Consider the following 72,089-nt stretch of genomic DNA (forward strand, 5'->3'; position numbering starts at 1 on the left):
TATGCTATAAAGACTAGTGTAAGACAGCTTTTGAACTTTAATAATATTATTCTGTATTTAGTCGTACTGATGCCTCGGTTTTATTAATCTTTCTCCGCTTGATGATGCAAAAAAATCGACATAATTGAAACAGAAGATGCAGAACATGAACAAAGACTTAACCATAACTTTTAAAGACGCATTATTACCTCCCAATGTTCAGATTCCGTGAGTCCAATCACTTATGTTATTAATTTTAAGATAACATAAAAAAACAATTAAACAACTTAAATTTAATATTAAATAATATAAAGATAAATTTAAATAAGTTTCATACTAAAAAAATATTCATTTAAAAATAAATTAAATAATAATAATAATATAAAATTATTATTAAAACATCACCTAGCAATTTAAATTTTTAATTAAGTTTATAATAATTTTTTTATATTGTAGCACTGTGTTGGTATAAGAAATTGGACAAATTAGACGGTCATTAAATTTTGTACTTGTAGCATGTTACTTATCTTCTTTTCTTTTATTATATGTAATTAAAGACTTAATTTTTTTTTTTCTAGTTCATCATAGCTTAATGGCACTGGCTATTCAATAATATATTTTGATTATTGAATTCGTTGGATCATCAAATATTATTAATAACATTGAAACAAAGTTTTTAAGTAAGGAATTGATAGAAGCTTAAAGCAACTATAACCTTTTACGTATATATTTAGATATCATAACATTCAAACTTGAGATTTCATAAAAAAAAAAATCAATGTTTAAATCTTAAAATACTGAGAAGTGATTAAAGGATTGGGGATATAAAAGCAGCTATAACCTTTTACTATTACTATTATTAATTACTGGTCTAATTTCAATTCCCCACTATGTATTTTTCTTTTATGATTATTTCTAACTACATAAAACAATTAATAAAAATAACCAAAATAATAAAATGATTAAAATTGATTAAATTTTCTGAAAATAAATATTTTTTGGATGTAATATTTTTATTTGAAATGTATAAAAATAAAAGGTTAAAAGTTAAATTCTGAGAATCACCATTAAAAAATATTTTACATGTAAAATATTTTTTAAATCAAATATTAAAAAATATTTTATATATAAAACATTTTACATGAAAACATGTTACACGTAAAATATTATATTTTTATCAATAAAATATTTTATGCTAAACAAAAGCACCCTAAATATATTAAACAACTCATATCTGTACTGGTTTTTAGAATTAAAATTGATGAAAAAATAATTGTGATAATTACGGAATAAATTCTCATCGTTTAACTTTAATTATCCGTCGTAAAAAGAAATAAGAACATAACAGTTTTTACCTTTGAAAACACAGTTCAGAAGATTAAAAAAAAAAGGTCTTGTCGTCATGGCCTAAATACACATAAATGGGCTGAAAAAAATATATTTAGGGGCAGATAATTAATTTATAATAAATCCAAATTCTAGTACATAATAAGTTGACAAAAAACAAACTCAAGCCTATAACCCGGAGCCAGAACCCAAGCCTGATCCGAGCTCACACGCATGGGTTGAAGTCACACTCAAAATTCTACTATATAAACTACAAAGTGTGTAGATAATTTAAACAGTATTACAGACCAATGACATTATACACATAGGGAAAGTGAAATAACTTAGATATTATGCAACAAATGGAGGGATCATTGTCTTCACTTACCAATCAATATGAATCCCTTGGATTTTCAAGGAGGTGAAGATATGCTTCTTTATTCACGGACTTGATTCCTTAATCTTCAACCTTCCTCCAGATCCCTGGCTTGTCAACCGGACATGGGAAATTTTTCAAATTGAAACAATTGCTAACCTCAACATAACGTATTGACTGCATGGTCTTCTGTAAGTCAGTCCAGTCTTCATCCAAGAATGGCAAGAACTTCAAACACAAACCCTCAAGGCAGTTCCAAGAGAAGGCACTGATCTCTTCCTCGGAATGAGCACTTGGATTGATGCTTTTGAGATCTCCTTTCTCAAGGCAGAGATATTGCAGAACAGAAAGCTTCGTTGGATTAATCCATTTAGGCAAACTTTTGTGACGGTAGCGCCTAAGATACAATTCCTTGAGGTATGGAGGAGGGTGTAGACGATCTAGCATCTCTAGGATAGTTCTATCTTTACAATCTTCAGTGTTGATGGCTAGAACCCTAAGTTTCACAAGCTTTGATAAGAGCTCCCCTTCACTTTCAGTGATTTCGCTCTCATCGCTGAGGTTCATTCGAAGTACTCTTAGTTGGACCAGTTGTTTTAGCTCTAGGAGATGACAACTTTGTGGTGTGGCTTGACGTACCACCCTGAAACCTGATAGTTCTTGAAGTTGAGAGAGGTTTCCAATTCCTTGGGGTAGGTATTGGAGACCACAAGATCCACAGTCCAGGACTATGAGATTCTTCAAATAAGAGATTGATGGATGCAGTTTAGTTAAATCACTGCATTCGGCTAATATCAAAAGATGGAGATTACGAAGTTTTCGGATTGAAGATGGCATTTCTTTAAGACCTACAGCTCCACTGAGATTTAGATATGCTAGGCGTTGGAGCGAAAAAATCCAGCTCAAGAGCTTCTCCATGGAAGTGCTATCTAACCTAATTCGAGAGAGATCCAATACCCTGAGAGAGTCAAGTGACACCATTTGGTTCTTACTGAAAGGAAATTGACCTTGACTGCTGGCCATTAATAGCAATGCCCTGAGCTTTGAACAATGCTTTAATGTTACTGTGCTCATTTCACTCGTCAGGCCCAGCCATCGTGAATCAGGTGACAATTTCTGCTTGCCTGCTTCAAAGCTACACAACATCTCATCTTCAGCAAACATTGTTGTTAAATCACGAACCAAATCATGCATCTTACAGCTGTAGACTCTTCCATCATAGCCACGCCTCTCCACAACTTCTACAAGGCATCTTCTGACTAGATCTGTCAAATATTCATATCCCAAGTCCTCTGCGGTTTTTGAGTGCTCTGTTCTCTGGATGAAGCCCTCTCCAACCCACCAATGCACTAATTGCTCAGCTTGAATCACGGAATCTTCAGGATAAATTGAGAAGCATAGAAGAAATTGCTTCAGATGTGTAGGGAGTGCATCGTAGCTCAATTGCAGAGAAGTCTTAACTGAGCTATTTTGCTTCCTGGTAGTCAATTCATGGAAGTGATCAAGAATGTCTTTCCACTTGCCAAGGTTGTGAACTTCTGTTGCAAGAAAGGCTGCTATTGTCTTAATTGCAAGAGGGAGCCCCCCACATTTCCCCACAATTTCTTTGCCTACTTTTTCAAATTGGCTATTAGAACATTTTCCCTTGGTCTCCTGGAAGGCAAAGTTGCAGAACAATGACCAGCTGTCCTTCTCATCAAGAACTTTTGGGTGGTGAATTCGTGAACTTTCAACTCCCATATGGGTTGCCACATCTTCATTTCTTGTTGTGATCATGACACAACTTCTCTTTTCTGTTTTTTGAATAGCAGAACATAGCTTACCCCACAATTCTTGATTGAAGCTCCAAACATCATCCATGACAATGAGGCAACTCTGACCTTGAAGTGATTGGTTGATAACATGCAACATTTGGCCTAGATCAGACACCGGGGAGGGATTCTCTCCTAACTGCACCAATATGCTCTTGATTATCCTTTCATCACTGAAATCCTGAGAAACGGACACCCAGATTTTTTTATCAAAGCAGCCAGCGACCGCCCTATCTTCAAAAAACTTTTGTGCAATGGTGGTTTTACCTAAGCCCCCCATTCCCACAATGCCAATTCTTTGGAGTACTCCACTTGCACTAAAAATCCATCGTTTTAGCATTTCTATATCTTCTTCCAGTCCAATAACCTCAGATGGCTCAAAATCCTGAGAGGTAAATACCTTAGGTCGGTAAGTGTGGTCTCCCAATGATAGAAGATGTTGTGGAGTTAAATATGCGCTCAAGTCACTCCCCATCTTGCCCATGCGTGAGTTCAAGTCCATCAATTGCCTCCCCATTCGACACCTGAAGAAAAATTCATCAGGTGTGTATTTGGAGCAGGATCCATCTTTCTGATAATCATATCTAAGAACGCAATCTGTCAATATGTCATCTGCTTCGTAAACCAGATCTCTCAGCTTGATCAAGCTCGTCTTGAGAGTTTCCTTCTTCATTTTGAGGTTATTTGTGTCAGCAAGAAAGGCTTTGACGAGGTCGAGTTGTGTCTTCAAAGCTTGAAATTGATTTTTGAAGTCAATTGCAAATTGAGCTTGATTCATGAGAGCGCTAAACACTTGATCTCCCAGGTATTCAATAAGAACAGTTTCCACCGCCATTTGCTTGTTCTGATGATATGAGAGAGATTCACAAGTCTGACTTGATAATCAGAAAATGTATTAAATTCCCTGCAATTAGATAATCCCACAAGGCTAGAAATTAGAGGGAGCAGAGAACAAACCCCCAAAAGTATTGATCCATGCAAAATAGCAACACAAGCGAACTAGCAGAAAATCCTAATAGGATCATATGTCAAAGTCTAAGCCTCTACCCATTACTCGGAGATAAGCATTCATGATGTCTTGCTATTATTCCGTATATGATTATGGGTTTCGCTGATTTTATGTAAGAAACGCTTTTACTAATTTTGAGCAGAAGAGTTTGAATTCAACAATGGCTAAACCATTGCCAAAATGAAGTGAATATAATATTGTATTATTTTATCCTCTCATTAATTAATTTTCAGCGTGATGATTAATTTGGTACTTGTTTATGCAAGTGTTTTCCTTCCTCTAAAACCTTATAATGATAAAAATAGAAGATTTATAAAGCAAAGATAAATCATCTGTGACAATATTAGCTAACATCTTCCAGAACTCATCCAATTATTTTCTAAATAATTTAAGAACATAATAAATAGAAGATTACTTACCGAAGTGTGGTAAAACAGATGCTTCCAAGTGAGAGATTCTGATGATAGATAGATTTGTTAGATGTGGCTTGAATAATTGCAAACAGGAGAATAGAAGTGAAAGAAAGGAGACAAAAGAAGCTAATGGGATATCAGAAAATTGAACGAGGGAACAGCTGGTTTCGGTATACTTGTAGAAGTTGTGTAGGAATGCAGGTGATTCAATTATAGGGCCAATTAATTAATGTTGCTAATTTATAGAAGTGATTGGTGTGAATAAAAGAACAAGTACGAGTTCCAACCAAAGGCAAGGAAAGGAAAGCACATAAAAAATATAGTACCGTTCTTTTCTATGCAATAAAAATTTTATAAATATAATAACTTCATAAATTTTTTTATAAAGTATTTTTATTTTATAAAATTTATTTTTACTTTAAATTCATTAATTTAATATTATATGAATATTTAAGAAAAATTAAATCTTTATTAATAATAAATATATATTTATATGAATATAATAATATCATGTATAATTAACAGATTAATTAAGAGCATATTAAATTAACAAAAATCACTAAAACTCCTTCATTGGAAAAAAAAAAATTCCAACTAAACGATGCAAAAATTGATCTAGTAGAAGGCCAAACATTTTGCGAAGGAATGTCTGGAGACTTCACAAGGATGATTTGTAGTGTTCCACCAACCCTGACGATGAGAGTCCATTAATACCAACCTGACCATTAATAATGGCTCACATTGAATTGTTTTTTACTCCTATAGTTTTCGTGTTTCAATAAAGGTAATATGCCTTGGTAATGCATCAGTACGAAGGCCACAAGTTGATAGCTAACTCTATATTTCTTGGGTCCAATGACTGGACCCGCAGAATGTAAATATTGAGAAGTAATAATGCATCTTTAGAACTTGTGGTCAAGTCTTTGTTCATTTTCAGCATCTTTTGTTTCAATTATGTCGAATCTTTTGCATCATCAAGTAGGGAAAGATTAGTAAAGCTAAAGCATCAGAATGAAGGCCACAACTCGAAAGCTTCCTTTATATTTTCTAATAAAAATAAAAAGTAACCAATTGTCGTTTTTTTGTTTTATTAAGAGAAAAAAATCTATTCAGTCAAATGTTATATTGTACGTGTACGGTGTTGCGATGATTATCCTTTCAAAACAAGATTTAGCATGAAAGGGTGTGGGTGAAAGAATAAGGAATTATTTTTCTTTATCAATGAAACCAAAAGAATAGAAGTCACTACCTAGTATTGATATGAACCATAGCTGAACTTGATGGAATTCACGAACCCAAAATTTATCTTACTCAAGTTTATTACAATGAAAGACTTGCTCTAAGACAACAAGACTATAAACCACCCAATCACAACGCCTACACATTGAGACAAGCAACAAAAGTATAAAATCACTAGTAAAGATTTGCCAATTATTTGAAGAGTTGAAGTTCAATCAAAAACCATGAGAGACAATATTTTTATTATGCAACAATCTCTTTTTTAAAAAAATATTCTTCACAAAAAAAGAGTACTTATTCTAGAAAGCTAAGCAACCCTAGTTTTTCTAATGAGACGCACATAAATCCAATTTAAATAATACCCAAACGAAGTTAAACTAGCCCAAACTAATTAAAATAAATAAAATAAACAAATTCGAAACTTAAACAAGTGTTGTCGCCCAAAACAAAGATATATATCAATAGCCCAACTAATTAAAATAAGACCATATTAGTTTTTCTCGTAATCTACTAGTAGCACCAAAACCCAACTTCAAATGAATGGTTCTCTCTTGTTTTAATAAATTAGAATGTGTTTCTTTTATCATCGAAAATGTATGGAATTCTAGTTTCCAACCCAACTAGAATCGCATCAAAATGTGACTTGGAGCTCCAATTATGATCAAATTAGTAAAGAAATGTCAAATTGTCTGATTTGATTCTTTGTATCCCAATCCTTGAGTTATGGCCTTGGTTCCACTAACAAGTCCTTCTTGAACATGAATCAGATTAATCAAGGCTTGCTCTTTATTATTTATTACCCTCTTCAAGTTCTCTTTAGCTCATGTATCTCGAAGAAATCCATTAAAAGCCTCTTTGAATCTTTTAACCTTAAGCTTTGTCACTAGACCAACTGGAACCTGCAATGGATCCTTTGGTGTTGCTTGGATCACATCATTCCCTCTCTCTTCAAAAGGATTTGACCTCGAATCATTACCTACATAAAAGAAAGAGAGATCAACAGCATTGAATGTAGCACTAACACCATAGCTATAACAGCCCGTCCCAACTTGCCATATATTGTCCCCTTTAGGCCTTACCATCCTCACGGTTTTGTTCTTGGTGAAGCGAGCCCACATCTGAGCATATTGCCCCAAAACATGTATAACAAATTAGTAACTAGCACTTTTAATAAGATCAGCTATCAATCCCTCACCCGCTGATGTGGGATATGACAATTTTACTTCCAAAAATTTCTTAGCCAAGACTTTCCATTAGAGAATAGCATAAATAACATATTCTGAATACAAAATGGTTGAGCTATTACAAGTGCAGAAGGCTATATTTGAGGTGAAATTATATCCACATGAAAGTTCTGGTTCGTTTGTTTTTTATACGAAAGTAGATCCAATGAAATTTGGACAGCATGATAGATATTTATATCCACAATCCTTTAACCCCTTCTCCCCCTTTTTTTTTTCAAAAATAAATAAATAACATTCAATTTTTGGTTTTCAAAGCAGTATCACAGAATGCTCTTTACCTGGACTGACGGTGGTTATTATTATTACTTGACAATGGAAACAAAAGATGCTGAATTATATGAACAAAGACTTGACCATAAATTTTAAAGATGCATTATTTCTTCTCAATGTTCACTTTCTGATTGGACCCAAGAAATGTAGGGTATACTATGAAATAGAGCCAGCAATGAGGTAATGTAAATGGTCCATGATGCGATCCAACCATCAAAAGATCCATTGGAGGTTCCAGTTGGTCCAGTTACTAAGCTTAGGGTTAAGAAGTTCAATGAAGCTTTCAATGGACTTCTTCGAGACATGAGCTAAGATGGACTTTAAGAGGATTTGTAATAATAAAGAGCAAGTCTTGATTAATTTGATTCATGTTCAAAAGGGGCTTATTGGTGGAACCAAGATCATTACACAAGGATTAGGAGAAAAAGACTAGATTCAGACAGTTTCACCTTCCATTACTCTTTTCATCATAACTGGAGCTACAGATCAAATTGTGATGTGATTTCAGTTGAGCTAGAAACTAGACTTTCATACCTTTCCAACGATATATGGAACGCCTTCAAATTCATTAAAATGAGAGAGAACCATCCATTTTAAGTTGGGTTTTTGCTGCTACTAAACAGAATGCGGAAACAACAAACTTGTCTTCTTTAATTAGTTGGGCTATCAAACTTTATTTATTTTGAGAGGAGACATTTTATTTGGGTCTTAGACTTGTTTATTTTAATTAGTTTTGGCTAGTTTTAGCTTGGGTTGATTATTATTTAAATTGGGCTTATGTGAGACCCATTAGGGAAACTAGGGTTCTGACTTGGAGTTTAAATACTCTTTAGGAATAATTTTAGGGCAGACTTTTGATGATATTTTCAGGATTATAGCCGACTTTTGGTTGCTTATTCTTGGTTCTTGATTGAACTTTCAACTCTTCAAAGAATTGACCATTCTTTGTTATGAATTTATACTTTTTTTGGTCGTCTCCAGGTGTAGGCGTTTAGATCGAGTTGATTTATAGTCTTGTTGTCTTGAAGCAAGTGTTCCATTGTGATAAGCTCATTCAAATCTCAACAAACTTGGATTTGATTGATCTTGGAGTCACAAATTCAATTAAATTTCACTAGGGTTCGCATCAGTCCATCTCCTCTATCTTAACATGGTATGTTTGATTATTAAGTTGCAAAACAATAAAAACAATCTAGTGAGGACTATGGGACAGTAGGAGTAGCAGGAACTTACAAAGAAATTTGGATTCATAATTTCTGAAATAAAAACCGTGTGATTATAATCTTGTGGCCCCTACTGTAATTTGTGAACTTTTATATTGTTGAAAATAAAACTTGTTGATTGTACGTTTGCTACTTTGATAAAAGTACTTTTTAGAAGATAAAAGGTTAGTCTATCCAAATTAAAGGAAAAGTAAAATTGATGTGAAATTAATTTCTAGATATCTATCAAGAAATGACCAAACATGATTCTTTATTATATGTGATCTATCAAGAAATGACCAAACATGTTTTTTATATATATAATCATGGGTATATGAGCCAATATACATACATCCTGACTAATTCTTTGCAGCTTTAAAGTACTTAACGACCAGATAAGCTTTTAATGGCCCTGAGATTTGTGACACTCTAAATGATGATATTTAAAAAGCAAATCCATAATCTAACCGTTGAGTTACACCTCTCAGAATTGACCAAACATGATTCTTGATTGTATATGTGGTTAACTAAGTAAACTTTGCTACACTATACTCTATGATTTGTTGTGTTATATTGTAAGAAAAATCAATCAACTGTTCCGTAATGTATTGTTATATGATTAAAATAAAATTATTATTACATTGCTAATTAATGGTTTTTGTGCTGAACATGGACAAAGACTTGACCATAAATTTTAAAGATGCATTATTTCTTCTGAATGTTCACTTTCTGATTGGAGCCAAGAAATGGAGGGTAAGCTATCAGCTTTTGGCCTTCATACTGGTGCTTTAGCTTTATTAATCTTTCTCTGCTCGACAATGGAAAAGATCGACATAATGAAAGCAATACATCGACAGAATGGAAACAAAAGATGCTGAACACGAACAAAGACTTGACCATAAATTTTAAAGATGCATTATTACTTCAGATTCCATGGTTCCAATCATTTACATTAATATTACTTCAGATTCCATGGTTCCAATCATTTACATTATTATTATTATTATTATTATTATTATTATTATTTTGTCAATATTAAAAAATCAATTCAATAAAAAAATTTAATACAAAACAAAATTAAATTAAATGTTCACTTGAAAAGATGTATTATCCAATAATATAAAATTATTACTAAAACTTTAAACTTTTAAGTTTATAGTGATATATTTTTTGATAATAGCAATGTGTAATGGGTAATTAGTGCGGAAAGTACAAGGAATTCTTATATTTTATCAAAAAAAAAAAGAGTCACAACTTAGTATTATGGTCATTAGAAAATCTAATGGTCTATGAGAGTCTGGATAGGGAGATTGATTGTGTAAATGAAAGATGTATCTCTCATAGTTCACCTTACTTATGGTAAGTTCCTATGTTATTTGTTCTAACTCGTGTTTTTATTCGTTAATCTTTTCAAGATCTAGAGAAAAGTTCTTCTCATTAAGAAGACTCTTATCTCATCAAGTTAAAACATAATCATTTTAAAGCCTAAAAAAAAGTCTGTTTAAAGTTTAAGAAAAGTCTTTATCGGTAATGAAATTTTTATCTTATCATGTTAAAACTTAACTATCCTAACAAGAAAGAAAATAAAAAAGATTTTTATTTGAAATTTTAGTCAAATCCTAATGGATAACCATAAATTTGTTGTGATATTTATTAAATAAGTTTTTTGTATTTTTTAAAGTACAATGAAGATGTAATTTTTATTTTTCATATAAAGCATGCATGCAAATTTTAAAATCTAATCATATGCATGAAGACAAAAAAGTATTTTTGTATTTTTAAAATAATTTTTTTTAAAATTTTTAAAGAAAATCGAGTAAATTTTTAATCATTACCTGGACTGACGGTGGTTATTAGTATTACTCGACAATGGAAACAAAAGATGCTTAACATGGACACAAATTATTACTTGACAGAATGCTCTTTACCAGCAATTGGGTAAATGTAAATGGTCCATCTTCTCTATCTTAACATGATATATTTGATTATTGAGTTGCAAAACAACAAAAGCAATCCAGTGAGGACTACGGGACAGTAGGAGCAGCAGGAACTTGCAAAGAAATTTGGATTTATAATCTTTTGGCACCTACTGTAATTTGTGAACTTTTATATTGTTGAAAAAACTATTATTGCATTGCTAATTAATAAAATGATCCCCTTTCCATCTTAAAAACCGTGTTCCTTAACGATTGTATAATAATCATGAAAATATGCTGTTCAAATATTATAATGTACACAATTTTACTCTAACTTTATATTGTTCTATTTTAAAAAATTTCACAGCCAAGACATTTCATGTGAGAATAGCATAAATAATATATTCTGAATACAAAATGGTTGAGCTATTACAAGCGCAGAAGGCTATATTAATTTTTGTTTAAAATAAAATATAGTTTAAACAACACCTAAGTACATTACCAATCAAACAAAGTAATCTATCAACTTGTGGTGGTGCTTTAGCTTTATTAATTTTTCTCTGCTTGACAATGCAAAAGATCGACATAATGTTAACAAAAGATGCTGAATTACGTGAACAAAGACTTGACCATAATAGTTGAACAGCAAATATTATCGACTTATTCTAAAAAAAATAGACTTGACCATAAATTTTAAAGTGCATTTTTACTTCTCAATGTTCACTTTCTGATTGGACCCAAGAAATGGAGGGTAAGCTATCAGCTTTTGGCCTTCATACTGGTGCTTTAGCTTTATTAAATGCAAAAGATTAACAAAAGATGCTGAATTACATGAACAAAGACTTGACCTTAAATTTTAAAGATTCCATGGGTTCAATCATATACATTATTATTTTTCTGATAACGTCACAAAATCAATTCATTTCATGACTTGACCTTAACTATTTTGAAAAGTATAGCTTGAAAACATTGTATTAGTAATTTATTTAGTAAAAAGGAAAAAAAATAGCAAATGCAAACATGGTTGAGTCTCATTTAATCCATCAATGCGTTAAATTTATTAGTTTCATTTCTTGCTTAAATACACTTCTTATCCCATATATAGTCTGGTCGATTGTCTACTTTTATCTTAAATATTAGAAGATCTTAGTGGGATTTAATAATAATTTTATCAATGTTGGAAATTGCAGCTTATTTTGACACTTCTTTAGCAACTTTCAGTGCTTTAACTTTCGAAAAAATGTCTTCTTCTTTAGTCGCAATACAATACAATAATTTTTTTTGAAAAGTTGTTTATATATAAAGTGAAATTTTAGAAACTGAATTATTTTTAATGTTTAGTAATGTTATGAAAAATGAATTGAAAAATATTTTTTAGTGTTTGGTCATGTCATGTAAGATGTGCTGGAAAATAATTTATTAATGTTTTTATTTTATTTTCAAATTTATTGAAAGAATATGGATTAAATCTGATAAATAAAAAAGTTGAATGATGATAAAATTAAAAAAAAAATTAAATTTTATAAATTATTTTAAATAAAATAAATAACAATCAAAAGAACGAAGACTAAGTTTGATATTTAATAAACTTCAATTAACAAAAGAATAAAAGAAAAATAAATAACAATAAAAAGAATAAGGATCAAAATTAATATAAAAATTAAATAAAATCAAGTTCTAAGGCATAAAATTAAAAAAAATAAAAAAAATTAAAGAATAAATTTGATATAATCAATAAATAATAAAATACTTTTTAATTTTTAGAAAGTATTTTTCATTTAAAATAAAAAAAATACTTTACTGAAAACGACCAAAAACAGGGCTTAATGATAACTTCTTTTTTTTTATTTTATTTTACAATTGGAAGTTGGTTTGTCTCTTGTGCAGGAATGTCAATATAAATACACACCGCAAGAAACGCTTCTTAGAGATAGAGTTATGACGAAACCAATGGGTTCTGAACGGTCAGTAATGCTCATCAGCAGACTTTTTATCCTCAACTTTCTTCTTCTCTGGCAACCTGGCACTGGGACTAATAGTACTACTATTGATGATAGAATCAAAGAAGTCGAAAACAAGAAATTACTTCCAGATGATGAAGGTACAAATTAATCATTATCTAATTCATTCAACTAATTTGAAAAGATATCTCATGAAAACATTGTACGTATTAGTCATTTATTTAGTAAATAAAATATATATATATGCAAGTGCAATAACATAGTTGAGTCTCATTTATTTTACTGGTTTCATTTCGTGATTAAACACACTTCTTATCCATTCTAACCCGTACATGTAAGTATATAATAAGGTCGATTGAGTGCTTTTATCTTAAATATCAGAAGATCTTAGTGGGACTTAATAAGAATTTTTTTTCGGCAGTAAGTGCTCTTCAACTCCTTTCACAGAATTTGCAGTCATCTTCCACACAGTTCTCGCTGTCATCTTCCACACAGTTATCGCTGTCGTTTCCTATTTGTTCTGACAACCAGGATGCCGAGATCAGATGTGGTTACCCTGACAACACCAAAAATGGATCGTTTCGTTCGGTCACTGAAATGTATGTATAAAACTTGATAGATTCAAATTCTGATTGTCTCGATGTGAATTACTTCAATTTCTTTGACAGAATCTTGCCACGAAAAAAGTTGGATGGATCTATTCACAATTCAATAGGTTGGTTCAAAAACTTGGAAAGACTGTAAGTATCGTAACTCCATATACATTTCTCTTTTCAGTATTGAATCTACAGTGGTCACCATTGATGAAAATGAGGTTTGATCATATTGCCCACAACAGTGATCTTTACTATAATCAGCTTTCTGGTGAGATTCCTTCAACGCTGGGGCAATTACAGCATCTCAAGTATTTGTATGTTAAAGCTTGGATTCCTTGTTCTTTATATATAAATGATGGCATGCATAGGCTCTTCTTATTTCTAAATAATGGTAAAATGGCTTTGTCCAAAACTTCAGGGACCTTTCAAGCAATTCGTTGACCGGGTCTATACCTCCAAGCCTGACAATGTTGCGGAATCTGGAATATCTGTAAGTCTGCCAGTTTAATTTGGGTTTATACTTTAGTTTGCTCAGTTTTGAATCGCATTAACCTTATCCCTTTCATCATAAATATATGCAAATTAGAATTCCATAAAATTATTTTAAGCATCGTATGGATTTTATATCTAACATATTTCTATCACGCTTGCTTGCTAGTTCTTACCGAAGTCATATTTTTAAGGACAATTAATAATTAATAACTAATTCTAAATTGATTTGAAATTGTAACAAACGAACCTTTTTAATATTTTTTCTTTGTGTTTGGCTTTTGTGTGATATTATGTTTTTTTTTTTTGCTACATATAACAAATTTTATCATCTCTTGAAAGTAATAAACTCTTTTTTAGATCAAATTGCTATGGGTGGAGTGAGAGATTTCAAATTGGAGTTATTTTTTATCTGACAGAATTGTGTTGAAGTTATATATATATCATCTAATAGTTTAAATTTTGTAATTTCAAAGATTAGTTGAGAGTATGTTAGAGTAATATATATAGCTTATCAAATAACTTAAATTTTTAAACTGGAATGATTATTTATCAATTATTTATATAATACAAAGGCATTGAGATTATAATTTGTTTTTCTAAAATAACTTGTAGATTATATATATAAAAAAAAAACTGCGTAAAATTTCAGAAGGAATGTCTATCATCAATATTCGTGAAATATAGAAAACTTCAGGAAGACCTTTTCTACACCACAATTGATTAAAGTTCCATTGATACAATATAGAATTGAATCTGTACGTTGATGATATTAACTGAAAGTTTTTATCTTCGAATCAGGGATCTTTCCAGCAACGATCTTGATGGCACCATCCCTTCGAATCTGAAGGGTCTACAATCGCTTCGTAGATTGTAAGTCAATGGTATATTTGCAAGATTTTTTTTTATTTTATATATATGTGTGTATTCATTCTGTTATCTGTGTTGAAAATCAGGGATCTTTCCTATAATAAATTGACTGGGCCAATACAAGACAGCATACAACATTGTAAAAACTTGACAGGGTTGTAAGTGTTTCTTTTTACAGATTAAAGCAGTCTTGTATCTATATATGGACAGCTTAATTCTTAATCAAATACCTGTACATCTTCCTGTCACAGCTATGCCGACCGCAACTTCCTCAGTGGTACTATAAACGAAAATTTGGGCACACTCTCTTCACTTAAATTTCTGTAACTTATATTCATTATACTTCAAATAATATAACCATAAATTCACTCAACACACACCATAACGAGATTATAATAATTTATGTTATCACTCAGTTACGTAATTAATTATCTCGTAATTATGCTAGTTATTATATTAGTGTAGATCATGTTTTTACCTTAAAAAAGTTATAAACAATTGAGTATAATTTCAAATAAAAGTTATTTGTGACCGAGATCGAGAAGAAAAAACATATTCACTCTTGTTACGTTATAAATACTATTTTATTATTTTGTTATCTTAAAAATAATGTAATAGTAATGTCTTGAAGTGGGCCCGAAAGATAGTAGCACATGATAAAGGCACAGCAAGCCCAACAAGGGATTATTAATTTACCACTTGTCTTAAATGAAAGGAACAAACAACAACCAATAGACATGGCCACATGGGCCCAGATTCCGAAATTATTAATAAGAAAATACAATGTTCAATATCATTTATTTATTTATTTTGACTAGTTTTATAAGTTTTAAATTTAATAATTTTATAAACCTTCAATAAGACTCAATACCATATGGTTCTCTGTGATTGCATAGTTCTAGTTATTCACTGCTCCTTTCATTCTACATGATACTTGCGCCTTATACATTATATCATTCGATTTGCAGGGCTCTTCTTTTAAACTCGTTGTCAGGCGGTATTCCAAAAGAATTAGGAAAACTGTCTGCACTCAAGTATTTGTGCGAAAAACTTACTCACCACTTCTTTTAGTCTTTATTTCAAGAGTATTATAAATTTATCTACTTATTTGTCTGTTTCTCTGGAGAAAAAGGGGCCTGGCTGGCAATGATCTTCATGGTGAACTTCCGAAGGAGCTTGGAAATTTAACCAACCTTCGAATCCTGTAATTTTCTTCTTTTTTCTTTTGTCATTTTGATCATGGGGAGTCGAACTTCATTTAACTGTAGATGAGGCCCCATGTGAAAATTTTGAAACATATAGCAACCTATGTAGCACTATCAATAACTAGAACTTAATTTCTTGTAGATACTTGACAGCGAATAATTTTAATGGGACAATTCCTACGACATATGAGCATCTGACCAATCTTCAAGTGTTGTGAGTTTCTTGCTTTTATTTTCTCTTGCAATTTAATTGTTCGGTGTCATATAATTAAAGGAAGCATTTGGGTCAATGCAGTGGGGTAAGTGGAAACTATTTGTCTGGTCCGATACCTGATTATATTGGAAAATGGGTGAACCTCAGCGATCTGTAAGTTGTTTTTTTTTTTCTGTAAAACATATTCAAGTTAAATGTAATAATCTATTGAGGATTTAATTAAACTTATGAAGCAAAACAATTTGGTGCACTGAGCTGACTGTTGCATTGTGTACTTAATTGTCAGGGTCCTGATAGGAAATAATTTTTCAGGGAATCTGCCTGCAGAAACTTTTAGTCTGACAAAATTACATACATTGTATGTGTAATCATGTTATTTTATTTTAATGTGGAGATAGACATGAAACATGTCGTTTTCTTATTAATGAGTTATAAAGTATTGTTCAATGATTCCAGGTGGGTGAGTGATGTAAACAATCCCGGAATATCTTTCCCTAAAGAAGTCATACCGGAACCCAATTATCTGTCTTCTGTGTGAGTGTTTTTCTTCATATTTATGGGATTAATTTGCGAAAAATATAGATTAATGTGCATGAATTTACTCGAAAATCTTTAGACGTTTAGTTTTCCTAGTAGATAATCAATTCTGTTCTCTCAATTTCAATCGTTGTGTAATATTATAAAGAAACTATTTGATAATGACTTACATTTTATTTATTTAGTTTATTATGTTAATTAACTAATGACTTTAATATTATATTAAAGAACATTTGTAATTCAAAATTTTACACTATTAAGAATGTTTTTCCATTAACTCTATCATGTTTAAAATTGATGAAAAACATTGAGAAAATGGAAGTTGTTAATCGACAGTCTCTTACTTCTTCAATTGTTCCTGCAGGGTTCTGAGAAATTGCAATATTAATGGTCCAATACCCGAATACATTGGCAAGTGGCCTCAGTTATCATATCTGTACGTTTACCTTTTACGAAATCTCCAGTAATTGTTCAATCTTAGGTAGTCTACACCAACTGGTTGAAACTCCATCGTGTAAATAACTCAACAATTATGTCTATACATTGATCTCATTCGTTCTTTCTTTTAACTTTGATCGACATAACCAATTAAGTCTCGAGTTTTCTATTTTGGGTAATATATATTTGATGCGTTTCTCTTTGACTCGCAGTGATTTGAGCTTCAACAACTTAAATGGTAGCATTCCAGGACCATTTCCGAAACTGACAAAGTTGTATGTGCTTAAGTTGTTTATATTTATATTTATATAATATAATGTATAGCTGGCGAACACTGTTGCTGATGTGATGGTGTTTCTTGCTTAGATTTTTAACAAGAAACAAGCTTACTGGGCTTCCTTCATGGATCACTGATCCGAAGAAATCGAATATCAGTCGTACTACAGTGTAAGACACTAGATTAATGCAAGCTTATCTGCAACTGTCTACATAACTTCTTTTGAGAAACTTTTGAATCACTCCTTTATCTGTGTCGAAACTAAGATATTGTTATAATTTGATTTTCTCTTTGTCTATTTTTAGGACTTCATCAAACAATTTCACCTTTTGGATTACTTCACAAAATTGTCCTGATGCTATAATAATGTTCTGTGGTTATGCCTCTTTATTATGTTATCCTGACCATTATATAAAGACTATTATGATACAACCAAGGACTAAACTATACCTTTTTTAGAATTCAAGGGCAAAATCATAACTTTTAAAAAATTAGGGACTAAACTGTAATTCCTTCATCTTCAACCCCAAAATAGATTTTCTAGAATTTCAACATGATTCTTTCTATACAATTCTTCAATAATTTCCAATTTTATTCTAATATTAAAGTTATTTAAAGTCTTTTACTCAAAATTCATCAAAACACACAAGCATAATCCCATATCAATTCATTTCTATATATTCTATTTCAATATGTATTTATACAAATATATATTATTCTACACATGAATTACTTCAAATAAAATCACTAACATCACATAAAATTTAATTTTTCATAAAATTAATTATAAACGAAAGACCTAAACCAATACCATAAATCAAATAGAAAGAGATTAAAAAAACCTTACTCAAGAGTTAAATGATTATATGATGAATTTTGAGATAGGGTTTGAAGAAATTTTTCTGCAAAAGAAAGGGAGAAAAAGCTATCGGTTATAGGGAAGAAATTTCACTAGAAAGAGGAAAGTTTAAATAGTTAAATTCTGCAAGCTTCATTTTTATGAATTGTTAATTTGCAGGGATCTTTCTTACAATGACTTCAACGTGCCATGTAAAAATATAAAATGCTTGGGACTGCAAAATGTAACCATGTAAGGGGACGAACCAAACTCCTTTCCATTTTGCTTTCTGTTACGAATTTATTGACTTTAATGAATCACTCCTGAAGGTTCTCATTGATTTTTTATTTGTTTTTGTCTAATTTCATGATCTTGCTGCTTTTCAGTCACCCGACATGGTATGTGATACCATCATTTTCTGCAATAAGAGTGATCTTGAAGTATGGCTAACAAATTTCTGTGTTAATTCTTAATTAGGTCTTTCATACATGAGATGAAGAGGGGAAAATGTCGTCGAAAGCGTATGTTCATTCTTTTGAAATCTAAATGCATTTGGGATTCCTTATCTAACCTTAATGTTTCAACCACTAGTAATACACTTACGGAAATCTAAATGCATTACCACAGCGTATTACCACCAAATACACTAGTCATTTTCCATTTGTAAGGAGTTTGTTTTTCAAAAAAAAAATTAAATAAATAACTCTCCTAAATATTTTCCAATTAAGTGCATTCAGGCATAGGCGCGCGCGCATGTTTGTACTGAAAATAAGTTTTCCTGCAGATAATTCCCTGTTTATAAATAGTGGTGGTGAGGATGTATATTACGGAAAGGATCATTATCATAACGATACCTCCATATCAAGTTTTAATCTTAGTCCATCTGATGATTGGGCTTATAGCTATGCTGGGGAGTACCTCAACACAGACTTCAATGCCAGTGCTTTAGTAAGGAACTTGACATGTGAAATTACTAGCGCTAAGGCAAAGATAGATAACAATTTTCGTCTTGCTCCCCTCTCTCTAACGTATTATGGCCTCTGCTTGCGTAAAGGCGAGTACATTGTGACACTTTATTTTGCTGAAGCATTATCTTCTAAGAGTGAAGATTACAGCACATCAGGAAAACGAGTGTTTGATATATATATTCAGGTAAGTATTAACTTGTCAGAATCCTTATTTATGTACTAATGTCACACACTTAAGAAAGTCTTGATTGTAGGGAACGAATAGAAGGCAAGATGTCAACATAAAGGAAATCCCTGGAAAAGAACATGAAGGAAAACAGCTAGATTTCCCGGTTAAAATAAATGATGGTTCGTTAGAGATCCAGCTCTTCTGGGCTGGCAAAGGATCTCTATATGGACCTGCAGGTCGCAACGGACCTCTGATATCAGCCGTTTCCATCACTCGTGGTAGAACCAGGATTTTTATTTTTTTATTTTTTTCTATTAAAGCCCAGGATTCTGTTGCTGACTTCATTCTCAGTGTGAGAATAGTTTATTGCTTGGCTGACAACAATTGTTTTCTGTATGTTTCTCAAGTTCCAAGAAAACTGCATGGTTGGGAAATTGCGTTGATTATAGGATGCTGTATTTTGTTTCTGCTGCTGTTGCTGGCCTTCATGTGGAGAATGGGCTGGATAGGTGACAGAGAATTGCGAGGTAAGCACTTTTTTCTCTATCTGGATAATTCTTACCATAATTGTGGTTCAATTCACTTGACTCGTGTGTTATTGGAATATGTAGAAACCAAAGTGAAGATTGGAGAAAGAACTTTCACCCTTAAACAGATCATTCATGCAACAAAAAAATTTAGCCCCAAGATGCAGCTTGGTAGCGGACGTTCAGGGATAGTATACAGGGTAAAAAAAGAATTTTACTTGTTCCTTAATTTTTGCCTTTGGAAGAATAACTTTTATGTTATTTAACCTTTCATCATTTTGATTTCACATGCCTGCAGGCTGAATTACCAGATCTGACTGTGGCAGTGAAGAAGCTATTCACTCATTCAAAAGCAGTAGATGAAATAGGAAGTGAAGTTTATGCCAGGAAGGCCTTGGACTTGAAACATGAAAACCTTGTTAATTTGATTGCTAGTTATTCCAGAAGGCACCTAATTTTGCTCATCTACGAATATATGGAACATGGCTCACTTGGACAAGTTTTATTTGGTAATTTTCTGATCTCTCGGTCTCAATCTAATTTGGCATTTACAAATTTTGCTAACCAACTTAATATTTTAGTTTAAAAACCTCTATTTTCTTAGAAATTTTACTAGCTAGAAATTAAAATGGTACTTCTAAGTAATGCACGAGGCTCCAATTTATCTAGTTTACTCCTTAGGTTCCATTAAAATGGTGTAATTTATACACCTAACCTAAGAGCAACGAAAACCGAGCTACGTGCAAGGCAATGAACTCTTACTTAATGCATGCTTAAGTCTTGTTTGTTTTCTCTTTACCTTTTGATATATTAAATGCTTTTGGATTTATTTACACACACACACACATGCTAGAACTGATAAAAGTGAGGTGTTTATATACAAAGTCATGGTCCATTAAGAAAAACTTCCAAGTTAATGATAGTGTTCTTTTAAATATTCAAGCCTTGCGTGCAGCCCATATAACGATCTAAGTGACTTTACGATGGCTGGTGTGTTAATTTTTAAAGTTTATACCTTTTATTTTCTCTATACAACATTACCCCTAGTTTGTAGTTTATCTTTTAAGATTGTCAAGTGTTTTGAAGCTTAAGAATTTTCAGTGTACAGTGTTAGTTGAGTTTGGTTCTAATCAAAAGACCTTAACCTTATAGTGATCCTTAATCAACCATTTTTTCACCATCAGAACATAGGAGACTGCTGACTATTGACTTGGGGATTTGCAGGTACAAATCCCACTGTGCAAATTGATTGGCAGAAAAGATTTATAATCTGCAGGGGAATAGCGAAGGGTTTGAAGTATCTTCACGAAAGGAATCCACCAATAATTCACAGAAACATAAAAGCCAATAATATTCTGCTTGATGCAAGTTGTAATCCGAAAATATCAGATTTTGGATTGGCAAAGCTTTATGAAGAGGAGAATCCATATATTGCGATTGGAGCAGGAGGAGATCTGTAAGTAAACATTGACTTTACAATTTTATTTGGAGAAAATTGGGTTCCTATTTAATCTATCATTTCGTTGCTGTTGCAGTCTATACATGTCACCAGAGTATGCAACCCGGAGAGCCATGACAGTGAAAGTCGACGTCTACAGTTTTGGGATCCTTCTCCTTGAAATCGTTAGTGGGAGAAATAATGCTGACTACAGAGCAAACCAAGAAACTGTTTTTCTTCTAGATACGGTAAGAGCTAGATAACTGTTTTTCTTAATTAACATTTTTTAGCAAAAATATGATCAAATAAGCTTACCAGACGTTTGATTTTTACGAGGAACAAGACGATGATGTGATATCAATTTAATAATTTAATGTTTTTGTTACGAAAGAAAGGTTCAAAATCAAAACCTTTTTGATAAAATGAGGTAATTTATATATATCAATTAAGCCAGTATGTTATTCATTCTGATACTATATAAATCGAAGTTTTTTTCCCCATACAACAATACTTTAATTTTGGGTCTCATGAGATACTAACCCTCAAATGATTGGTATTACTTGAATAACTAATCCAAAAACAATATTTTGAGATAATTAGTATATGGATATGATATTCCTTTTGGACATATTTCTTAGAAGTTCAAACAATTGCAGGCTGGTAATTTAAATGCGCGGGGAAGGCTAGGAGACTTAGTTGACCCAAGCTTGCGCACTTATGACTGGGACCAAGCGAAAATTGTCCTGAACTTGGCAATGATGTGCACCGATCAATCACCTTCTCTCAGGCCTACAATGTCTCAAGTAGTGGCTGTACTTGAAGGCGAAAAAACTCTCGAGGATCTCTCTAAAGAGATCGCTCCCTCGACATGATTTGAATCTCTCCTGCTTCACCGGATGGTCAGTGTGTATCTTGTGTGGTTTGCCGGTTTCTCCATATCTATTGAAATTTCTTCCTTTTTTTTTTCTTTGGTTTCTTTTCCTTATCCACCTTTTGATTTAAATCTTCCTGATAAAGATTGAAGGAAAAATATGTACTGTTTTTTATGGAATTATGGCCCTGGAGATTGCAGACCTCGTTTGTTATGTGACATCTATATATATGTTTCATGTTGTCAATTATTCTCACTCTATGAATGTTTTCCTTACATTTTAGCATATGCAGTCTTCATTGTAATTTATTTATTATTGCTATTGGTGTCATATTCTATATACAAAACATTTTTATAGCTTTAAAAGTTTGCACTCCGTAAATGTCAGGAAAGGGAGTTGGTAGGAACCAAAGAAAAGGTAGGATTTATATTTCCAAACTAGATATGAATATATGCATTTAACCCCAAAACATTGCACAAGTTTTATTTTACAAAAAACTCTCCTTACTTTGAACACCTAGTGGGTAGTTTGGCTCAACATTTCTATGATGTTGTAACTATTACTGAGAGAATAGAACAAGCAATAAGAATGGAAAAAACGTTAGAGCCTACTGAGAAGAAAGGCTTTACTAGGAAAAAGAAGGATTGTAAGGTGAACAACGTGGAAAAAGGGTATAAGGGTAAGAAAAAAAATTACCATCATTATAACTTTCAAACACCTACCTAACAAGTTGCAAGTGTAAACTTTACTAAACCTTTCTCGACTAACCAACAACACAAACCAAATGACCAACAAAGTAACCAAATTGTTAATCCTCCAAAAAAGAATTTTCAAAGAACCCAAGAATGATTGCCACCATTACCAATTCCCCAAGAAGAAATGTACTCAAAGTTATTGAGTATTTGACAAGTGGCCCCTGTTCCCTTAACCCAACTCCAAACTCCATACCCATTTTGGTATAAGCCGAATTTGACATGTGAGTATCACGCCGGCATTGCTGGACATGATATTTAAAGTTGTAATGCATTTAAAAACAAGCTTCTACAATTGATAAAAGATGGGTGAATAACTTTCGACGATGCATCCAATGTGAATTCCAACCCTTTTCCTAATCTTGTTTCAAGTAGTGAAGGGGTGAATGTTTTGGAAATAAGGGGTAAGAAAGAAAGAGTTTTGAAGGTTTCCAGGGAAAGACTGTATGGTATGCTGGTACAGTCTGGATATTTATTTGAGTTTGAACTAGTAATGAATGGAAATAATTACTGCAAGTCCAATGGCAAGGTGGGATACCACATTGATGATTGTGAAGAATTTCACCAAGAAGTGAAAAGGATGCTTGCTTTTGGCATGATAAGGATGAGGAATGAAGAAGAGAGTAGTGAAGTAGGGATGACGAAGTAGGGATGACAAGCTGCTAGGAGAGAAAGGTGGAGGTTTGTAGACTCTAACCAACTATGGGTGGTCCACCAAAACTAATCTTGACTAAGTTTGTATGAACAAATAATGGAAGTTATGGCATAATGCCTTACAATTATTGGTATTCTTTCAACAATAAAAGTCTCGCTCTTATCTTCCATGCTAAAATTGGCGGTTTGACTTAAAGTGGTTGGTGTTTTACACTGGAAAAATTAGAGAGACACAAGAAAACTAAAGGAAAAGAAATAGTTTATGCTTCTAAAGATATGGAAGTGAACAAACCTATTAGTGAAGAGGAGTCCAATGAATTTCTGAAGTTGATGAAGCATAGTGAGTATAGTATGGTAGATCAGTTGAAGAAAACTCCTACTAGAATCTCTTTAATTTCACTGATCTTGAGTTCTAAGTTACACCATAAAAGCATCGCAAAAGGTGTTGAATGAAGCATATGTGCCACAAAATATCACTAAAGATACAATGGGACATTTAGTGGGAAGAATTCAAGCCACCAATTACTTGTACTTCACTAAGGATGAGCTTGACCTGGAAGGGACTTGGCATAACAAGCCTTTATACATCACCGTGAGATATAAGGATCGATTGCCTAATCAGCAAAGTTTTTGTAGATAATGGTTCAACTTTGAATGTGCTACCAAAACATATGCTACATGAGATGCCAATTGATACTAATTATATAAGGCCAAGCACTATGACAGCTAGAACATATGCTACATGGTATGATTGTTTAAAAGCTTTTTCTATTTTCTCTTTTATATTTCTTGATTTTTTAGATCTTTTGTTGTTAATTCAATATTTGTTTCTTTGTTATTTTATGTTTTTAATATGGGTTAAGGAAGATAATTTTTATTTATATTGTTATCTTTGATAAAATTGAGGAGAATTAATAATGGTAGTTGATATTGATAAAAATATAGAGTGACATATTTAAAATTTATTTTTGATTGTCTGTTTTGATTTGAGGTCAATTATATTTTGTCTTGTTGAAAATGCAATTAAACTAGTATATCAATTCTCTTTTAGTTCCAAAAAATGGTCAAATTGTTATGTTAGAACAAGTAGGAGGCAATGCTTATTATTAATTCACATGTATGGAAACTACAAAATTGCTAAACATTGAATGTGAGCTTCTTTTACACTCTTTTATAAGGTTTTAACTTGAGTTTTTTTTTTTTAATGTAGATGGATTCAAATTTTCCAAGCTCTTTTACTAATTTTCTTATGAGTGAGTCAGAAGATATTCTCTCTCAACCAAGTGATTCTAATCAATTAATTGATGACTTAACATACTCGAATTTAAATGCCTATTCGACAAAAAAATCACAAAGAAGTAAAAATTTCTCACCAGAGGAAGATTGCTTACTTGTCTCTATATGGTTAAATACAAGCAAGGATCCAATTACAAAAGATGAACAACAAACAAAATAGTTATGGGCTCGCGTACATGCTTACTTTGTAGAGAATGGAGGAAATTTGAATAATCGTTCCCAAATAAGCATCTCAAGTAGATGGCAAGAAATAAATAGAGAAGTCGGTAAATTTGTTGGATTTGTTACTCAAATTGAAAATCGTCAGCAAAGTAGAATGACCAATCAAGGGTAATTTTAATATTCATTTCCATGTTAGTTTAGGAACAAAAAAGTCTTATTAATGCAAGTCCGGCTTCATCAACTCCATCTACCCCTGATTCTGTTAGTTTAGGAGAAGATAGTGAACCATTGATTTATCAAGATAGACCAATTGGTCAGAAGGCTGTAAATGAACGACTTAAACGTAGACAAGGAAAAGATAAAGTTGGGGAGGTAACTATAACAAATCTCTTACAACAATTCAGGGATACTCTAGTTGAAATTGAGGATCAGAAAAAACAAGACAGGAAAATTATGTTAGAGCAACAAGCCATGATGATTCAACAAAGTCAAGAGAAATAAGAATTGGACAGGATTGAGAAAGAAGAACAAATTATGATAATGGATATTTCTAATTTGAATCCAATTTCTGCAGCATATTTTCAAAATAGAAAGTTAGAAATTATGCAAAAGAGGGGTTTTAATTTTTAATTAACTTTGATTAATTTATTGTAAAGTAATGTATTTTTAATTAAATATGTAGAAAATTCTTGGTTATTTTAAATATATTGTTATGAAATTGATATCAATTCATAATACTTTTTTGAAGTTCCTTTAACACTTAACAATAATAAATAGGATTAATTAACTTAAAGGATAACCCATAATGAAAAAAAAACATAAAAAACTTGAAAATTATGATAACATAAGAAGTTCAAATCTAAAGATTCTACTCGTTCCCATATTGTTCCCACAAATGCTCAATCAAATCTTCTTGTAGTTGAGAGCTAGTTGCTCTATCCCTAATTCGATTATGAGTTTGAAGAAAATTATGTAGTTCTGGTATTTACCATGTGACACTGATATAAAGGAATTGACTTCATGCTCATGGTCAAATCCAAAGTTCATTGCTCCTTCATCCTCAATAATCATATTATGCATTATTATGCAAGCTTTCATAATATATGCAAGCGTTTCTTCATCCCAGTATCGAACAGATCCACGTATAATTGCAAAATGAGATTGGAGCACCCCAAATGCTTGCTCCACATCCTTCCTTGCAGACTCTTGCTTGCTTGTAAAATATTTTCTCTTTGCTCCTAATGGTCTTGGGATTGTCTTAACAAAGGTTGACCAATTAGGATAAATCTCATCTGCTAAATAGTCTCCCATTGTATATTCATGCCCATTAATTGTATAATTGACAGGAGCAGTACGACCTTAAGTGCAGCAAAGATAGGTGACCGATCAAGAACATTAATATCATTTAATGATCCAGGCATTCCAAAAAAGGCATGCCATATCTAGAGATCTTGTGAAGCCACCGCCTCTAGAATTATAGTTGGTTCACGACAATGACCAGTATACATCCCATGTCATGCAATTGGGCATTTCTCCCATTTCCAATGCATACAGTCAATGCTCCCTAACATTCCTGTAAATCCATGCTGCTCTCCAATTGATAATAATCGACAAATATCGGTCTCGTTTGGTGCCCTTAGATACCAATCACCAAAAACTTCTACGATTGCTTTGATGAAAGCTCTAAGACTTTCTATCGCAGTGGTTTCTCCAATTCGAAGATATTCATCAGTAAGATCTGCAGGAATACCATATGCAAGTATTCTGTGAGCTGCAGTTACCTTTTGAAGGCAAGATAAACCAAGAACACCAAGAGCATCTATCCTTTGTTTGAAATATAGATTATGAGCTTCTACTGCATTTGCAATCCGAAAAAAAAAGACAACGACTCATCCTAAATCTTCTTCGAAATTGACTTTTAGTGAATTTAGGATTTTCAGCAAAATAATCATTATATAACCTTAACTCACATTCTTTTCTATTACGATTGACAATATTGTGATCAAGAATAGAACCACGATACACTGTTCTCTGCCCTTGATTATTCGATTCTTCTTCAGCAACCACAGCGGTAGCAACTTGAAAAGCGAACACAGGAGTGTCATCATCAAAATCAAAACCATCATAAAAATTAAAATTAGAATGATTCATGATGAATTTTAATGAAATATATTTTTGATTGGAGAGAAAAAAATGGAATGATAAGAAAAAATGTTAAGGTATATGAGAATATTTATAAATGGATTATTTTTTAAAATTTTGAAATCTTAGAATGTTGACAGTTATTTTTTTAAAACTTAAAATTTTAAAATTTAAAATGATGGCAGTTATTTTTTTAAAATTTAAAATCTTAGAATGTTGACAGTTATTTTTTTAAAACTTAAAATTTTAAAATTTAAAATGATGACAGTCATTTTTTCAAAGCATGAATTTGTTTTAAAAAAATTTGAAAATCAAAATTTAAAATATTGACGGTTTTTTTCAAAGTTTGAATTTGAATTTACTTTTAAAAAATTAAATTTTTAACAGTAACATATAAAACTGAAAATTAAAAATATTCATATAAATAAATTTTAAGTTATATCTTTTAACTTTCATATTATTTCATTAATTTTATATTACTTTTATAAATTACTCATATTAATTATATAATTAATAACTTCATAATTATATTATATATAAAATATCTAAATTAATTATATAATTATATTAAAATTAATTTAATATGAAATAGCTTTTTATCATTGAAATTTATATAATAAAAAACTATATTTATACTATTTAAAAAATTATTTTATTAATTTAACTCTTCAATTTAATTTTTTGCTTTGAAGATGCTCTAATGATGCAAAAAAATCGACATAATGAAAACAGAAGATGAGAACATGAACAAAGACTTAACCATAACTTTTAAAGACGTATTATTACCTCCCACTGTTCAGAATCCGTGAGTCCAATCATTTATGTTATTATTTTTAATATAACATAAAAAAACAATTAAACCTGAAAATTTAATATTAAATAAGATAAAGATAAATTTATATAAGTTTCATACTTAAAAAATATTCATTTCAAAATAGGTTAAATAATAATAATATAAAATTATTATTAAAACATCACCTAACAACTTAAATTTTTAATTAAATTTATAATAATTTTTTTTATATAGTAGCCCGGTGTAGGTATAAGAAATTGGACAAATTAGACTGTCATTAAATTTTGTACTTGTAGCACGTTACTTATCATCTTTCCTTTTATTATATGTAATTAAAGACTTATTTAATATAATTTTTTCTAGTTTATCATAGCTTAATGGCACTGGCTATTCAATAATATATTTTGATTATTATAAAAAATAATCAGTTAACCACATGTATAATAAAAAAACCATGCCCAATAAATTTTTTAATAAATATCTAGACATTAATCTCACAACCATTTTATTTTTACTTTAATTTTGAGAAGCGATTATTTCAAAATACTTTTTGACATTTTAAGAGAGACAAGTGATTGTGAAATTTTGCTCTCTAATGTTTTCTATTTTTTTTTTTTTGTCGGGCTTTTCCTCGGTGCTGTTATTGAATTCGTTAGATCATTTATAACCTTTTACGTATATATTTAGATATCATAACATTCAAACTTGAGATTTCATAAAACAAAATTAAAAAAATCAATGTTTAAATCTTAAAATACTGAGAAGTGATTATATAAAGGATTGGGGATATAAAAGCAGCTATAACCTTTTACTATTACTATTAATTACTGGCCTAATTTCAATTCCCCACTATGTATTTTTCTTTTATGATTATTTCTAACTAAATAAAACAATTAATAAAAGTAACCAAAATAATAAAATATTTAAAATTGATTAAATTTTCTGAAAATAAATAGTTTTTGGATTTAATATTTTTATTTGAAATGTATAAAAATAAAGGGTCAAAAGTTAAATTCTGAGAACCACCATTAAAAAATATTTTACATGTAAAATATTTTTTAAATCAAATATTAAAAAATATTTTATATATAAAACATTTTACATGAAAACATGTTACACGTAAAATATTTTTATCAATGAAATATTTTACGCTAAACAAAAGCACCCTAAGTATATTAAACAACTCTTCTTCCACCCTTATCTGTACTGGTTTTTAGAATTAAAATTGATGAAGAAATAATTGTGAGAATTACCGAATAAATTCTCATCGTTTAACTTTAATTATCCGTCGTAAAAAGAAATAAGAACATAACAGTTTTTAGCTTTAAAATTAGAGGTTTTTCCTTTGAAAAAACAGTTCAGAAGATTAAAAAAATATATTTAGGGGCAGATAATTAATTTATAATAAATCCAAATTCTAGTACATAATAAGTTGACAAAAATACAAACTCAAGCCTATAACCCGGAGCCAGAACCCAAGCCTGATCCGAGCTCACACACATGGGTTGAAGTCACACTCAAAATTCTACTATATAAACTACAAAGTGTGTAGATAATTTAAACAGTATTACAGAACAATGACAGTATACACATAGTATAAACAAATTAACAATATTACAGAACAATCACATTATACACATAGGGAAAGTGAAATAACTTAGATATTATGCAACAAATGGAGGGATCATTGTCTTCACTTACCAATCAATATGAATCCCTTGGATTTTCAAGGAGGTGAAGATATGCTTCTTTATTCACGGACTTGATTCCTTAATCTTCAACCTTCCTCCAGATCCCTGGCTTGTCAACCGGACATGGGAAATTTTTCAAATTGAAACAATTGCTAACCTCAACATAACGTATTGACTGCATGGTCTTCTGTAAGTCAGTCCAGTCTTCATCCAAGAATGGCAAGAACTTCAAACACAAACCCTCAAGGTAGTTCCAAGAGAAGGCACTGATCTCTTCCTCGGAATGAGCACTTGGATTGATGCTTTTGAGATCTCCTTTCTCAAGGCAGAGATATTGCAGAACAGAAAGCTTCGTTGGATTAATCCATTTAGGCAAACTTTTGTGACGGTAGCGCCTAAGATACAATTCCTTGAGGTATGGAGGAGGGTGTAGTCGATCTAGCATCTCTAGGATAGTTCTATCTTTACAATCTTCAGTGTTGATGGCTAGAACCCTAAGTTTCACAAGCTTTGATAAGAGCTCCCCTTCACTTTCAGTGATTTCGCTCTCATCGCTGAGGTTCATTCGAAGTACTCTTAGTTGGACCAGTTGTTTTAGCTCTAGGAGATGACAACTTTGTGGTGTGGCTTGACGTACCACCCTGAAACCTGATAGTTCTTGAAGTTGAGAGAGGTTTCCAATTCCTTGGGGTAGGTATTGGAGACCACAAGATCCACAGTCCAGGACTATGAGATTCTTCAAATAAGAGATTGATGGATGCAGTTTAGTTAAATCACTGCATTCGGCTAATATCAAAAGATGGAGATTACGAAGTTTTCGGATTGAAGATGGCATTTCTTTAAGACCTACAGCTCCACTGAGATTTAGATATGCTAGGCGTTGGAGCGAAAAAATCCAGCTCAAGAGCTTCTCCATGGAAGTGCTATCTAACCTAATTCGAGAGAGATCCAATACCCTGAGAGAGTCAAGTGACACCATTTGGTTCTTACTGAAAGGAAATTGACCTTGACTGCTGGCCATTAATAGCAATGCCCTGAGCTTTGAACAATGCTTTAATGTTACTGTGCTCATTTCACTCGTCAGGCCCAGCCATCGTGAATCAGGTGACAATTTCTGCTTGCCTGCTTCAAAGCTACACAACATCTCATCTTCAGCAAACATTGTTGTTAAATCACGAACCAAATCATGCATCTTACAGCTGTAGACTCTTCCATCATAGCCACGCCTCTCCACAACTTCTACAAGGCATCTTCTGACTAGATCTGTCAAATATTCATATCCCAAGTCCTCTGCGGTTTTTGAGTGCTCTGTTCTCTGGATGAAGCCCTCTCCAACCCACCAATGCACTAATTGCTCAGCTTGAATCACGGAATCTTCAGGATAAATTGAGAAGCATAGAAGAAATTGCTTCAGATGTGTAGGGAGTGCATCGTAGCTCAATTGCAGAGAAGTCTTAACTGAGCTATTTTGCTTCCTGGTAGTCAATTCATGGAAGTGATCAAGAATGTCTTTCCACTTGCCAAGGTTGTGAACTTCTGTTGCAAGAAAGGCTGCTATTGTCTTAATTGCAAGAGGGAGCCCCCCACATTTCCCCACAATTTCTTTGCCTACTTTTTCAAATTGGCTATTAGAACATTTTCCCTTGGTCTCCTGGAAGGCAAAGTTGCAGAACAATGACCAGCTGTCCTTCTCATCAAGAACTTTTGGGTGGTGAATGCGTGAACTTTCAACTCCCATATGGGTTGCCACATCTTCATTTCTTGTTGTGATCATGACACAACTTCTCTTTTCTGTTTTTTGAATAGCAGAACATAGCTTACCCCACAATTCTTGATTGAAGCTCCAAACATCATCCATGACAACGAGGCAACTCTGACCTTGAAGTGATTGGTTGATAACGTGCAACATTTGGCCTAGATCAGACACCGGGGAGGGATTCTCTCCTAACTGCACCAATATGCTCTTGATTATCCTTTCATCACTGAAATCCTGAGAAACGGACACCCAGATTTTTTTATCAAAGCAGCCAGCGACCGCCCTATCTTCAAAAAACTTTTGTGCAATGGTGGTTTTACCTAAGCCCCCCATTCCCACAATGCCAATTCTTTGGAGTACTCCACTTGCACTAAAAATCCATCGTTTTAGCATTTCTATATCTTCTTCCAGTCCAATAACCTCAGATGGCTCAAAATCCTGAGAGGTAAATACCTTAGGTCGGTAAGTGTGGTCTCCCAATGATAGAAGATGTTGTGGAGTTAAATATGCGCTCAAGTCACTCCCCATCTTGCCCATGCGTGAGTTCAAGTCCATCAATTGCCTCCCCATTCGACACCTGAAGAAAAATTCATCAGGTGTGTATTTGGAGCAGGATCCATCTTTCTGATAATCATATCTAAGAACGCAATCTGTCAATATGTCATCTGCTTCGTAAACCAGATCTCTCAGCTTGATCAAGCTCGTCTTGAGAGTTTCCTTCTTCATTTTGAGGTTATTTGTGTCAGCAAGAAAGGCTTTGACGAGGTCGAGTTGTGTCTTCAAAGCTTGAAATTGATTTTTGAAGTCAATTGCAAATTGAGCTTGATTCATGAGAGCGCTAAACACTTGATCTCCCAGGTATTCAATAAGAACAGTTTCCACCGCCATTTGCTTGTTCTGATGATATGAGAGAGATTCACAAGTCTGACTTGATAATCAGAAAATGCATTAAATTCCCTGCAATTAGATAATCCCACAAGGCTAGAAATTAGAGGGAGCAGAGAACAAACCCCCAAAAGTATTGATCCATGCAAAATAGCAACACAAGCGAACTAGCAGAAAATCCTAATAGGATCATATGTCAAAGTCTAAGCCTCTACCCATTACTCGGAGATAAGCATTCATGATGTCTTGCTATTATTCCGTATATGATTATGGGTTTCGCTGATTTTATGTAAGAAACGCTTTTACTATTTTTGAGCAGAAGAGTTTGAATTCAACAATGGCTAAACCATTGCCAAAATGAAGTGAATATAATATTGTATTATTTTATCCTCTCATTAATTAATTTTCAGCGTGATGATTAATTTGGTACTTGTTTATGCAAGTGTTTTCCTTCCTCTAAAACCTTATAATGATAAAAATAGAAGATTTATAAAGCAAAGATAAATCATCTGTGACAATATTAGCTAACATCTTCCAGAACTCATCCAATTATTTTCTAAATAATTTAAGAACATAATAAATATATAGAAGATTACTTACCGAAGTGTGGTAAAACAGATGCTTCCAAGTGAGAGATTCTGATGATAGATAGATTTGTTAGATGTGGCTTGAATAATTGCAAACAGGAGAATAGAAGTGAAAGAAAGGAGACAGACGAAGCTAATGGGATATCAGAAAAATGAACGAGGGAACAGCTGGTTTCGGTATACTTGTAGAAGTTGTGTAGGAATGCAGTTGATTCAATTATAGGGCCAATTAATTAATGTTGCTAATTTATAAAAGTGATTGGTGTGAATAAAAGAGCAAGTCTTTCATTGGATTTATGTGCATCTCATTAGGAAAACTAGGGTTGCGAATAAGTACTCTTTTTTTGTGAACAATATTAAAAAAAAAAAAAGAGATTGTTGCATAATAAAAATATTACCTCTCATGGTTTTTTATTGAACTTCAACTCTTTAAATAATTGGCAAATCTTTACTAGTGATTTTATACTTTTGTTGCTTGTCTCCATGTGTAGGCGTTGTGATTGGGTGATTTATAATCTTGTTGTCTTAGAGCAAGTCTTTCATTGTAATGAACTTGAGTAAGATAAATTTTGGGTTCGTGAATTCCATCAAGTTCAGCTAGGGTTCATATTAATACTAGGTAGCGACTTCTATTCTTTTGGTTTCATTGATAAAGAAAAATAATTCTTTATTCTTTAACCCACACCCTTTCACGCTAAATCCTGTTTTGAAAGGATGATCGTCGCAACACTGCACATGTACACTGAAAAGATTTTTTTTCTCTTAATAAAACAAAATAACGACAATCATAAGTGGTTACTTTTTATTTTTATTAGAAAATATAGAGGAAGCTATCGAGTTGTGGCCTTCATACTGATGCTTTAGCTTTACTAATCTTTCCCTACTTGATGATGCAAAAGATTCGACATAATTGAAACAAAAGATGCTGAAAATGAACAAAGACTTGACCACAGGTTCTATGAACTTGCTCTAAGACAACAAGATTATAAACCACCCAATCACAATGTCTACAAATAAAGACAAGCAACATTAGTATAAAATCACTAGTAAAGATTTGCCAATTATTTGAAGAGTTGAAGTTCAATAAAAAACCATGAGAGGAAATATTTTTATTCTCCAACAATCTCTTTTTTTTTAATATTGTTCACAAAAAAAGAGTATTTATTCTAAAAAGCTAAGTAGCCTTAGTTTTCCTAATGAGTCGTACATAAATCCATTTTAAATAATACCCAAACGAAGTTAAAACTAGCTCAAACTAATTAAAATAAATAAAATAAACAAATTCAAAGCTTAAATAAGTGTTGTCGCCCAAAACAAAGATAGATCAATAGTCCAACTAATTAAAATAAGACCATATTGGTTTTCTCGTAATCTACTAGTAGCACCAAAACCCAACTTCAAATGAATGGTTCTCTCTTGTCTTAATAAATTAGAATGTGTTCCTTTTATCATCAGAAATGTATGAATTCTAGTTTTCAATCCAACTAGAATCGCATCAAAATGTGACTTGGAGCTCCACTTATGATCAAAATAGTAAAGAAATGTCAAATTGTCTGATTTGATTCTTTGTATCTCAATCCTTGAGTTATGGCCTTAGTTCCACTAATAAGTCCTTCTTGAACATGAATCAGATTAATCAAGGCTTGCTTTTCATTGTTTATTACCCTCTTGAAGTTCTCTTTAGCTCATGTATCTCGAAGAAGTCCATTGAAAGCCTCTTTGAATCTTTTAACCCTAAGTCTTGTTACTAGACCAACTGGAACCTCCAATGGATCCTTTGGTATTGCTTGGATCACATCATTTCCTCTTTCTTCAAAAGGATTTGACCTCGAATCATTACCTACATAAAAGAAAGAGAGATCAACAACATTGAATATAGCACTAACACCAGACCTATAACAGTCCGACCTAACTTGCCATATATTATCCGCTTTAAGCCTTACTGCCCTCACGATTTTGTTCTTGGTGACGCGAGTTCACATTTGAGTCTGACACCCTAAAACACATAAAATAAGTTAGCAATCAGCACTTTTAATAAGGCCAGTTACCAATCCCTCAACTGTGAATGTGGGATATAACAATTTTACTTCCAAAAATTTCATAGCCAAGACTTTCCATGTGAGAATAGCATAAATAATATATTCTGAATACAAAATGGGTGAGCTATTACAAGTGCAGAAGGCTATATTTGAGGTGAAATTTATATCCACATTTCTGGTTTGTTTGTTTTTTATACGAAAGTAGATCCAATGAAATTTGGACAGCATGATATATCCACAATCCTTTAACCCCTTCTCCCCTTTTTTTTTTTACAAAAAAAAATAATTAACATTCAATTTTTGGTTTACAAACAGCATTACAGAATGCTCTTTACCTGGACTGACAGTGGTTATTATTATTACTTGACAATGGAAACAAAAGATGCTGAATTACATGAACATAGACTTGACCATAAATTTTAAAGATGCATTATTTCTTCTCAATGTTCACTTTCTGATTGGACCCAAGAAATGGAGGGTAAGCTATCAGCTTTTGGCCTTCATACTGATGCTTCAGCTTTATTAATCTTTCTCTGCTCGACAATGGAAAAGATCGACATAATGGAAACAAAAGATACTGAACATGAACAAAGGCTTGATCTTAAATTTTAAAGATGCATTATTACTTCTCACTGTTCACATTCAGTGGGTCCAATCATTGGACCCAAGAAATGTAGGGGAAGCTATGAGCTTGTAGCCTTCATAATGATGCTTTAGCTTTATTAATCTTTCTCTTCTCGACAGTGCAGAAGATCGACATAATGAATGAAAGCAGAAGATCAACATAATGAATGAAAGCAGAAGATGCTGAACGTGAAGAAAGACTTGACCATAAATTTTAATGATGCATTATTACTTCAGACTCCATGGTTCCAATCATTTACATTATTATAATTATTTGTTAAAAATTCAATTCAATCAAAATATTTAATACAAAACAAAATTAAATTAAATGTTCACTTGAAATGATGTATTATCTAATAATATAAAATTATTATTAAAACTTTAAACTTTTAAGTTTATACTGATTCTTTGATCATAACAATTTGTAATGGGTAATTAGCGTGAAAAGTATAAGGAATTTTAATTTTTTATTAACAAAAAAAAATTATTATATAATATTACAGTCACTAGAAAATTTAATGGTGTATGAGAGTGGGTATGTTAATTTTTAAAGTTTATATGATTTTATGTTAACCTTTCATTTTCTCTATACAACATTATCCCTTGCTTGTACTTAGTGTAGTGGTCTATTTGAAATTGTGATAGTGATAATGATTTAAAGTGTTTTTTGTTTAGAAATACATCAATATAATATTTTTTATTTTTTAAAAATTATTTTGATATTAATAAATCAAAATAATTTGAAAATATAAAAAAAATTATTTTTAACAAAAACAAATTAAAATTTTATAAATACAGTTTACCCCACGTTCCAAACGGGGCTATATCTCTTAATCTTTAGAATTTTCGACGAATAGTTTGATCTTTCAAGCCCTACACTTACATATTAAACGTGATAGTTGAGTTTAGTTCTAATCGAAGGACTCATTAAACCTTATGGTGATCCTTAGTCAACCATTTTTTCACAAGCAGAACGTGGCAGACTGCTGACTATTGACTTGGGGATTTGCAGGTACAAATTCCACAGTGCGAATTGGTTGGCCGGAAGGATTTATAGTCTGCAAGGGAATAGCGAAGGGTTTGAAGTATCTTCATGAAAGGAATCCTCAAATAATACACAGAAACATAAAAGCCAATAATATTCTGCTTGATGCAAGTTGTAATCCGAAAATATCAGATTTTGGATTGGCAAAGCTTTACGAGGAGGATCCACATGTTGCGGTTAGAGCAGGAGGAAATCTGTAAGTAAAAATTGACTTGACCATTTTATATGGAAGAAAATTGGTTCCAATTTAAACTATGATTTCGTTGTTGTAGCAATCCATACATTTTTTTTTCTTATTTAACTTAGGAATTTTATTTTTCACTACAAGATTTCACAGTTTTATCGACGGACCTATTCCGTTGGTCTGTGATTCATAGTTCATCTGTAATTTTTTTACCGACGACATCACTGACATAAACCATCCGCCAGCTTTCCTTTTGTCGGTAATACCTCATTCCGTCGCTACATCGGTCGATAAAAAAAAATTACCGATGGTTTTACAGACATAAATTGCATGCCAAAAAAAAATTTCGCACTTGAAATATACCAACGGATTTATTCCGTCGGTGAGTGTGTGAAATACCGACAGACTATTTCTGTCGGTAAACTCTTCGGTGATTGTGAAATTTGCACCAAGCTACTGTGAAATGCTGACGAATTAATTCCGTCTGTAAATTCATCACTAAGATTGACATTTCCTGCTCTTTGTCAAATGCCGACGGATAAAGTCCGTCGGCAAAACCCTCGATGAGTATTTTTAAATATTTTTTAAAAAATTATTTAGAATACATAATATAAAATTATATAAATTAATAGTAAAAAAAACCAATTATGCAAATAAAATTATTATTCAACATCAAAAACAAAAAAAAAATAAAGTTAAATAATATTCATTACAAATTGAATGTGTTTCAAAAAAATATTAAATTAACTATTAAAATTAAATAATATTCATTACAAATTAACATAATGGCGGAGCTGGAGGAGGAGGAGGAGGCTGGTTGTTATACGGCCAAAAAGGAGGAGGCACACATAGATCACCACTCCATGATGATTCATGACTATTTGGCGAAGCTGTTCATGATTCGCTTTGAGTTTTGTATACTCCTCCGATAGGTGATCGTATTTTTCGGTGAGCTGAGTCGTGTGTTGCTGCAAGGCCACAAACTCCTTAGATTAGGTGCTCGATACTGATTGGGAGCTCCCAATGGTTGAGACACTATGGGTCGTTCGCAAGTTCTCGGCCGTAGTGTTGGAGAGCCCGTACACCCAATTTTTATCGGGTCAACCGGACGATCCAACCTCCATCCACAAATCCGGATCGAAATTGGGATAGGTCGAAGGATCATCCCTATATCTCTCCCTCAACCGGCTATTATAGGTCTCTTGAAAATGAAAAAAGTAATTATCATATTCAATTCAATAAAAATAATAACTTACGAAATAAAATGGTTGAACAAACATACCACAAAGTGTTGAGCACAGTTGTCAACGAACTGTTGCGCCCCCTTTTGGCGGTCTTGACTCCGCACGTGTGTCTCAACAAACAGCTCCATCGGGCTCGGCTCATGTCCAAGAGATGTAGCCTATAATGAAAAAAAATAATTAACAACAAATTAATTTAACGATATATTTCATTTAAATTAATCTTACCATCCGTTTCGCATGTGCAGCAAACGGAACGGAGCCGCCAGTGTGCGTTGTCACCGAGCCATGAATTGGCCGATTCCGGTTGCCAGCTCCAGACTGTGAGCATCGTGTGAACCGCTCAGACATCACGTGCTGAAGATAGAGCGGCCATATATCTGTCGGGATGTATATCGGTTTGAAATCCCTCCAAACCGCCACGTTGTTCCAGCCTTGGAGACCATTATCTCTCGCGGGTTTTTTTGCCTTTTTTTGTGCTTCATACCAAAAATCACACAACCTACTTCCATAGCGAGAAATTAGATTTTGAAACATAATTTTTTTCTAAAAAAATCTTGTATTGTTTTCGATGTTACTTAGTTGCCGCGTAATTTTCCCACACCCTCCTCACAACAGTGTCATGCACACTGTCCCAGTCGAATTTGTCCTGTATATAAATAATTAATTTTAAATAAAAATAATAATTTATTAGAAATAAGCTGGAAATTATAAATTAACACCAACCTCAAATCTGTCAAACCATGCATTGATTTGAGGTATCCATTTAGGATGTCTGGATACCTGGCTCCATTGAAATAATGGAATCCCCATCGATGATTTAAATGCCAATAATATTACTCGGGCGGCCTCAATGTTTGTGAACCTAAAAATAAATTAAATTAATGAAATATTGATTAGTTGTTCATAAATTATGTTATAATTTAAAAAAAAACTAAAACCTTAACAAACTTATATTGAAAGGTTGTCCTTCCACTATGTCTTGTATTGGTGGGTGAATTGATTCCCCTGCGAAGGCACGCCACCTCTGCGCTGTGAAACCGCGCTGGAAGAGGCAGCATCGGTTGATGGTGCAGGTGGCGCAGGTGCCTCTTCTTGAGAGGCACCTAAGGATATGTCATCCTCGCTACTAGAAGAACTAGCTGCGACCATACGTGAGCGACGAGCGGTGGATTTCGTTCTACGCATCTACATAATTTTATACGAATAATTATATAATTAAATCTGAATGTTAAAAAAAATTCAACAGCACCTCTTCTATACTGGATACTACCCAAATCCACAAACCTGCAAAAATTGACAATAGCCACAACCAATTGACCCCATCTATACTAATATTGTATATAACATAACATCTATAAAAATAACATCCATACTAATTACAAGGTAAATTCAACATTAACAATTACAATTCAACAAATTATTCAATTATTATGGAAATACATACAATAAAATATATTCAAAAAATTCAAAAAAAACTCTAGACTAACATTTAAATCAATGGAAATAATTAAACACAAATCATGCAATAATAGAGTAAAATTACTAATTATTCCAACATATTCAATTACTAATTACAAGGTAAATTCAACATTAACAATTACAATTCAACAAATTATTCAATCATTATATATATACAAACAATAAAATATATTCAATAAATTCAAAAAAAAACTCTAGACTAACAATTAAAATTAATGGAAATAATTAAACACAAATCATGCAATAATAGAGTAAAATTACTAATTATTCCAACATATTCAATTACTAATTTTAAGGTAAATTCAACATTAACAATTACAATTCAACAAATTATTCAATTATTATGTCAATACAACAATAAAATATATTCAATAAATTAAAAAAAAACTATAGACTTTAGGAATGAAATATGCTTACCTTAATAATGTGTTTATTTCAAGACTTTATCTACATTATAAAAATACACCAAAACAAAAAACATAACAAAAAAAAATAGCTAAAACAAAAAAAAAATCCTTAAAGTAAAATGAAATAGAGGAAACACATACCTTTTAATTTGATGAAGATTCAGAAGGAAACTAGTTCAGGCTGCAGATATTGCATATAAAAGTCTTGAAGGAAATGAGAGGAAAAAAATCAAAACTGAAAGGGGAAGAATGGAGCAGATGAAAAAATGAACCGAAGAGACGGTCGTTGGGATTTATAGCGCAGTGTTACCGACGGAAATAAAAAAAATATTATTTTAAATTATTCCGTCGGTGAAGTTTTGAAAATCCGTCGGTAAATTTTGAATTTTGCACCATCATTTTTAATTACCCTCCATATTTTTCGCAGTCCGTCGGCAACTTGACGCAGTCAGAGATGTATTTAATGCACTGCCCTTTGGAATACACACAGGCCGTCGGTGATTTTGTCGGTAATATTGACTCGCCGACACAATACCAATGGACTGGAATCTGTCCGCAACATCATCGGTGATAGTTATGACAATTATAGTGACGCTACTATGAAATGCCGACGGACTGGAATCCGTCCGCAACATCATCGGTGATAGTTGTGGCATTTACAGTGACGCAACTGTAAAATGCTGACGAACTGGAATCCGTCCGCAACGTCGTCGGTGATGGTTGTGGCTTTTCCAGTGACACTATTGTGAAATGCCGATGAAATGCAATCCGTCCACAACATCGTCGGTGATGGTTGTGGCATTTCCAGTGATGCTACTGTGAAATGCCGACAGACTGTAATCCGTCGATATGGACTTCAGTGATAGTGCAGCGTGCAAGAAAGATGATGTTTGTGTTGCCATTTACCTTTATGTAAACACTTAAATGATAAATTGTCCATCGCACAAAACAATAACAACGATGCTTAAACAATACAAACTTATAAAATAAATATTTCATGTTACAAAATATATCATCCATAATATATATTACATCAACAAATTTTTTAACACAGGGCTTCATTATGATAGTTAGTCAGAATTTTCTTCTTTTTCTTCGTCAATTGAATAGTCATCACCTTCATCGCAATCTTCAATATAGATATCATCATCTTCATTGACATTTGCTTGTCCGCTAGAGCTCAAAACAACATTCAACTCCTCTGCGTCAACATCAACAAGACTATCATCGAAAACATGAAAATTTGAATTTTCTTCCAAGTCAATCAAAGGAGCAACTCGATATGGTTCAACCAACTCATTAACTTGAAAGACTTCATCTCACACACTTGTGTCTTCGTTCTCATCCTGAACAAGCTCGACACGACCCCTGGGTTTCATTTTTAAAACGGACAACCAATCCACTCTTGATCGATCCTTTCTAAAGGAAGGGGTGTATGTGTAATAAACTTGTTGACATTGCTTTGCGAAAATAAAGACATCGTTTACGTTATGGAGTGTAGCTTTTGAGTTGATTTCGACCAGACCATAGTGTGGATCAACTCTAATTTCTTTGTCAGTCATGTCATACCAATAACATTTGAATAAAAACACTTTATTCTGCTAGCTATGATATTGCAGTTCGACGACCTCTTCTAATCTATCATAATAGTCAACTTCTAACTCACTACTAGTCGATCCTTTAACACAAACACCGTTGTTGTATGTGTTTATTCCGTACCCGTATTCTTTAGAATGGAACACATATCCATTGACAAAATACCCGTTGTAGCACTTAACTTTTCTTTCAGGGCCTAGGCTTAGTGAAGACAATGACTTAGCAGCACTCCTTCCTATTTGATAAACCTTGTATGTAATGTACATCAATGAACATTATATATTTTTGTCATAATGACATGCATACAGTAATTTTACAAGTGAGGATGAGTTTGTGATAGTACTTACATGTGTTCTGAGCCATGTGACAAATTGTTCATCTTGTAATTGAAAGATCTGAGATTCGGTCAATTGTGAGTTATTGGACAACAAATATTGTCGATGTTGCCTGTAAGTGATAATGACAGTATGATATGTTCGAGGTATATAATCTCAAGTATATATATTATTGACAAAGTTTAATTAGTATTACACACATATATATTTACTGAACAAAAGGTCTCAGCTCATCACAGTTAAATAGAACATAATTGTGTGCTTGTTTGAACTCTATTTCCGACAAATATCTTCCTCTTACAACATTTTTAGGTGTGGGTCATCCAGGATTAGAGAATATTGACAAGTTCCCACTAGAAGGCACTTTACCACCATCATCATACAGGGGAACGCGATTGATTCTCATTCTCAGATGAGGTTCAAAATAGTATGAGATAAATGTTGAGATCTCCTCAACAATATAGGCCTTACATATCGAAGCCTCAACATGCGCCTTGTTCTTAACCTTTTTCTTGAGATTGAACAAGTATCTGCATTGAATTAATCAAATATTTTCAATTAAGAAAAACAAAGAAAATACTTTTATATATGAATTACATTGCAACTGTAATATCTAACCATTCAAATGGGTACATCCATATATACTGGACTAGTCCTCCAACTTTTGCCTCGAACGGTAGATGTATAGGGAGATGCTCCATTGAGTCAAAAAATTATGGAGGGAATATCATTTCAAGTTTGCATGGTGTCTCGACGATATTCGTTTCAAGCCTCTCAATGTGATCAACATTCAACTTGCTGCAACATATATCTCTAAAGAAATGATTGATCTCCGTGAGTGCATCCCATATCCCCTTTGGCAACAAATCACGAAAAGCTAATGGGATGAGTGTTTGCATAAATACGTGGCAGTCATGACTCTTCATTCCATATAATCTGCATTCCTCCATATTAACCAGCCTTGATATGTTCGAAGCATGTCCATCTGGAAAACACAGACTCTTAAGCCATTTGTAGACTAGTAGTTGTGCATTTTTCTCTAACACAAAGCTTGCTCTTGGTTTTGCGACCCGTGATTCATCACAAACCAACTCCATATTTTTATGGTTATAGGACAAAGCTATATCCAATCTAGCCTTGATGTTGTCCTTTGTCTTCCCCTTCACATCTATGACGGTGTTGAAAATGTTCTCAAATATGTTCTTTTCAATGTGCATGACGTCAAGGATATGGCGGAGCAAATTGGTCTTCCAATAAGGAAGCTTCCAAAAGATACTTTGCTTTACCCAATTATGGGTTAAACCAAAACCAGGAAACTTTTGCTTACCTGATTGAAGACCAAACACAATGTCACCGTACTCTGATATAACATCATGCAATTCTTCACCAAAAAGACGCGGGGATGCAACATCCTTTTCAACTCTGTCAACAAAGAAATCTTTTCTGTTCTTTCTGTATCTGTGATTATGTGGCAAGAAACGATAGTGACAGTAAAAAAAAGAAGCTTTACCTCTGTTTGTTAGCATGAATGCCTTGTTGTTTTCCATGCAGTATGGACATACTAGTTTCTCATGCGTGCTCCAACCAGAAAGCATTCCATAAGCTGAAAAATCATTGATAGTCCACATCAAAGCCACCCTCCTAAGGAAATTTTGTTTCCTCGATATATCATAAGTCAAAGCTCCGGAGGACCACAACTGTGTCAACTCATCAATCAACAGTCAAAGACAAACATCTATATTCCGGCCTGGGCTGCTTCGACCGGGTATGATAGTAGATAAAAACATGAACTCCAATCTCATACACATTCTCGGTGGCAAGTTATAAATCATGAGTATGACCGGCCAACAAGAATAAGGAGCAGCAAATGACCCGAATGGGTTGAATCCGTCTGTACACAACCCAAGACACACGTTCCTTGATTCAACTGAAAAGTAAGGATGCACACTGTTAAAGTGTTTCCATGCTTCGCCATCAGAAGGATGCACCATCACTCCATCAACTGCATCATGTGATTGGTGCCATGTCATGTTCTCAGTAGTCCTTGGTGACATGAATAACCTCTGCAGTCTAGGTGTGATTAGGAAGTATCTAAGTTTTTTCTATGCCACTAGAGTCTTTCCCCTGCCAGTTCTGGGTTTGTAACGGGAATGCCCGCATGTCATGCACTCGGTCATCTCAACATTTTCAAGGTAGTATAACATGCAAAAGTTAGGGCACATGTCAATTTTCTGGTATCCTAAACCGAGGGGTTTCATCATGGACTTCGTAGCATAGAAGTTCTTTTTCAGCCTGTTCCCTTCAGGTAAAATGCTCCTCGCCCATTCAATAATTTTATCATACCCGGCCTCACTCAACCTGTGATCTGACTTGATGGTGAACACCTGTGTTACGACTGATAATTTACTGTGATTCGTGCAGCCATCCCATAATGGTTCATCAGAATCTTTCAACAAAATAAAAAAACCTAGTTGCATCTGCATTAGGTTCTTCTTCTACAATCGGACATTGACTAACATTACTTTGATTCATTCTCATTGCATCTATAATCGTATTCCTGTAAGAATTAGTGTTGTCATTTGTCGCTTCATACACGTTGCTAGCACAAGAAGTTGACTCAACCACCCTTTCTCCCATTCTCTTCTTACTAACAAATACTTCTCCGTGTGCATACCAACACCGGTAATTCTCAATAAACCCTTTGTGTAAAAAATGCATCATTACAACATCTTGATGCAGATACTTTTTATTTTGACACTTCCAGCATGGATACCTAATACCGCATTTAGTAAAATTTATGGGAATAGATGTTGCGAAATTAATAAAACCCTAAACCCCGTTATAATAATCCATCCTACGCAATTCTTGTGATGGTTAATATATATATCTTGTGTGTTTTGCCATGTTTCCATATCTATTGATTCTTCTTTCTTTTTTCATTGGTTTGTTTCCCTTGATCCTCCTTTTGATTTAAATCTTCCTAGTAAATATTGAAGGAAAAACATGTACTGGTCCTTAAGAATTATGGCCCTGGAAATTGGAGACCTCGTTGATATTACGTGATATCTATATATATTGTTTCATGTTTTCAATTATAATTACCACCTTATTTATGTTTTCCTTTCATCTTAGCAGAAGCAGTCTTCAATTACCATCTTATTTATGTTTTTAATTAATAGCACAAAGTAATATAAATATGTAAAAGTATCAAACACACAAGACTTTTATTTAAGGGAATATGGTTGAAAATAAAATAAATTATATTTTGAAATCTTATCTAACAATTTAAATTTTTAAATTAAAATGATTCTTTAAAAGTTTATCTTCGTTGACTTTGTAGATTCATTATAAAAAATTATATATGAATTTGTTTAATTAATATATATATATATATATATGAAAGCTTAGTCACTTATTTAATTTTTAAAAATTATTTAAATTATGATGTTATACAAACATAGCCTAAGGGTTCAGTATTGAAAATATAAAAAAAAACAAATCATTTTAATTAATAAAATATTATTAGAATCTTGTTTTAATTACAAATTATATTTTCTCAGTGTGAAACTGTGAATTAAAATTGATAAAATTTATAATACTTTAAAATAATAAAAAAATGAAGATAAATTTTAATATCAATTAAAGTGAATAAACCTTTCTAAATCGTTGGAATAATCTAAATATGATTTTAGCATTTTAATAACATTATTTATGCACAACTTAGTAATAACTAATCAAATTCAAATAATTAATTCATGATAATATAAAAAATTAAAATACAATAGTGAAATTAATCTTAAACTTACATGTTATTAATTATTAAAAAATTATGAGAATTATTCAAATCTTTTGATTGAAGCAGCACACCACCTAATTTATTTTACGAGTATTTGAATATCAATTTTGTTGAAAATAAAACGTGTTGATTGTACGTTTTCTACTTTGATAAAAGTACTTTCTAGAAGATAACTGTATATCTATCAAGACATGACCACATATGATTTTTTATTATTATTATTATCATGGTTATCCGGACTAATTTATACACACCTCGACTAATTTCACAAATCTAGATATTAACGATCATGTAAGCCTCTAGTGATCCTAAGAGGACACAAACTCGTGACCATTAGAAAGCTACCCCAAACATAATTCTTTTTTTATAGATTAACGTGGGTATCCGAGTTAACTTGCGCACACTTCGACTAATCTCACGGGTCTTGAAGTTAATGACCATGTAAGCCTCCAGTGGCCCTGAGGTTTGTGGGACTCGAACTGGTGATCTCTGGAGAGCAAACTTAAGACCTGATCAGTTGAGCTACACCCCTCAAAGTTCCCTATTCTTGATTATATGTGTGGTTAACTAAGTACACATTGCTACACTATACTATGATTTGTTGTGTTATATTGTAAGTAAAATCAATCAACTATTCCGTATTGTATTGTTATATGATTAAAATAAAATTATTATTACATTGCTAATATGGTTTTAGTGCTGAACATTAACAAATACTTGACCTTAAATTGTAAAGATGCATTATTACTTCTCAACGTTCACTTTCTGATTGGACCCAAGAAATGTAGGGTAAGCTATCAGCTTTTGGTTCATACTGATGCTTTAGCTTTTATTAAATGCAAAAGATTAACAAAAGATGCTGAACATTTAACAAAGACTTGACCATAAATTTTAAAAATGCATTATTACTTTTCAATGTTCAGATTCCATTTGGACCCTGGAAATGTAGCTTGTGGCCATCGTACTGATGCTTTAGCTTTATTAATCTTTCTCTGCTTGACGAGGCAAAAAATTGATGCTGAACACGAACAAAGACTTGACCATAAATTTTAAAGATGAATTATTACTTCAGATTCCATGGTTCCAATCATTTACATTATAATCTTTTATCAATGTAAAAAAAAATCAATTCCACAAAAAAAAATTAATATAAAACAAAATAATGATAAATTGTTTTAGCAATAATATAAAATTATTATTAAAAATTTAAGCTTTTAAGCTTGTAGTGATTCTTTGATAACAGCAGTGTGTAAATGAGATATTACTTAACAATATATATTGTCGCATATATGCGGCTTCATAGTAATCATCCTTCCAGGTCAGAGTTATCAAAGTAGATATAGGTGGAAAGAACAAAGAAGTCTTGTCTTTTATCAATAAAAAAAGAGAGTTGTCACGTAGTATTATAATCACTAGAAAACTTAATGGTATGCGAGAGTCTAGATAAAGGGACTGGCTGTGCAAATGGAAGATGTATCACTCTTAGTGCAATTTACCTATGATAAGCTGCTTTGTTGTTTGCTTTAAGTCATGTTTTTATTCGTTAGTCTATGTAAGATTCGAGAAAAGTCATTCTCAATAAAGAGATCATTATCTCATCAAGTTAAAACCTAACCATTTGGGTCATGATGGATGGGGGACAATCAGAAGTGATCTCCATGATGCAAAGTTGGGACAATATTTCTGAGCCTTTCTCGGGTCATGCTTATGAGTTTTTGAGATTCAAAGGAACCTCGGCGTCATGGGTTAAGGTTGTATGGGAACCTTGGTGCTTACCAAGGCATATTTTCATCCTCTGGCTTGCTTTACTTAGGAGGCTGAGAACATGAGACAGACTACACTTTGTTGATGCTAATGCTAGCTGCATCTTCTAACAAGATCATGAGGAAAGCCATAGTCACATTTTCTTTGCTTGCAATTGGACATCCCTCTTGTGGACAAAGGTTAAATCTTGGTTTCGACTCTGCAGGGATATGCCCACCATTAGTAGTGCTATTCGGGGCCTCATTCTCAAGGGGAAAAATGTTGTTGCCAGAATGAAAAGGGTCTCTCTTTACATTGTTGTCTACCTGATATAGGAAGAAAAGAATAGAAGAGTCTTTGAGAACTCCTACACACTGGTTGAATCTCTATTTCAAAGATTTTAGGTTTTATTTTACATGATATTGCACTTTCATGAACGCAATCACCTTCAAATTAATATTAGCTAACTGTATTAGTGGTTGTTCTGGATGAACTTTCTTGTGGTAAGTTGTCTTCTCTTCGGTTTGCAGCCTTCAAGCCGCATTGCATATGTTTCTTGTTGGACCTTTGTTGTTGTTGTTTCTCTTGAAGATCTGTTGTGCTGCATGGTACTCATGTGTTTTTGCATCCTAGTTTGATATACTTTTGTGTTTCCTACTTCAATCGATGCCTAGGACGTGTACTTGTCTTGACTTTTGCTTTGTGTTAGGTTGGGAACCTAGTAATTTATGGTTCCTCACATAACCATTGTTTGCTAATTTTAGCTTGTTAGCTTCCTTTCCAGAGCTTTGATGTGAAGTTCTTTCAGGGAGTTTGTCCCCTACTTTTGTAAATCACTGTATACAAACTTGCTGGTTCTCCAGCATTGTAAATTTTTGATCTATTAATATACTTACATTTTGATAAAAATAAAACCCTAACCATTTTAAAACAAAAAAAAAGGTTTGTTTAAGGTTTAAGAATAGTCATCTTCAGTAAGGAGATTCTTATCTTATCATGTTAAAACTATTATCAATAGGTAAAGGAATCAAATCCACTAGTGTTATAGGATTAAAACGATAAATAATCTCAAATGATGAATAATCAGTAGTAGAATGCACACTACGATTAAATGCAAATTCAATAAAAAGCAAACAATCCTCTTAATTTTTAAGATTCTTTTGAATGATAGCTTTTAATAATTGAGTTGAAGTCTTGTTCACAACTTCAGTTTGACCATCTGTTTGTGGGTGACAAGTTATAGAAAATAAAAGTTTAGTTCCTAAATTACCTGACAAAACCTTTCAAAAGTAACTAAAAAACTTAACATATCGATCAAACACAATTCTCCTAGAAACACCATGTAGTCGAATGACCTCTCAAAAGAAAAGGTTTGTGATATTTATTGCATCATTAGTTTTATAGCAAACAATGAAATGTACCATTTTAGAAAATATATACAGAATAACAAATATGGAGTCTCTTTCTTTCCTAGACCTAGGTAAACCCAAAATAAAATCCATAGAAATATCAACTCAAGGTTCCTTAGAAACAAGTAAATGTTTATATAACACATAAGGCTTTACTATAGACTTAGCTTGTCTACAAGTTATGCATCTATCACAAATTCTTTGCACATCTCTTTTCATGTTATGCCAATAAAAATATTCATGTAAAACTTTTAAAGTCTTAGCAATTTCAAAAAGCCCCATTAAACCTCCCCCATGAGCTTCTCTTATAAATAATTCATGCATATAACAATTAGACACACATAATAATCCTTAAACAAAAATCCATTATGCCTAAAAAAATTATCCTTGGCCGAAACTCTACACTCAACATATATGGTACCAAAATCATTATCATCAGGATATAATTCTTTAATATACTCAAATCTTAACAATTTAGTATTCAGAGTATTAAGAAGAACATATCTTCATGACAAAGCATTCAGCAACCACATTTTCCTGACCTTCCTTATACTTAATCACATAAGAGAATATCTCAAAAAAAAATATATTATAATTCAAAACAAAAATCCAAGGTAAATAATCTTTTAAAAAGAAAATAATTGTAAGCATGTGCAAAGGCATGGAAAATAAAATAAAGATTTTAATATTTCACTTATCCTAATATAATACATATGGGTTCTTTAAGGTTCTAACAATATAGAAAAACGTTTTGTACAATAATTATTTTCTTTTTGTAATTCTCACCTCTTAAAAATCATGTCAAGGAATAAGAACCTCGTAGAGAGAATTCAAAATAAGTTATTTCTACATTTTAAACTATTTGTATTTTATTAATTTTAAACTTTACTAATCTTTGTTTTTCATTAAAAACATAGCTTGGAATTACATTAAAAACATATTCTAGGTACTACTTTAGAGTCGACGATTGAATTAATCACATATGAAAGGCGGCCAACTTCAGGGCCGATGATTAAATTTGGCAGAGATGTAATTGAATTGATTGTTAAAATCAAAATTGCAATGAAGGACTTGATTAAACAAATCACAAACTAAGGATTGATTTGGAAATTGACATGTTTTAGCGTCATTTTCTTTTGAATGAAACGACGTGTTTTAGGCAAAACAACACCGTTTCATCCACTATTAAAAGAAAAGCCAAAACATTGTTGTTTTGAACGACATTGTTACTACCCAATTTTTGACCCAATGTTTGATAAATTTTTTTTAAAAAACCAAAAATAGCAAAAAACAATGAAAACCCTAAAAAAATGCATTCTTGATATATTTGCATCATTCTTAACATTTTCAACATCATCTCAAAATAAATTAAATTTTTAAAGGTATTTTGAACGCGTTCAACTTTTAAAGCGTTAATTTTACAATTACTAATTTTTTTTGTTAAGGCAACGTTGATATTGTTTGTTTTTAAAATAAATTAAAAAATTCAAAAAGAGAGAAACCCTAAATACCAGTCTACACAACAACACAAGGAAGGCCAATTTTGAGACAAAATTTTGAGGGTCAGAAAAAAAAAAAACCCTAAAAACCCAAAACTACATCTTCTTAAGCCAAAGCGCCACCCCCCTCTTCCACTGGTTTTCTCAGCCCTTCACCAAAAAACAAACCAGAGCCCCAATTTTCTCCCTCTCACCGAGACCGTCCTCATTTCCTCTTCTTCCCCTGCACCCGAAGAAGCCTCCCCTCTCAGCCAAGACAGTCCCTCACCAGATCTCCCTCTCTTAGCTGTTCTTTCCCAATGTTTGCATCTCATCCCCATTTTCCCTGTTCTCTTCTAACCAACCCGAAACCGACCAGACAACCACTCCCATCTCCCCCACAGTTTCAGCGGCCACAGACCCACGATCTCCCTCATCAACCACAGCAGCACAATCTTCACCAGAGATCTAGCAGCCCACTGATCCCCGCCATTTCCTTCACCGTCAGCCACAACAGAGCCACCACCCTCCTCTAGTCTCCTCAACAGTAGCCCGGAGCTAGCCTTGTAGCTACCTAACCACCAGATCTATCACCTGCAGAAGACAAAAAAAAAACAACGAACCACGAGAAAGAGTGAAGCCAAAAGAGAGCAGATCTAAAAAAAGGGTGGAAGAACCGAAACTTGTGTTTTTTTCTTCTTTTGTAGGTGACGGTGGTTATCATCGCTGGTGCAGAAAGGGAGAGGAGGAGAAAACATCCTAGATCCATCGATCTTTTGGGCTTTGCTTGCGGCAACGGCGGCGACGCGTGGAGAAGACGCGCCGCCACTATTCCAATATTCCCAGAAGTCCTCCTCTACAATTCCTGGATTTTTAGGGGTCTGTTTTGTAATTTTTTTTACATGCTAGAATATGTATCTAAATTATTGTTAGTTTTTTGTTTAATTTATGTTATTTTGTACACATGTAATTATGGGTGAGTAAACATAGTAAAAAGTGATGTGTGTGGGTGTTTGTATTTTTTTTATGTGTTTTTGAATGGTAAAACCAAAAGGATAAAAAAAAGAACGAAAAAAACAAGAAGAATTTAATGTTTTGATTTGCTCATGGTTAAGGATTACAAACTTCTATGTAAGATGAACTTATATGTAAGAATGTCAAATAAGAAGAACATTGAGCGAGTTTGCAAAATCCTTGACAAAAATGACATCAACACTTCTCGACACTCCTTGAAAAGTTGACCACCTGGGGGCAATAATACAGTGGACCTTGAGAAGAAAAACAAATAGTATTAAGATAAGTTGGGAGGCAAAGAAAGAATCAGATGATGAGTCATCAAAGTCCATCAAAGTTATGTTTAGCATCTGGCAATGATAAAGAAAAAAATTTCTTGATTATAAACCGATGAACGAGCATGTTCAGATTAACTGACGGTAATGTCATTCAAAAACATTCCATGATTTAGTGAACTCAAACAACAATTGAAAACAACGCTGCACTTGAGGGACAACTTCATATCTTTATCTGGGTTTACCCTCTGAAAACATGACTATGACTCCCGACCGATGTTATTGCGCAATTGCTTTTGAATGAATATAAAAAAGATGCATACCACCAAGAGACTGTGAGACCATCTATTTTGAAGCTTAAAGGTGTACTTCATCACATAAATATGGGTGATGAACATCATTGATAATGTCAAATCATTTCTTTTTATAAGCTGATTTGACAGGCTGAGAGAAATCCATTGAGAAGAACATCGAGCGTACAACAAAGAGCCTTTTACTACAAGCTATGAGATGCATGTCTAAATGACTTGGTAGTTCCATGAAAGTTGATGACCGCATATACTTGAAGGGTATGTTTCAACTAAAGGCAAGTCCATGGCTGATTGGCAATCTAGGATGAGATCGATAATATAAAACCTCTTGATAGGTGTTGGCAGGATGCGCATAGCTAAACAAAGAACAATTCTTTAGAGAATCCTGGAAATGCATGATTGTTATGCTCCTTCATGATAAATCAAGCAACACCACACTTGGGGGCATTGTCAAGCTTGATAAACAACAAAAACAGTAATTGTCACTGACAGCCTAGGATGGGCATTGCACTTACAACCGAATGAGAGGCTAACACACAAATGAGTTGACAAATCAGAAGGACAGAGAAGGCTTTGGAATGCAAACAAAGACACCCTATGATGATGGAGCATCAAAGGGGGGGACCTATATTTCAAATCAAGTAAGGATGCATGCATGTCATCCAACCTCAAACCATTGCATATATTTTTGAATTGTTACAGGAAAGATCCTTAAAGAAAGAATCATTGAGTTGATGAAACAAAGAAATCACAGTTTTGACCTTGGAACGGGAAGAAGATGAGACAAATTCTACCATTAGGAAAATCTCAAAGAAATGAGAAGATCAACCCTATCATCAAGAGGAGTCTCAGATCAACCCAGCAATCAGGAAGTACCAAGTTTTCCAGCCTTATCTTGTCATCCCTTCAAGACTTCTCCAGCCAAGTCATTTTGCCAGGTAAGTCACATTTTTTATTTGGGTAGGTCACCTACTACAATGAGACTATTTTCCATCTGGGTAGGTCACCCATTACAATGAGACTATCTTCATTTTGGGTAGGTCACCCATTATAATAAGATCATCTTCCATCTAGGTAGGTCACCCATTACATTGAGACCATTTCATATCTTCCACCTAGGTAGGTTACCCATTACAATGAGACCACTTCATATCTTCTACCTGGGTAGGTCACCCATTATAATGAGACCACTTCACATCTTTTTTCACTTGGGTAGGTCACTCGTTATAATGAGACCACACACACATTTTTGTATTGGTTCTAGTTAAAGGAGATTGCCAAATGGGATCTTAGGTTAACCCAACCACATATAGAGTTTAGCTTTGGTTAAAAGGAATCGCTAGATGGGATTTCAGGTTGATCGAGTTACAAGTAAAGATTTTGATTCTGGTTAAAGGAGATCGCCATATGGGATCTCAGGTTAACCCAATCGAAAGGGCAGGTCGCCCGTGAAAATTGACCAGGGTAAGTGTGCGTGGGCTGGTCGCCCTTAAAAATAGACCAAAATGAGTATGTGTGGACAAGTTGCCCGTGAAAATAGACCAGTGTGAGTATGTGTGTGCAGGTTGCCTGTGAAAATAGACTAGGGTAAGTGTGTGTGGGTTGGTCGCCTCTGAAAATAGACCAGTGTGAGTGTGTAGGCAGGTCGTCCATAAAAAAAGACCAATTTTCTACAAAAGAGGTAGGTCATCCAAGATAATGAGACCATTTTCTTTTAAAAAGCGAAGTCCTTGGATGAGTGAATCACCCAGCAAGCTAGGAAGACCTTTTATTTTCTTTATAAGCTTACCATGTAAAACATTGATGAAGTTTTGCTTCGTAAGCATTGCAAAGAGGGGGTATCTATTGCTACCCAATTTTTGACCCAATATTTGATAAGTTTTTGAAAAAAAACCAAAAATAGCAAAAAACAATGAAAACCCAAAAAACATGCATTCTTGATATATTTGCATCGTTTTTAGCATTTTCAACATCATCTTAGAAGAATTTAAATTTTCAAAGGTATTTTGAATGCATTCAACTTTTAACATGTTAATTTTACTGTCGCGGGTGCGCGGCGTCGCGGCGAAGTATTCCACTTTTAAAAACTAGGAAAATGTATGGTATCTATTTGGCAAATGTGGGGAGACAAGGAAATATTGTCTTTTATTGGTAGAAAATGGAATGGGAGTCGCCACCTAGTATTTTGGTCACTAGGAACCCTAACTGGTCTTCAGAGATCGGGCACGGGGACTGGTTGCGTAAAGGGAAGGTATTAGCACCCCAAATACGCCCTACCTAAGGTAAGCTGCATTGTTTATTTGTCTGATAAAATTCAAAGTCTCGTTGTGTTTTCTAGTTGTTAGCTCGTCTATGGTTCAAGAAAAGTCCTCTTCAATAAGGAGGTCCTTATCTTATCGGGTAAAACCTAACCGTTCTAACGTCTATGTAAAAAAACCATATTTTAATATCAGGAATACGTTTTACGTATAAATTCGTAATCCCAAATACTAAAAGAAAACAAAAAGATTTTTTTAGAATTTTTGAAATATTGGCCTAGTTCTCATGGCTTGAATAAACTGGTTATTAAAGCCAAAATGCATGCTAATACATATATATTTTTGAAATTTCTTTTGTTGTGTAAAAATATGATGCTATAATATATATATATATATATATATATATATATATATATATATATTTGAGAGACTAGGCCGTATTTTAAACCAAAATATTTTTTAATTATGTATATATATATTTTTTTTATGCAAATCGGGTATTTTAATACTAGGTTGGTATCCTTACGGTATAAAAATACAACCAAATATTAATCCACTTTAATAAAAAATGCAGAAAAATCAACAATATTTTTAAAGATATTTAGAAATTTTTGAAAGCAAAAGACATTTTTTATTTTTGAAAATCTTTGACATTTTGATGGAAACCGGGTATTTTAATACTGGATTTGTATCTTTACAGTATAAAAATACAAACCGATATTGATCAAAATACAATAATAAAATTACAGAAAATCACATATTTTTGAAATAATTTTTGCAGAATTTTCTTAATTTTTTTTATATATCTATATATAAATAATACAAAACAATATAATATATATAATATTAAATGGGCTGGGCTGGTCCGGCCCAACCAACTGGGCTGGGCCGAACTCAGCCCCAAAGGTGTTGGGCCGATCTCGACCCAAAATGGATTGGGCCGATTTCGGCCCAAAATACTATTATTCTCTTCTGGGCCAGACCCGGCCCAGAAGACAGGGCTAGGCCAGGATCCGCCTGGCCCAGACCAAAACGGGCGGGGGGGGAATTATTTTCCCGCCCTGCATGCAGAACGTTATTCGTTCTGCATGCAGAGAAGAAAAAACAAAATTTAACACCGGAAAAAGGGGGGCCGAAGAGTGACCTGGCGCGGAGGCGGTGGCTTGCTGCGTTTCTGGCGGTGCTGTGGCGGAGGCTGGTGGCGGCGTCTTGGCTCACGGACGGCGGCTCCAAGTAGCAGCGGCAGTGCTCTGTTTTTCAGTGTTTTCCCGTGACTCTCCCGGTTTGGTTTCCCTCACGTTTTCAACTCTTCCTTCCTCTTCCAATGTTTCGGTCTTTTTTTTTCTTTCTTCCCTTCCCTCTCTTCTCTCGGTCTGTTTTCTTTTTTTCCTCTGTTTTTTTTTCTCCCCTCCCGGTCCTCCCTTCTTTCGGGTCTCTCTCTTTCGGGTCTTTTCCCTCCTTCCCGTCCTCCTTTCTTGCTGCTGTGTTGGGTGTTATTTATAGAGCCAAGTGAGTGGCTTTTCGCTGTGGAGCATGGGGAGCGGGTCACGCGGCGGCTGGTCGGGGGCGCCGCTGTCCAGGCGTGCCTCCCTTGGTTTCGGCAGCGCGGCGGGTGGTCGGCTAGTGTCTTCAGTCGGTGGTCCAACGGCGTGGGGCCTCGGGTTGGTCGGTGGGCTAGAGGGACCAACAAAATTAAACAAATGCTTCTTTTTCCTTCTTCCCCGCTGCATGTTCGGGGGGAAGAAGAAAGAGGAACAGTGTCGTTCAAAACGACACCGTTCTGCTCTTTTTTTTTTTTGAATGTATGAAACGGCGTCGTTTTGGAGAAAACGCGCCGTTTCATTTAAATGTGGCGCCAGAACACGCCAAAATCCAAATCAGCCCTCAATCATCTTTTGTTCATTCAATTGCATCCCTGCCAATTTCGGTCTCCACCCCTCTTGTTGGCCGCGTTTTTCACTTTAGTCCTTGGCCTCTGATTTATGCAATTGAGCCCTTAATTGATCAATAAACTTCCAATTTCTTCAATTAGGCCCCTGAATCAATTAATTCCAGCCCCTATACTTACGCGCCTTCTTCAATTTGGTCCTTGGTTTCGGATTTCTTCAATTAAGTCCCTAATTGGCCCTTAAACTTCAATATTTATGCAATTAGGCCCCTGATTTGACCTAATAAATTCCTAAAAATATATTTTGACCCCAGAACTTAAATTTCTTCTAATTAAAGCCCAAATTGACTTAAAAATCAATTTTTCTTGCAATCAAATCCCCTATAAATTCATTTAAAAATCCAATTAAATCCAGAAACATCCAAATTTGGGCTTTTCTCCTCAAATTTCAAATTTTCCTTCTCAACAGGGCTCTCTTTCTCCAAGAATATATTGTCAAAAATCCCATCTTTGTATTTTTAACCTCATTGACCAATTTTCCGACTATTTTCTGAGCGCTTCTGCTTCCTGTTATTTTTTCTAACCTCCCTTGGCTATATATATATTTTTATATATATATTTTGTGGGGACCCAAAAATAGGTTACAACAGATGCCCCCTCTTTATAATGCTTACAGAGCAGGGGTTTTGCGCAGTAAGTTTTATGAAGATAAACCCAAAATGGAACTCCCAAAACTGATCTGGTCGAAGCTTGATTGATCTGAAACTTGTCTTTACAGCAATCCTCCTCAGCCCCAAAAACTATGATCAAAATTTATCATCTTGAGATCCCTTCTGGCGATCTCTCTAAACCAAAATCTATAATTGTTGCTTACTCAACTTGGAATTCCATATGGCGATTCCATTTGACCAACATGAAATATGAGGTCCCATCTGGCAACCTCCTTTAACCAATATTGAAATACGAGATCCCTTCTGGCGATCTTCTAAAATCTTAGAATCCCATCTGGCGATTCCTTATAACAAATGCTGGAATATGAGGTCCCTTCTGGCAAACTCCTTGGATGAATATCGAAACACGAGATCCCTTCTGGCGATCTCCTTTAATCAACTCGGAATCCCATTTGGCGATTCCCTTTTTTTTTTAACTAACATGAAAAAATGAGGTCCCATCTGGCGACCTCTAAATAATGGAACACGAGATCCCTTCTGGCGATCTCCTTTAACTTGGAATCCCATCTGGCGATTCCTTTTATTCAAATGAAATACGAGGTCCCATCTGGCGACCTCCAAATAGCAAAACACGAGATCCCTTCTGGCGATCTCCTTCACTTGGAATCCCATCTGGCGATTCCTTTTATTCAAACGAAAAATGAGGTCCCATCTGGCGACCTCCAAATAGCGAAATACGAGATCCCTTCTGGCGATCTCCTTTAATCAACTTGGAATCCCATCTGGCGATTCCCTCTTTTATTCAACATGTAATACGAGGTCCCATCTGGCGACCTCCAAATAGCGAAACACGAGATCCCTTCTGGCGATCTCCTTTAATCAACTTGGAATCCCATCTGGCGATTCCCTCTTTTATTCAACATGTAATACGAGGTCCTATTTGGCGACCTCCAAATAGCGAAACACGAGATCCCTTCTGGCGATCTCCTTTAATCAACTTGGAATCCCATCTAGCGATTCCTTTTAACCAACATGAAATACGAGGTCCCATCTGGCGACCTCCAAATAGCGAAACACGGGATCCCTTCTGGCAATCTCTTTTAATCAACTTGGAATCCCATCTGGCGATTCCTTTTATAACCAACATGAAAAAGCGAGGTCCCATCTGGCGACCTCCAAACAGCGAAACACGAGATCCCTTCTGGCGATCTCCTTTAACTTGGAATCCCATCTGGCGATTCCTTTTATTAACCAACATGAAAAAATGAGGTCCCATCTGGCGACCTCCAAATAGCGAAACATGAGATCCCTTCTGGCGATCTCCTTCAACTTGGAATCCCATCTGGCGATTCCTTTTATTCAAACGAACATGAAAAAACAAGGTCCCATCTGGCGACCTCCAAATAGCAAAACACGAGATCCCTTCTGGTGATCTCCTTCAACTTGGAATCTCATCTGGCGATTCATTTTATTCAAATGAAATATGAGGTCCCATCTGGCGACCTCCAAAGAGCAAAATACGAGATCCCTTCTGGCAATCTCCATCAACTTGGAATCCCATCTGGCGATTCCTTTTATTCAAAGCTGAAATACGAGGTCCCTTCTAGCGACCTCCTTTGACCAATATCAAAATATGAGATCCCTTCTGACGATCTCAAACAACTTGGAATCCCATCTGGCGATTCCTTATTACCAAAGCTGATATCGATGTCGTTCTTCCTGATGGTAGGGTTCAAAACTTTTCATTTTCTCTCTTTTCCTTGTTCTTCTTGTTGTTCCAGAATCCACTATGGTTCAAAACCGTGATTCTTTGCTATCATCCACTATGATTCTTTCTTCGTCTCCAATCCTGTTGGAATGTATTAAGAACTCCTCCTGTAATGATCCAAAAAAAACATATATGCAATGATTTATGATTAGATGCCATGCATGCATTCGTACCTGGTTTTGAAACATAGGCCCCATCCTCCTCTTCTAGTTCATGAAGCTCTCTCTTGATTGAGCTTGCTTTTGAAGTCGTATGTTGGATTCATCTCTCATGTTGTCTCTGACTTTCTTCAAGTAGTCCTTTTCCCCAAAATGTATGACTTGTCATTGCCTCTTTGTCATGCTTTTGTCAAATGCTTTAGCTTGGTTTTCAAATTTATAAGCTTTTGTACATTTTAAACCCGTAAAACTTTTTATGAAAACATCTCTTATTGCCCCCTAGTGTAGGGGTGTGATTCTAGTCTAGGCTTTTGTATAGAGAAGAAATTCGTTCAGCCGATGCTAAACGTTTTAGGTGCGATAACAATAAGACATGCACTGTTGGGGATTAATGCAAAAATGATTGTTGTGAGATCAAGGCAAAAGAGAAAGAAATCAATGGCCAAACTTTGCTTTATTGATTTAGGAGCCTACATCAAGCATAATATCTTTTTACTGAGTCAGAATTCACAGGTCGAGCTAGGTCTTCTCCATCCATTCTAGCCAACTTCAGCGCTCCTCCTGAGAATGCCTTCTTTACTACGTAAGGACCCTCGTAATTCGGTGGCCCATTTGCTTTGATCGTCTCCAGGTAACGACAATATTTTCTTCAATACTAGATCCCCTTCTTGAAACAACCGCGGTCTAACCTTTTTATCATACGCCTTAGCCATTCGTTTCTGGTAAAGTTGGTGATGACATATTGCAGCTATCCTCTTTTCGCTGATCAAGTTCAGTTGCTCATATCTCACTTTGGCCCACTCGGCCTCCTCTAATTCGGAATCTATCAACACTCTTAACGACGGGATTTCCACTTCCAAAGGCATCACTGCCTCCATACCGTACACCAGAGAACATGGGGTAGTCCCTGTTGAGGTCCTGACTGTAGTGCGGTATGCATGAAGAGCAAATGACAACATCTCATGCCAATCTCTATATGTGACTACCATTTTCTGAATAATCTTCTTGATGTTCTTGTTGGCGGCTTCTACTGTGCCATTCATCTTTGGTCGGTATGGTGAAGAATTTGAATGCTTGATTTTCCATTTAGTACACAGCTCTGCTATCATTTTGCCATTGAAATTCTGTGCATTATCTGTCACTATCTTTTCCGGATGACCATATCGACAAATCAAGTCCTTCTCTATAAACCTCTTCACTACGTTCTGTGTTACGTGGGCAGATGAACTGGCTTCCACCCACTTTGTGAAGTAGTCAATAGCTACGAGGATGAATCTATGACCATTGCTAGCTTTTGGGTTAACAGGACCGATCACGTCAATTCCCCACATTGCAAATGGCCAATGGGATATTAGATTAAATAGAGGAGCTGGTGGCATATTGACCTTGTCACTGTAAACTTGACATTTATGACATTTCCTAACATAGTCGATGCAGTCTTTCTCTAGTGTCATCCAAAAATAACCAGCCCTTTGGATTTTCCTCGCTATCATATGCCCGCCAGCATGGGTTGAGCAAATCCCCTCATGGACCTCCCGTAATGCCTTTCTAGCATCTGCCTCATTCAAACACCTTAGCAGGGTTCCATCAAATGATCTTTTGTACAAAATCTCTCCATCTAAATAGAAGTCTATAGCCAACCTTCTCAAGGTTTTCTTATCCGTTTTGGAAGCTCCCACCGGATATTCATGATTTTGCACAACGTTCTTGATATCGTAATACCAAGGTTGTTCGTCTATCTCTCCTTCAACTAAGCAACAGTGAGCTGGGTCATTTCTAAGGTCAATGTGTACCGGTTGTACCTTGCACTTGAGATCAATGGTAGTCATAGCAGCTAACGTGGCCAAAGCATCCGCAAAATGGTTCCCTTCCCTTCTCAGATGGGTGAATCTAATTTCTTCAAATTCCTTTGCTAGTGTGGATAGATATTCCTGGTACGGCCTCAACTTTTCCTCCATGGTCTGCCATTCCCCTTTAACCTGACAAATAATCAACATTGAATCTCCATATACATCTAACTTCTTTATCTTCAACTCTAATACCGCTTCTAAACCGAGGATACAAGCTTCATACTCAGCTGTATTGTTGGTGCACTTGAAATGCAGTTTAACCGAAATTGGATACTGTTTCTTATCAGGAGAGATTATTACCGCACCGGCCCCGTTACCATATACATTCACTGCACCTTCAAAAAACATGGTCCACCAATCTGTCTTCTCTTCTTCTTTCTCTATTGACAATATATCTTCATCAGGGAAGTCAAAATCCAAAGGTTCGTAATCTTCAACAGCATTATCGGCCAGATGGTCTGCGATTGCACTTTCTTTTACGGCTTTCCTTGTCATGTATACTATGTCATATTCTACTAATAGAACTTGCCACCTTGCAATTCGACTTGAGAGAAAGGGCTTGTTACAAATATACCTCAGAGGATCCACTTTTAAAATTAACCAAGTGGTATAGTATAACATATAATGTCGCAACCTCTTTGCCGCCCACACCAACGCACAACAAAGCCTTTCTATCTCCGTGTATCTAGACTCACATTCAGTGAATTTCTTGCTTAAGTAATAAATGGATCTTTCCTTCCTTCCGGTTTCATCATGCTGACCCAATACACATCCCATGGCTGCCTCAGTTACTGTTAGATATAATACTAGAGGTTTCCCTGATACCGGAGGAACCAGTAAAGGTGGATTTTGTAAATAATGCTTGATTTTATTGAATGCCTCCTCACACTCCTCATTCCAGGTTCCAGGATTCTTTTTCCTTAGTAGTCGGAATATAGGTTCACACGTCGTTGTTAGCTGAGCTATGAACCGAGCAATGTAGTTTAACCTTCCCAAGAATCCTCTTACTTCTTTTTCCGTCTTAGGGGATGTCATAGCTTGGATGGCCCTTACTTTATCTGGATCCACCTCTATACCTCTATCACTTACCACAAATCCTAACAGCTTGCCCGATTTAACTCCGAATGAACATTTTGCAGGATTAAGCCTTAGTTCATATTTCCTCAACCTCTCAAATAACTTCTGTTGTAACCCATTTTTGGGTCCCCACAAAAAAATAAAAATAAAAAGCCAAAGGAGGTTAGAAAAATAACAAGAGGAAGGAGCGCTCAGAAAATGGTCGGAAAATTGGTCAAGGAGGTTAAAAATACAAAGATTTGATTTTTGACAGTATATTCTTGAAGGATGAGAGCCCTGTTGAGAAGGAAAATTTGAATTTTGAGGAGAAAACCCAAATTTGGACGTTTATGGACTTAATTGGATTTTCATTTTTGAACCTATAGAGGATTTGATTGCAAGAAAAATTGATTTTTAAGTCAATTTGGGCTTTAATTAGAAGAAATTAAAGTTCTGGGGCCAAATTATAATTTTTAGGATTTTATTAGGTCCAATCAGGGGCTTAATTGCATAAATATTGAAGTTTAATGGCTAATTAGGGACTTAATTGAGAAAATCCAAAACCAGGGACCAATTTGGAAAAGGCGCGTAAATCAGAGGGGCTGTATTGGATTTGATCCGGGGCCAAATTGAAGAAATTAAAAACTGGAGGACTGATTTGAAAACAGCGCAGGGAAAACCAGGTGACAGGTCGCCTGTTACTGTTCACTTTCTTCCTCAAAAAGCTGCCTGAGTGGCTGCTTTCCAGGCGCATTTGTCGGCTCGTCTGGCCTTCAAATCAGACAAAACATGCACCAACATGTCCACATGAAACCCCTTTATCCCGGAGAATGGTCCGGTCGGGTCGACAAATTTAGAAACGGCTCCGTTGAGTGGCTCAAAGTGGCCACCTCGGGCAGTTCACAGCCTTGAGCTGCCAAATTTGGCAGCTCGAGGTGCACACTTTGAACCAACGGTTTGGATTCCTCGAGTCGAATCAAGGGCTGAAAATTTTCCCCAATATAGATAATATGGCCCTCTTACACCGCCTATAAATAGAATCTCTGTTGAAGACCTGGGGGAGAAGAAAATCGGGTCCAAAGTCAGCCAAAAAACCAGCATTTTCGGCCAATTTCTGCAGATTTCTTCCTTTACTTCCAACGCCGGCCGCCAGCTCCAACCCCCCCTGGGCTTTTAATTTTTTTTCTTCCCCACAACAGCTGACCGAAACTCTCAGCCTCTCACCCCACCTAAACCAGCGCCGTTCCTTCCCTCTTTTGCTTGGCCAAAGACAAACCAGAAAAGCTCATCATCTTCCTCTCCTCTCTCCCAGCCGGCTTGATTTTCTTCTTCCCCTCAACAGCCAGCAACAAGGGACAACCCCCTCTCTTGCAAAAGCCAAACCGGGGCAGCCCTCTCCCATTCCTCTCATTCTCTTCCAGCAGCCCCAGCACTGTCCCCTCTCCCTCTCATCAACACAAAGCCAGCGGCAGATCTTCACCTCAGCTTCTCCTTCACTGCAGCTCCAACAGCCCCAGCAACACCTCTGCAGAGGGGAAGAGAGAACAGCTGTCGTCCCCGGTTTCCACAGCCACCGACCACCATCTTCATCCCAGCCATTCCCTACCACCTGCACCTCCATTGAAGCTACTGTAGAGAGGGAAGAACAGTTGTTGACAGAGGGAGCAAAGGAAACAAAAAGAAGAAGCAGTGCCAAAACAGCAGGGAGGAGGAAGAAGGCCGCAGCAACGCCACCGCCAAACCGGCCACCAGCACCACTGTCAGCCCATCTATCCAAGCTCAGCATCTCAGGTAACCCTTTCCCTTATCACCGTTTAGGGTCCTCTTCTTGCATGCAAAATGTGCACTCTGCACGTTCTGCAAGCCACAAAATAATTAGCCGGTTACTGTGCGTGCACAGTAACCAGCTAATTAATTAACGGGTTACTGTGCTATGTACAGTACCCCCGGTTACTATGCGTGTACAGTAACCCCGGTTACTGTACTCATGTACAGTACCAGGTTACTGTTTGTTTCGGGCTGGAATATCAGCCCAGTCCATGCTGCTGGGCTGAGTCCAGCCCTGTAGAAAGTAAGCCCATGCTGTTGGGCTGATTTCGGCCCATTTTCCTTTTTGGGCCGGGTCTGGACCATTCAAAAAGTTTTCTTCAAAGATGTATTTAAAAAATCTGTGATTTTCTGCAAGGTTGTATTTTTGTACTATAAAGATACAAGTCCGGTATGAAAATACCCGGTTTTCGTCGAGACATCAAAAAAAAATATAAAAGAAAAAATGTTTTGTTTTCATGCATACGACCAATACCCTAACATTGTTTTTACATCTTTTATCCAAAAAACAAATATTTGAAGTTTCAAAAATGTGTTTTCGCATGGATTTCTTAAACACAACAAAAATCATTTTTCTTGCATTTCTGGATTTTACAACATGTTTGTAAAACTCCAAAGGGTATTGGCCAATATTCCAAAAAAAATATAAAAATCTTATTTTTAGGGAATTCATCTATTATTCACCACTAATGTTTGGATAAAGAAATCCCTAAAGGACGAATATCCAAAATATTATCGGGGATAATTTGTTATTATTCACCGCTAATGTTTGGATAAAGAAATCCGTAAAGGACGAATATCCAAAATATTATTGGGGATAATTTGTTATTATTCACTGTTAATATTTGGATAAAGAAACCCGGAGTGGTAAATATCCAAAATAATTTTCCAGGAATAATAAATCTGCACACATCCTTGAAAGAAGCCTTGATTATAATCGAGGACATTTCAAATTTTTTTACTCCACGGTTTGCGAGCCGTGAGAGTATAAAACACTAAGACAAAAACACCCTAGATTTCGTTCATCGGAACAGACTTATCCTAGGAAACTGATGGGATTAGAGAACATCAACACCATAACAGTTATAAGGCAAATCAAACACCAAGCAGCTTACCTTAGGTAGGGCGTACTAGGGGTGCTAAAACCTTCCCTTTACGCAACCAGTCCCTTGCCTTAGAATCTCTGAAAAACCAGTTAGGTTTCCTAGTGACCATAATACTAGGTGGCGACTCCCTTTTTTTCATAACAGAAAGACCCCAACATCAATCCCCGCTACGAAGGATGGGTCGCCGCGACGTCGAGCTCTCGGGAGGGTGCGACAGGATGGCGACTCCACTGGGGATCTTAGGACTAGGCTTGATAATTGGTTTGTTTATGATGTGTGTTTTTGGTTTTTGTTTTCTTACATGAATGATACTTTGTTTAAAAGCTTTAGCATGCATCTTTATATTTTGTCATACATGATATAGTCATGCATCACTTATATTATTACTATCTTGTCAAGAGCACACATTAAACTTTAAGTTAGGTGGGGGACTAGCAGCTTGCCTTATGACTTGAGTCAAGGTTTAAGTTTGTGTAAACCCCAACTCTTTGCTGAGTGTTTAGACTGATAGTGATTGGTACATGTGCCATCCCACTATCTGCTGAACCCCCATATTGCCTTTAAGAGGGCGATCACTGGGACAGCGAGAGACCCTTGTTTAGAGACCAAGTAGTAAACCTACCCTATGTCTCACATAAAGGAACTAGAACCTATCCTTAGGGTGTATGATCCACAATACCTTTTGCATCAAAACAAGTCTAACCCCCAGCATTTTGAATTGCAGGACTTGTGAACGAAATGGCCACCATCGCTACATTTTCCATCATAGAATATGGGAAAAACTCTGAACTGTCACAATTGACTGAAGGAGACTGCCTTAGAAGCGATGCTAAGAAACTGTCACCAATCAAGAACCTGAATTGCATTATGAATGAGGTGAACAAGTTAACGACTCATTTTCAGAATGTGGATAAGGATGCATTTTTTAATAAATACGGACGTTTGATGGAAATTGCAAGGGTAGAAGTTTTAAGCCCAGCTGTGCGAGCCATAGTTCATTTTTGGGATCCAGACTACCGGTGTTTTTCTTTTGGAAGCATAGACTTATGTCCCACTATGGAGGAATATGGGATGTTGACTGAATTTCCAAACAATCTGTATCATGTTTATTTGCCTTTGAGATCTGACAAGATCATCCCCGAACTGTCAAAACTGCTCAGAATCTCCAACTTGGAAAAGTTTTTGGAAAAGAATGCTACCGGTCTGAAATGGAGGATGCTAGAAATTGAACTGGAAAAGAAGTTGGGATTAGAAAAAGAGAGATTGATTGCCCTGGGCATATTTGGCCTTGTGTTGTTCCCAAGCCAGACGAGTTTAGTAAGCTTGGAGGCCGCTGCTGCTTATGTAGAGTTTGAGAATACACAAATCAATCCAGTGGCTGCTATTTTAGCTGAAACCATCTTGACGCTTAGTCATTGTAGGAGGACCGGAAAAGGGGCAATGAGATGTTGCACGCAGTTGTTGTATATCTGGATGGTTAGCCATATCGAAGCAAAAAAACCTATCTTCAATAATTTTTGGTGGTTCACCCAAAGACCCCTGAAGTTAGTAGAAGAAGAAGAATGGGGAGATCTAGACAACCAAGGTTGGGTTGACAAATTAGAAGGTTTGCCTAATAGTGATTTTAAGTGGAGAGCCCCCTGGATAACGACAGTGAAAGTCCTAATGAGTTGTGGACAAAGACGTTGGGTACCATTGGTAGGGATTACAGGTTATGTGAGTTATGCTCCTGCCCTGGTGGTAAGGCAACTTGGGGGCATGCAGTTTGTTCCAAGGACTATGGGAATTGCTCAATTCTTTGGTTTGTTCAAAGATCCCATTGCACAAGAAGTTTTGGAGATCATCAAACAAGATTGGAAGCATCTGGTTTTGGTTGAGATAGAAGGTTTGAAGGATCCAAGTGCAAGTGAAGGATATGCAAGATGGAGAGATTTAGCATCTTCAGCCATGCCTTATGTAGGGGTCAAATCTCCCCAAACTATAGAAGAGCCTATTAAGAGGAAAAGGGTCAATAATGAAGAGGAGTTGAGAAGACAAGTGGAAAAACTTCGGATAGAGTTGAGCAAAAGCAGAAAAGACAAGGCAATATTGGAAGAAATGATGCTAGAAGAAGATAAAAGGAGAGCATTTCTAGATGAGCAAATACAATCTAGAGATGCGCGAATAACAAAGCTTGAGTTAAAGTTGGGTGAGGAGAAGATTGCTAGGGAAAGGAGTGAGAATGAGCTAAGAGGGATGAGTTTGGATTGGATGCAAAGTTGCTCTGAACTTGAAGCAATGGAGATTGACTTTAACGATTGCCAAGGAAGTGCAGAATATTTCCAAGAAAAATTTGCACAAGTCCAGTTCAAATTGATGGATAGGATTGGGAAGTATGAGGATTTGAGCAAGAAATATATGGAGTTGGAAAGCTGTTTAATGGTGATTGCAAAAGAAGAAACTAAAAAGAAAGGTTTTGAGGTTGTTGAAACAGAATTAGCGGTTAAGAAGAATGAGATAAAAGTCATGAGGACAAAGCTCGACAAGGAACGTGAAAAGGTGAAGAATTTGGACGAGAAGCTAGCAGCAATGGAAAAACACAAGGATCAAATCGACGCCAACAACACTGCTTTGAACAGAACCAATATGTTGCTCATAGAAAAGATGACCAAGACAGATGAGCAAATGGATGAAGCTGCTGCACATGCTCGAATTATTAGAATTAATGCGCGGAATGTGGGAGGGGACATCATTCGCTATCGCCGAAGCCTAGCTGAAACCGATGCCTTCCTAGGGAAGATTGAGAACCGTGGTTTTGCTTTCCTACCTTTGGCTAGAGAGTTTGTGGAGGAAAGGGATTAATAAATTTTGTATTTCCTTTTTATTTATTAATGTAAGAAACTTATCAAACATTAATGAAAAGGGTGTTGACCCATCTCCTTATGCAAAATCTGTCTCTTGGTGAATATGATTCAAGCAAACGACTTGAAAGGTAGTACTCCTAGCAATGTGACAAGAGAGCCTATGTTTATAAGGTGGTGGTTGTTATTCGTTCACTGAAGGTTGCATCCATACCCAATATACAAAGCATTCTTATGACAATCATGCATTATGTCATGCATTTTCTTATACATCTATGCACGCATCAGACCTAGAAACATAGATCCCTTTTCTAGAATCCACAACACTCGATTAAAGAAAAAGATGGAAAATGAAGAAAGGTTACACCCAAAAGCTCAGTACCAAAGAAAGCTTGAAGGAGTTTGGAATGATGTTGCACACCTAATCGATTTGCTCAAGCAAATGTCTTGAGACCATTTTTCCCTTTAATGAAATCATGCATTTTCAAAGGTTCATCTTGATGTTTTTACACATCACTTTCCGTTTTCAACTCGGATCTTTCAAAACAAACATCTACACTTTACACTGAGAATGAATGGCCAAACTTAAGAATCCATGGTAGCTATAGAAGAGGAAGAAGTGGATGAAAATAGGACAACATGAACAAGCTCGAAAACTCGCCAGAGAGGAACTTGAAACCATAGATGCGGGCTATGGAAAAAAATAAGAGAAAAATTGAAGATATGGACTATGATTACTCCTAAAGAAAGAGAAGAGTTAATTACTTTGAGATTTTATAGATGTTTTTGCCTGGTCCTACAAGAATGTGCTTGGTTTGTATAGGGTACCACTAGTAGAAGGATGCAAATCGGTTAAGAAAAAGTAAAGGTAGAAATTGAAAAGCAGTTGAACGCTGATTTTCTAGAAGTAGTCAAGCATCCACGATGGGTGTCCAACATAGTGGTATACCTAAAAAGGAAGAGTTTGCGCCGGATTAGCCCTAAAGACAATTTTTCTCTACCACACCTAGATATGTTGTTTGACAATGCAACACGTAGCTCCACATATTCCTTTATGGATGGATTTTTGAGCTACAACTAGATAAAAATGACAAGAGGATATGGAAAAGACAACATTGGTAACGTCATGGGGAACCTTGTTACAAGGTTATCCTATTTGGGTTAAAGAATGCCGGGGCCATCTACCAAAGGGCCATGGTAACTCTATTTCATGACATGATGCATAAAGAGATTGAAGTATTTGGGGATGACATGATTGCTAAATCTAGAGAGGGAACAAATCATGTCCAAATATTGAAGGAATTATTTGAAAGATTAAGGAAGTACAAGTTGAGGCTTAACCATGCAAGGTGTTCATTCGGGGTGAAATCTAGGAAGTTGTTGGGATTGATGATGAGTGACAAAGGGATAGAAGTGGATCCTGGTTAAGTAAAAGCTATTCAATCTATGCCACCTCCCAAGACTAAGAAGGATGTGAGAGGTTTCTTAGGAAGGTTGAATTACGTTGCTCGGTTTATATCCCAATTAACCATGACTTGTGACCCAATCTTCGATTGTTAAGGAAGAAGAATCTCAGAATTTGTAATAAGAGTGTGAAGAAGCTTTCGAGAAAATCAAGCAGTACCTCCTGATGAAGATGTGTTTTCAGTTGAGGAAGGAAAATTAGATTGGTGGACTACGTACTTTGATGGTGTTGTAAATGTATGTGGTAATAGAGCTGATGCAATGATAATCTCTCCTAATAAAAAGTAGTATTCGGTTTTAGTTAAGTTGCAGTTTGGGTGCAATAACAACATAGGAGTATGAAGCTTGCATTCTCGTTTTAGAGGTGGCATTGGAGCTGAAATATTAGAAAAATAAATGTGTATGGGTGCAATAACAACAATATCCGATTTTGATTATTTGCCAAGTGAAAGGAAAAAGGCAAACCAAGGACGAGAAGTTGGGACCTTACCAAGAATACCTGTCTAAATTGGCTAGAGAAGTCGAGGAGATAAAGTTCACCCATTTAGGAATGGAAGGAAAACATTTTGCTGATGCTTTGGTCACATTAACTTCTATGGCTAGAATAGACTTTGGGCACAAGGTACAACCGGTACACAGTGATATCAGAAATAACCCAGCTCATTGTTGCTCAGTGTAGAGGGAAATAGATGGAAACCCTTGGTACTATAATATCAAGAATTTCATCCGAAAAACCAGACATATCCCATGGGGGCATCCGAAATCAACAAGAAGACTTTGAGAAGGTTGGCAATGGATCTTGATGGGGAAATTTTGTATAAGAAATCATCGGACAGAACTTTATTGAGATGTTTGGATGACGTAGAGGCAAAAAGTGGTGAAGAAATTTATTGAGAGAGATTTGATTTGTCAGTATGGTCCACTAGAAAAAGATTATAATTGATAATGCCCAGAAATTCAATTGGCAAGATGATAATAGAACTCTGCGCTAAATGGAAAATCATGCATCCCATTTCCTCGCCATGTAGGCCAAAGATGAATGGTGCGGTAGAAGCTACTAACAAGAATGTCAAGAAGATTATTTAGAAGATGGTAGTCACGTACAAGTGTTGGCATGAAATGTTGCCATTGGCCCTTTACGCATACCGCACCGCAGTCTGAACCTCAATAGGAGCCACCCCATATACGTTGGTATATGGAATGGAGGCGATGATGCCTTTAGAAGTGGAAAACCCCTCATTAAGAGTTTTGGTAGACTCTGAGTTTAGAAGAGTTGGAATGGGTAAAAGTTAGATATGAATAGTTGAATATGATCAGTGAAAAGAGATTAGCTGCAATCTGTTATCATCAATGATGGCCTAATCATATGATAAGAAGGTCTGACCTCGAGAATTCCATGAAGGAGATTTTGTACTGAATATAGCCTTTACCAGAAGAGGATCAAAGTAAAAGGGCGCCAAACAAGGAGGGCCCTTACCTGTTAAAGAAAACATTCTCGAGAGGAGCTTTATTTGTTATCTAGAATGGATGGAGAATATCTAGTTAAATCTGTGAAGGCTGACTCTATAAAGAAATTCTATGCTTCCCGATCAATAAAAAAGGTGCAGCCATGAATTCTCATTGTAAAGAACCTTTTTTTCATAAAACGTATGATCTCATAGCATTTGAAATCTTTTACTTAAAAGAACTGTTTTAATGCATGACTAAGGAGATGACTCCATCAATTGGAGAGAATCAAATCAAATCTAAACTTGGCATATTTATGCACACCACACTGGGGGCAAGAAGTGTACGAAGTGCACATAGGGGTCCATAGTGAACCAAAGCCCAAAAGGGTATACCATAAAACTTCTAAAAAACATCTTTTATAAGAATTGCTAATTGCATTGAAAGTTTCAGTTTTCATGAACAAAACCAAATCTTTTGAGTTTTCCTTTTGAAATAATAATAAAGCACAATACTCAATGGAGCAAGAAAGGGCCCCATAAGGAACCATAGATCTCTTCATTAAGAGGATATGGTATATTTCAGTTCATGAGAAAAGGTTGAAACAAGAGCTCGAAGAAGTTTACGATGAAAGGGGGACCTATGTTTCCAAGATAGGTAACAAAAACATACATGCATATTGACCATAATGCATTGCTTTCAACATGTGTCAGATCGGTGTTTCATCACCATTTCTCAGGTAGTGTGTTTTCTAACCCTTCCTCATTTTGAGCGTGCCTTTGAGCCCTCACTTCTTAGGTAGTGCGTTTTCTAACCCTACCTCATTCCGAGTGTGCCTTTGAGCCACCACCATTCAGGTAGTGTGTTTTCTAACCCTACCTCCTTTTGAGCGCGCCTTTGAGCCCTCACTTCTTAGGTAGTGTGTTTTCTAACCTTACCTCCTTTCAAGTGCGCCTTTGAGCCATTGTCAACATTTTTCTGGGTAGGTCACCCATCACAATGAGACCATAATTTTGTTTCTGGGTAGGTCACCCATCACAATGAGACTACTATCTTCCATTTGGGTAGGTCACCCATTATAACGCGACCACTTCACATTTTTTCTATCTTCCACCTGGGTAGGTCACCCATTATAACGCGACCACCTCACATTTTTTCTATCTTCCACCTGGGTAGGTCACCCATTATAACGCGACCACTTCATTTTTTTCTATCTTTCCACCTGGGTAGGTCACCCATTATAACGCAACCACTTCACATTTTTTTATCTTCCACCTGGGTAGGTCACCCATAACAATGAGACCACTTCATATTTTTTCCATCTTCCATCTGGGTAGGTCACCCATTATAATGAGACCGCACTTCACATTCTTTCCATTTGGGTAGGTCACCCATCATAATGAGACCGTTTTTCACATTCTTTCCACTTGGGTAGGTCACCCATCATAATGAGACCGTTTTTCACATTCTTTCCACTTGGGTAGGTCACCCATCATAATGAGACCATCATTTTTTTTCTGGGTAGGTCACCCATTAGAATGAGACCATTCTTCATCTTTTTTTTTTTTACTTGGGTAGGTCACCCATTATAATGAGGCCATTCTTCCCCCTGGATAGGTCACCCATAAGAATGAGACCACTCTTTCCTTTTCCACTTGGGTAGGTCACCCATCATAATGAGACCATCATTTTTTTTTGGGTAGGTCACCCATTAGAATGAGACCATTCTCCATCTTTTTTTACTTGGGTAGGTCACCCATTATAATGAGGCCACTCTCCTCCTGGGTAGGTCACCCATAAGAATGAGACCACTCTTTCCTTTTCCACTTGGGTAGGTCACCCATCATAATGAGACCATTATTTTTCCTGGGTAGGT

At 34.9% G+C, this 72,089-nt stretch overlaps 4 protein-coding genes across 8 annotated transcripts; 1 reads left to right on the forward strand and 3 right to left on the reverse strand.

The window, feature by feature from the left end:
• Positions 1 to 1,419: 1,419 nt before the first annotated feature.
• Positions 1,420 to 5,142, reverse strand: LOC133676432 (disease resistance RPP13-like protein 4). The gene is made up of 2 exons (XM_062098076.1): positions 4,921 to 5,142; positions 1,420 to 4,396 (listed from the first exon to the last, which is right to left on the reverse strand). The coding sequence occupies exon 2, from the start codon at positions 4,325 to 4,327 to the stop codon at positions 1,763 to 1,765; it is 2,565 nt and encodes an 854-aa protein (XP_061954060.1). The 5' UTR covers positions 4,328 to 4,396; positions 4,921 to 5,142; the 3' UTR covers positions 1,420 to 1,762.
• Positions 5,143 to 12,692: 7,550 nt separating this feature from the next.
• On the forward strand, positions 12,693 to 22,469 carry LOC133676747 (probable leucine-rich repeat receptor-like serine/threonine-protein kinase At3g14840). 4 transcript variants are annotated; one of them, XM_062098478.1, is made up of 26 exons: positions 12,693 to 12,886; positions 13,168 to 13,345; positions 13,415 to 13,486; positions 13,585 to 13,656; positions 13,761 to 13,832; positions 14,633 to 14,704; positions 14,788 to 14,859; positions 15,670 to 15,741; positions 15,834 to 15,905; positions 16,049 to 16,120; positions 16,202 to 16,273; positions 16,407 to 16,478; positions 16,577 to 16,654; positions 17,022 to 17,093; positions 17,308 to 17,370; positions 17,462 to 17,542; positions 18,391 to 18,462; positions 18,688 to 18,731; positions 18,995 to 19,362; positions 19,433 to 19,625; positions 19,755 to 19,874; positions 19,959 to 20,074; positions 20,173 to 20,383; positions 21,099 to 21,330; positions 21,410 to 21,560; positions 21,969 to 22,469. In XM_062098478.1, exons 1-26 carry the CDS (start codon positions 12,724 to 12,726, stop codon positions 22,182 to 22,184), a joined length of 3,078 nt encoding a protein of 1,025 aa, XP_061954462.1. In that variant the 5' UTR covers positions 12,693 to 12,723; the 3' UTR covers positions 22,185 to 22,469. The 4 variants fall into 4 exon arrangements, with proteins under 4 accessions (XP_061954462.1, XP_061954463.1, XP_061954464.1 ...); XM_062098479.1 differs by having other exon boundaries at positions 19,433 to 19,622; XM_062098480.1 differs by lacking the exon at positions 13,585 to 13,656.
• Positions 22,470 to 25,951: 3,482 nt separating this feature from the next.
• Positions 25,952 to 28,009, reverse strand: LOC133677537 (uncharacterized). Its single transcript, XM_062099617.1, has 3 exons — positions 27,977 to 28,009; positions 26,601 to 26,829; positions 25,952 to 26,406 (listed from the first exon to the last, which is right to left on the reverse strand). Exons 1-3 carry the CDS (start codon positions 28,007 to 28,009, stop codon positions 25,952 to 25,954), a joined length of 717 nt encoding a protein of 238 aa, XP_061955601.1.
• A 1,353-nt stretch (positions 28,010 to 29,362) lies between these two features.
• LOC133676667 (disease resistance RPP13-like protein 4) lies at positions 29,363 to 33,133 on the reverse strand. Of its 2 annotated transcripts, XR_009835647.1 has the most exons (3): positions 32,916 to 33,133; positions 29,594 to 32,387; positions 29,363 to 29,520 (listed from the first exon to the last, which is right to left on the reverse strand). XR_009835647.1 is itself a non-coding variant. In XM_062098383.1 (2 exons), the coding sequence occupies exon 2, from the start codon at positions 32,316 to 32,318 to the stop codon at positions 29,754 to 29,756; it is 2,565 nt and encodes an 854-aa protein (XP_061954367.1). In that variant the 5' UTR covers positions 32,319 to 32,387; positions 32,916 to 33,133; the 3' UTR covers positions 29,363 to 29,753. The 2 variants fall into 2 exon arrangements, 1 of the variants encoding a protein (XP_061954367.1); XM_062098383.1 differs by having other exon boundaries at positions 29,363 to 32,387.
• Positions 33,134 to 72,089: the final 38,956 nt, after the last annotated feature.

Source organism: Populus nigra, chromosome 17 (genome assembly GCF_951802175.1).
Source record: "Populus nigra chromosome 17, ddPopNigr1.1, whole genome shotgun sequence".
In the NCBI taxonomy this organism is placed as follows: Eukaryota; Viridiplantae; Streptophyta; class Magnoliopsida; order Malpighiales; family Salicaceae; genus Populus; species Populus nigra.

Bases quoted from the DNA above. Each gene is read 5' to 3' on its own strand.
- LOC133676667 (XM_062098383.1), bottom strand. From the start codon at position 32,318: ATGGCGGTGGAAACTGTTCTTATTGAATACCTGGGAGATCAAGTGTTT.
- LOC133676747 (XM_062098478.1), top strand. From the start codon at position 12,724: ATGACGAAACCAATGGGTTCTGAACGGTCAGTAATGCTCATCAGCAGA. The intron at 14,860-15,669 runs GTAAGTGTTTCT...TTCGATTTGCAG, and splicing joins TGTAAAAACTTGACAGGGTT to GGCTCTTCTTTTAAACTCGT. The intron at 16,655-17,021 runs GTGAGTGTTTTT...TTGTTCCTGCAG, and splicing joins CCCAATTATCTGTCTTCTGT to GGTTCTGAGAAATTGCAATA.
- LOC133676432 (XM_062098076.1), bottom strand. From the start codon at position 4,327: ATGGCGGTGGAAACTGTTCTTATTGAATACCTGGGAGATCAAGTGTTT.
- LOC133677537 (XM_062099617.1), bottom strand. From the start codon at position 28,009: ATGATTGGACTCACGGATTCTGAACAGTGGGAG. The intron at 26,830-27,976 runs GTAATAATACGT...TGCCTTCAAAAG, and splicing joins CGGATTCTGAACAGTGGGAG to GTAACTGCAGCTCACAGAAT. The intron at 26,407-26,600 runs GTATGCATTGGA...GCTGCACTTAAG, and splicing joins AATGTTAGGGAGCATTGACT to GTCGTACTGCTCCTGTCAAT.